The sequence below is a fragment of the Phocoena sinus genome, chromosome 15, assembly GCF_008692025.1.
Source record: "Phocoena sinus isolate mPhoSin1 chromosome 15, mPhoSin1.pri, whole genome shotgun sequence".
Classification (NCBI taxonomy): domain Eukaryota; kingdom Metazoa; phylum Chordata; class Mammalia; order Artiodactyla; family Phocoenidae; genus Phocoena; species Phocoena sinus.
The window spans coordinates 83,555,716-83,608,323 of record NC_045777.1 but is presented as its reverse complement, the minus strand read 5'-3'; the positions used below and the strand labels follow the sequence as shown (position 1 = coordinate 83,608,323).

General features: G+C 45.0%; 2 protein-coding genes across 6 annotated transcripts; one reads left to right on the top strand and one right to left on the bottom strand.

Annotated features, from left to right (window-relative positions):
• The first annotated feature begins 2,339 nt into the window (after positions 1 to 2,339).
• On the top strand, positions 2,340 to 33,283 carry LOC116739568 (small integral membrane protein 10-like protein 2A). Of its 5 annotated transcripts, none has more exons than XR_004345635.1 (3): positions 2,340 to 2,765; positions 28,743 to 28,899; positions 33,103 to 33,283. XR_004345635.1 is itself a non-coding variant. In XM_032603970.1 (2 exons), the coding sequence occupies exons 1-2, from the start codon at positions 2,580 to 2,582 to the stop codon at positions 13,309 to 13,311; spliced, it is 264 nt and encodes an 87-aa protein (XP_032459861.1). In that variant the 5' UTR covers positions 2,340 to 2,579; the 3' UTR covers positions 13,312 to 13,841. The 5 variants fall into 5 exon arrangements, 2 of the variants coding, with proteins under 2 accessions (XP_032459861.1, XP_032459862.1); XR_004345636.1 differs by lacking the exon at positions 33,103 to 33,283 and adding an exon at positions 28,985 to 29,177; XM_032603970.1 differs by lacking the exons at positions 28,743 to 28,899; positions 33,103 to 33,283 and adding an exon at positions 13,234 to 13,841.
• Positions 33,284 to 50,303: 17,020 nt separating this feature from the next.
• On the bottom strand, positions 50,304 to 50,935 carry LOC116739569 (60S ribosomal protein L22-like 1). Its single transcript, XM_032603972.1, has one exon. The coding sequence runs from the start codon at positions 50,912 to 50,914 to the stop codon at positions 50,546 to 50,548; it is 369 nt and encodes a 122-aa protein (XP_032459863.1). The 5' UTR covers positions 50,915 to 50,935; the 3' UTR covers positions 50,304 to 50,545.
• Positions 50,936 to 52,608: the final 1,673 nt, after the last annotated feature.

Here is a 52,608-nt window from a genome sequence, read left to right as displayed (position 1 = left end):
AACCCCTCAAATATCTATTTCTTGGCCCAAAACACTGAACATCAAAAAGTACAATTCTTGGGTTTCCCTGGTGGCTCAGCGGTTGAGCGTCCGCCTGCCAATGAAGGGGACACCGTTCGAGCCCTGGTCCGGGAGGATCCCACATGCCGCGGAGCAACTGAGCCTGTGCGCCACAACTACTGAGCCTGTGCTCTAGAGCCCGCGAGCCACAACTACTGAGCCCATGTGCTGCAACTACTGAAGCCAGTGCACCTGGAGCCCGTGCTCCGCAACAAGAGAGGTCACGGCAACAAGAGGCCCACGCACTGCAGCGAAGTGGCCCCTGCTCGCCACAATCAGAGAAGGCCCCCGCGCAGCAACAGAGACCCAACGCAGCCTAAATAAATAAATAAATAAATAAATAAAATTTTTTTTAAAAGTACAATTCTTTTTAAACAGTAGACATATAAAGAAAAATGATAATCTAAATAATAGTTACAATGACAATACTAGAAATGCCTTATGTAGTTTATAATCTTCCCCTTTGCACTACAGAGGGAAAAAAAGCATGTTTAAAAAAGATTCTGGGGGCTTCCCTGGTGGCGCAGTGGTTGAGAGTCCGCCTGCCGATGCAGGGGACGCGGGTTCGTGCCCCGGTCTGGGAAGATCCCACGTGCCGCGGAGCGGCTGGGCCCGCGAGCCATGGCCGCTGGGCCTGCGCGTCCGGAGCCTGTCCTCCGCAACGGGAGAGGCCACAACAGTGAGAGGCCCGCGTAACGCATAAAAAAAAAAAAAAAAAAAAAAAAAAAAAAAGATTCTGAATATGAATTCATTTTGTGGTAGAGAAATTTTAAATGATTTTTTTTTTTTTTTTGGCAGCACCGGGAGGCTTGCAGGATCTTAGTTCCCCTACCAGGGATCGAACCCGCTCCCCTTGCAGTGTAAGCATGGAGTCCTAACCACTGGACCGCAAGGGAATTCTCTTCAATGATTTTTAAATTTTTTATTTTACTTTTTATTTATTTATTTATTGTCTGCGTTTGGTCTTCGTTGCTGTACGCGGGCTTTCTCTAGTTGTGGCGAGCGCGGGCTACTCTTCGTTGCCGTGGGCGTGCTTCTCATTGCGGTGGCTTCTCTTGTTGCAGAGCACGGGCTCTAGGTGCACGGGCTTCAGTAGTTGTGGCTCACGGGCTCTAGAGCGCAGGCTCAGTAGTCGTGGCACAGGGGCTTAGTTGCTCCACGGCCATGTGGGATCTTCCCGGACCAGGGCTCGAACCCGTATCCCCTGCACTGGCAGGCGGATTCTTAACCACTGCGCCACCAGGGAAGTCCCTTAAGTGATTTTTTGAAACAATTATTATCACAAATCCATTTGGGGACAAAGGATTTTTAAATTTAAATACATTTAAATCCATCTTACACTGTTGCTTTCTATTGTCTCTTTCTTAAAGGACTTGTTTTTCATTTAACCAATGAAACTTTTTTCCCACCTGAACTAAATTCCCAGACTTTCTCTTGGGTGGGCTTAAGTAATGACATGAAATACTGTGTCTGAAACGAGAAACACAAACACCGCCCACAAATCTTTAATAGAAACCTATATGCTTAAGCAGGAATGTGAAAACTCACTGTAAAAAAAATCCCCTTAAAACCACAGAACAGGGCTTCCCTGATGGCGCACTGGTTGGGAGTCTGCATGCCGATGCGGAGGACGCGGGTTCGTGCCCCGGTCTGGGAGGATCCCACGTGCCGCGGAGCGTTTGGGCCCGTGAGCCAGGGCCGCTGGGCCTGCGCGTCCGGAGCCTGTGCTCTGCGGCGGGGGAGGCCACGGCAGTGAGAGGCCCGCGTGCCGCAGAAAAAAAAAAAAAAAAAAACCACAGAACACTAGAAGTTTTGAAAGTTTCAATATTTAAAATTTTTACATCAGAGGCTTTATAATTAATATAACTATTAAAAGATTAAACTATATGTAAGTTGACACTGTAATCTACACGAGGAGTAAGTTCTGCCTGTTGGCCCCAAGCTTTCCTTTTTTTCTTTTTTTAATTGTGGTAAGACACATAACACAAAATTTACTATTCTAATAATTTTAAAGTTCAGCAGCATCAAGTACATTCACGTCGTTGTGCCACCCTAAACCCACTGTTCAGCTCCTCAGCTCCTCCACTAGGGAGCGGACGAACACAGCGCATCAGCCGGCCTCTTCGCGCCACCTAGCCTACGCATGCGCTTCTCACCTGGGGAAGGTAAACGGGGGCGGGGCCTGGGCGGAGCCTCGGGGGCGGGGCCGGGGCACGCAGGCGCGGCGCGGGCAGTGTGACGTCAGGTTGCGCGGCCGGGCTGGCACCTGGCCCCGGCTCGCTGCGGCTCTTCCCCGAGCGTGACGTGTTGACTCCCCTCCCCGTGGACTCCCTTCTCCGCGGCCCGCCCGCCCGCCTCACCGCCGCCTCCTTTGCTCCCTCAGAGCGGGCCAGCGGCCGGGGTGGAGGCCCGGAGGCGTCGCGGCGCCGAGAGGGCGGGCGGGCGGGCTTCGGAGCGCCGGGAGGGCCGGGTCAGCTGCCGGTCGGTGCGCGGCGGGCGGGCGGCGGGCGCCGGTCTATATGGCGGCGGCTCTGTCGGGCCTGGCTGTCCGGCTGTCGCGCTCGGCCGCCGCCCGCTCCTATGGGGTCTTCTGCAAGGGGCTGACCCGCACGCTGCTCATCTTTTTCGACCTGGCCTGGCGGTTGCGCATCAACTTCCCCTACCTCTACATCGTGGCTTCCATGATGCTCAACGTCCGCCTGCAGGTGGGTGAGCCGCGCCCGCCCGGCCCCTGTCCCCAGACCCTCCCCGAGCGCCGGTCTGCCCAGCGCGGCCCGGCCCACCTCGCCCAGGACGATGAAGATGCCGCCGGGAGCTGCCAAGCTGGATGCTGAATGTATGCCAAACGTTGTGCATTTCTCCCGCAACCCCACGGGGGAGAAACCCGCTGGGGTTATTGTTATCCCTGTTCCGCAAACGAGGCGGGGTGGGGACGTGAAGCGGCCGGCCTCGGGTACGGGCCTGCGGCTGGGGCGTGGGCTCCGCGGCCAGGCAGGTGGATGCTGCCACGGGCGCCAAAGGCCCTGGCCCTGAAGAGGAAATTTTGACCAGAAAATTGCAAATTCTGGGGCGCGGGGGTGGGGGGTGCGTTTATGGTTGACTTTTCTAGTTCCCAAACTTTATGAAGCTTTGAAAAGAATTAAAACTTAAGAGGGATTAGTTAATGTTAACCAGTGTTCTGCTGGAGTTATCTCATTTATCCTGGCGAGGGTGGGTGGTGGTGAAAGGAGTGGGTGTGATGAGAGAAAGCGAGGTGGAAGGAGGTAGAGAGGCAAAGGTTCAGAGGCTCGAAACAGTTCAGGTGTGAAATAGTTCACACACACACCACACGCACACACCCAGCGCCTTGGAGATCATCTTTGCTATAAATGATTGACATTTCTACATCCCTCAAATTCCAGATGCCTTTTTCTGGTGGAATGGAAAGTCATCAAATTGAGAATTATTCCTTTCCGAGTGTGTCATAGATGGCCAAGTGCTGAGCGTGTCTTGGATTTCGTTTTCACATGGTGGAGTGTCTGCTGTGTGCGAGGCACGGGCTCTGTGATGGAGGGATGGGTCCCTGTCCATCGAGAGCTTACAGTCCGGCGGTACTTGTGTTGCTCCCTGGTGTGCAAAATGAGGAAGCCTGAGAAGTAGGAGTGTGCAGTATTGACATGGGCGGGGCAGGTGTTTTTCTTTTTCCCTTTGGTTTAGTTGTATCAGAATATAATTGTCTCTAAGCTTGAACTGTGAAGTTTTGGGTGCCTGTCACTGGTGCTGGCAGGCCACATAAAACTTAAAACCCACTGTTCATCAAAATTGTGTTCAGGTGAGTTGGGACGAACCTGCCTCTCTATTTCAGGGTCCAAACTGAGATACTTTTATGTGAGCAGGGACTTGTGGCATCCTTAAGTGGTTCCTGACAAAAGGAGTAGAAAACTCGGATACCTTTCCAGCATGTGGTATCAATGTGTAAAGAAGGGTGCTGGGAGTGGGGACTGGGGTAAATCAGAAAGCCTGTGCTCTATCCACTTGTCACTAGCCAACTGTTGTCTGTCAGACATAGCAATTTACAAGAGAAATTGGAAATCCTGATTTTTAAATATCAACTTAACAAAAAATAAACTGTGGGCAAAACAAAATATTTGACCCCAAGCTCCACTTTGGAAACTCTTGTTCTAGTGTTACATTTATAATTTGCAGTCGTCTGTAAAAATCACAAGAATGACTGTAAGAGAAAACCTACGTAATGTTGAAAATACTCAGTTTTGTACCATTAAAAAAAAAAAATCAGCTTTCTCGTATGCTTACTTAGCTATTTATGACCGCTCCCCTAGTCCAAGCTACTATAATTACTCACCAGGCCTATTGCAGGTGCCTCCATCTATTCTCCACAGGGCCCTTAGAGAAGTCTTTTAAAAACATAAATCAGATTGTGTCATTCCTCACAAAAAAACAGAAAACAAAAACTGCTTCCCATTGCATGTGGAATGCAATTCACATGTTTCTATCCTGCAGATCTGATTTCTGTCCACCTTTCTAACCTCTCCCCTGGCCTGTTCCTTGCTTGCTATCATTTCTCTTATTTTCCTATCTACTCTTAGCACGCACCAAGCCCTTGCGGCCCCTGGGCACTTGCACTTGCTGTTCTTTCCACCTCGAGTGCTCTCCCGTGGCTCTTTGAATGCTGATACATTCTCACACCCGGGTTCTCCTTTCAGAGGGGTCTTTTGGGGTCACCAGTGGGTATGATCTTGCAGCTGCTCTCGTCACTGCAAGAGTGCTGAAGGCTTGTTTGTTTCATATCAACAAGGAGCAGAGGAGTCCGTTCCTATTATGATGATGAGGGTTTCCAAATCTCTCAGTTGCTTGTAAGGCAGTAGGATTATCTCTGGAAAGGTTGTTCAAATACAGATTTCATAACAAGGAGTTTGCACTGTCATGATTGAGGGTAAATGCATTTTGGAGGCGGGAAGTTGGCTCTGTGAGGATGGCATGGGCAGTAGGGAGAGCTGGGTACACCAGGCTAATGGATGACTTGGTGGACTTGATGTCAAGTCATCACCCAGGTACAGCACAGCTTTAGAGCACTGGGGAATTCGGACGCTCTGGCTGTAGAGTGTGGGCTTTGTGGGTCGGTTCAGGAGTGAGTGGGAGGTGGGGAGGCCCAGACAAGGTGGTCGCCGGGTACCTTGCGGGAGGGCTGTCTGAGAACTACGTGAGGATTTTAGGTGTGATCTTGGGCTTGGATCAAGTGCAGCAGCAGCCTGTCGCATGCTGAGGGGGGCAGGGTGGGAGTTGGGGTGTCTCTTTACTGTAACATTTCCATCTGCTGCTTTAAACTCCCCTGCAGGTTTAGAGTTTCTGTTTATTGGTGGAAGATCATTAACTTACTGACTTGAGGGTTTAATGATTCTGGCCTCTGGTAAAGAGAAGTGCAACAGGAAATAGGGGACAGGAGTAAGGGGACAGGCCAACTCACCGCCACCTGCTTACTCAGGACACTCTGTCCATCCTCTTCCTTGCAGGGGCGCTGGAGGCTGTTTTGTGAGTCATAATGAATAAAGGACTCTGTCCCACATGTTTACTCAGGACCCCCAAACCATCTGTCAGTAGGGTAGCCAGGCATTTTAAGGAGATTGATACCTCTTCTTCGATTTTTTTTTTTTTTTTTTTTTTGCGGTACGCGGGCCTCTCACTGTTGTGGCCTCTCCCGTTGCGGAGCACAGGCTCCAGACGCGCAGGCTCAGTGGCCATGGCTCATGGGCCCAGCCGCTCTGCGGCATGTGGGATCTTCCCGGACCAGGGCACGAACCTGTGTCCCCTGCATCGGCAGGCGGACTTTCAACCACTGCGCCACCAGGGAAGCCTCTTCTTCAATTTGAGAGTGATTAAATGAGAAAATAGATGCAATGGGGCTTTGTAAACGGAGAAGGGCTATGATTTAAAAATACTGTTTGCAAGCAAGGCTTAATCTCCTAGAGTCATTAGCGTCCTACTTATTTATATATAATCTGAAATACAAGGCAGTGAGAAAAATGAGAATCCATACCAAATACTAAATGTAGTGAAAGGAAGATGAAAAAAAGTGCTCTGAGAACCTGCTATAATTGAACAAGTTATGCCTACAATGTTTCAGTTACGTTGCCTGTGGAAAGGATCAAGTATCTTAGCCCCAGGTCACCTAGATTCGCGTAACCATTAAAAGAGGAGGCCTGAAAGAGAACAGCTGGAGAAGGTGACTTCATGAAGGTGAGGGATAGTTGTCAGACCAAGCTGTGGCCTTGGCTTTCTGAGCAGGCAGCCACACGGCCCTGTGCTGAGCTGGCCAGGCCGAGAACCTCTCTTGGCCCGTCCTCTGCGGCCTATCTCCTTGTTTTGTTTCTAACTGCTCTTCTTCAGTCTCCTCTCTCCTAAGGACTTTCTAGATCCATAGCTCCACAGGTTTCAGTGTTCACCTATCACTTGGTAAAAAGAGTTGAGGAATGCACGCAGGGCTGGGGAAGCTGGGTGCTGTTCCAAATAGAGCACTCAGAGTGGGCCTTAGTGATGAGCAAAACTTGAGGGGGATGAGGGCTTTAGCCACGGAGATGCCCGGCTTAGCAGAGAAGCCTTGCAGCCCGTGCGAGAGCTCTGCGTGTCCCAGGGCAGTGGGAGGTGGCCGGAGGCTGGGACTGAGAGGCTCGTGTGCCTTGGACTGCCAGGACGTTGGCCTTGACGGATTGAAATCATCTTATGGCCGGACAATTTCAAAAAGTAGTAAAGATTCCAAGAGTCGACTGCAGCTTGAAATGAGTTTTATTTCGTGGCTTGATCTACATCAAGCTCCTGGAAGAAAGTTGGAGGAAATTATAGACTATTAAGGAACATCATAAAAGCTTCAGAGGCAAAGTCAGAAGCATGAGCTCAGTAAAACGTAGGAGTTTGTTCTGGCTTCTGGGGTTGAACAGCTATGTACTTTGAGATGGAAAATTCCGAACACGTAGGACATATACAAATACCATGGAATCTTTCCTATCTTTCAAGGGAATTCATAATCATGGTTTTTCATAAACTTTTGAAAAAAGTTCCACCTATAAAGACAGGTTGAAGTAGATTTTAAAAAATTTTAACCTGCATAAAATTTGAAAGAATAGCACAGTGAACACCTGTATCCTTGACTCAAGTTTTTAAAAAGTCTCAGAAGTAAATTCTCACATAATGGTTCGAGCAGATGTTAAAAGTATATGAATTAGGTCTATATGTACTAATGTTAAAAGGTATCCACCAAATATACAGTGAAGAAAAGCAAGTTTAAAAACCATCTAAGTAGTACCACATTAAAAAAATTTTTCATAAATACACTTGTCAATACCTAGAGCAGGGAGAAGCATGCCAGGACCAGGAGGCAGCCCTAACTCAGGAGAGAGCCTGGGCATTCCTCCTCACATGATCTGTGCAGAAGGGCCAATGTTTCTTCACCTCCACAGACTGGATGGCTTGTAAACAACAAACATTAATTTCTCGCCGTTCTGGAGGCCGAGAAGTCCAAGATCAAGGCACCAGTATGGTCAAGGTCTCTTGAGGGCCCTCCTGGTTCGTAGCCAGTGCCTTCTTGCTGTGTCCTCACATGGTAGAAGGGGCTAGGGATCTCTGGCATGTTTTTATAGGAACATTAATTGGGGCTTGCCTGGTGGCACAGTGGTTAAGAATCCGCCTGCCAATGCAGGGGACACGTGTTTGAGCCCTGGTCCGGGAAGATCCCACATGGCCGTGGAGCAACTAAGCCCGTGTGCCACGACTACTGAGCCTGTGTGCCACAACTACTGAAGCCTGCGTGCCTATAGCCCGTGCTCTGCAACAAGAGAAGCCACCGCAATGAGAAGCCCGCACACTGCAACGAAGAGTAGCCCCCGCTCGCCGCAACTAGAGAAAGCTCGCGTGCAGTGACAAAGACCCAACACAGCCAAAAATAAATTAAAAAAAATTAATCTCACTCACCTCCTAATACCATCATCTTTTGAGGTTAGGGGTTCAGCATATGAATTTTGGGGAGTTACAAACATTCAGACCATAGCATCTCCTGATAGGTTTGTGAGATCCAATAGAAATGAATTGCTTTTAAACATAAGAACTAAAGGTAGTTCTTAGAATGTAGGGGAAAATCTTTATGATACTGAATTTGGCAATGATTTCTTGCCAAAAGCACAGGCAACAAAAGAAAAAGATAAATTGGACTGTGAATATTAGACATTAGTTCATCAAAGGATACTATCAAGAGAGTGAAAGAGGCAACTCACAGAATGGGAGAAAGTATAGTTGACCCTTGAAGAACACAGGTTTGAACCGTGCAGGTCCACTAATACGCAGAATTTTTTCAGTAGTATATGTTAACACTGCGTGATCTGAGGTTGGTTGAATCTTCAGATGTGGAACTGCAAAGACGGAGGAACCACGTATAGGAAGGGTTGCTGTAAAGTTGTACTCAAATTTTCGACTGTGAGGAGGGTCAATGTCCCTAGCCCCCAAGTTGTTCAAGGGTCACCTGTATTTGCAAACCATATATCTGTTAAGGATTAATGTCCAAAATATGTAAAGAACTCTTACAACTCAACAGCAACAAAAAACCCAATCCAAAAATTGGCAAAGGACTTGAATAGACATTTCTCCAAAGAAGATATATCAATGGCAAGTAAACCCCGGAAAAGATGGGCAATTGGAACATGTTTTGTGGGCAGCCAGTCCACCAACTATGGTGAGGCCCTATGACACATCATTATGATGACCTCTGAGCCCCAGCTTGCCCACTTCGGCCTTGTGGCCCCCCTGGGATGCCCAGAGGAGGGGCCCTGGTGGCCAGGCGGCCTCTCCCCATACCAGCCCTGCAGGATGTGGACGCAGTGTCCCCCTGCCTCTGGGCTCTCATAGACCCACCGGGTCAACTTCTCTCCCTGAGACTCGGCTCCTCTCCCATCTCTCCCCATCCCGCTCCAGGGACACTCGTGGACATGACAGAGTGAGTGGACCACTCGTTTCTCACTGACAGAATCTCCCAACCCAGACCCAGGGACCCCCACGCCAGGCTTAGTCTCCGAGAGCCCTCACTAACTGCTCCAGTTCCAAATCTGAGCCCAGCCACACAGGCTGAGAAACACTCCCCCTGCCCAGCCCTCGCCTGGCCTGGCACTGCCCCTAGGATGCCTCTCCTCTGCCAGGGCGGTAATAAAATCCAGTGCTAGGAGAGAAGAATTAGGGAACAGCAAATCAAAGCCACAACGAGATGCTACTTCACACCCGTTAGGTTGACTGTTATGGGGTGAGGGGGAGGGAAAGAATGCGAGGATGTGGAGAGATTAAAACCCTTGTGCACTGTTGGTGGGAATGTAAAATGGTGCAGTTGCTATGGAAAACAGTTTGGCAAGTCCTCAGAAAGTTAAACATAGAATCACTGTATGATTCAGCAAGTTCACTGGTAGGTGTATACCCCAAAGATTTGAAAACGGCCTCAGGCACTTGTGCTCCAATGTTCATAGCACTATGGACAACAGCCAAAAAGTAGATACAATCCAAGTGTCCATCAACAGATGAGTGGATAAACAGAAGGTTTTACACTTTCAATGCAAAATTATACATCTTTGAAAAGGAATAAAGTTCTTTTTTGGCTGCGCTGTACAACTTGAAGGATCTTAGTTCCCTGACCAGTGGTCGAACCCGTGCCCCCTGCAGTGGAAGCAAGGAGTCTTAACCACTGGACCACCAGGAAAGTCCCAGGAATGAAGTTCTGATACCTGCTACAGCTTGATGAACCTTAGGGACACTATTCATAGAGACAGAATGTAGAAGGTGGTTGCCAGGGCTGGAGAGGGGAATGGGAATTGTTAATGGAAACAGTTCTAGTTTGGAATGATGCAAATGTTCTGGAAATGTGTGGTGGTGATGGATGGTAGACTTTATGTATATTTTACTGCAGTTTTTAAAAAAGTACTAGAAAAGTGATTATGCTCTTGGTGGTTGTGGCAGTGTTAAGTTGCCATAGAAGTTTCTAAGAGCCTATTCTTAATTTTGTTCTTGTATGATCACAGTAACAAACTTGGGGGTGTGGCCAGGGTCCAGTGGCTGGTACATTTTTAAGGATTTTGGCTTACTCTGAGTGAAATGGGAAACATTTCACTGAGATGTGACCTAATCTGATTTGCTTTTATAAAGGATCATTTTTTTCTTCTTTTAAAAAAAAAGGTTTATTTTTTCTTTTAAGGATCTTTTTTTTTTTTTTTCCTTGCACAGCATGGCTTGTGGAATCTTAGTTTGCCAATCAGGGATTGAACCCAAGCCCCATCAGTGAAAGCACCGAGTCCTAACCACTGGACCGCCACGGAATTCTCTAAAGATCATATTATAAAAAAACCTTTATTATGGGAATATTCAAATATACACAGAAGTGGAGTACAGTTGTCCCTTGGTACCTGCAAAGGGTTGGTTTCAGGACCCCTGGGGATACCAAAATCCACAGATGCTCAAGTCCCTTGTATAAAACTGTGTAGTATTTGCATGTAACCCGTGTACATCCTCCCTTATACTTTAAATCATGTCTAGAATTACTTTTAATACCTAATACAATGTAAATGCTATGTAAATAGTTGTAAACACAATGTAAGTGCTATGTAAATAGTTGCTAGCACACAGCAAATTCAAGTTTTGCTTTTTGGAACTTTCTGGAAATTCCCCCCCCCCCAAAAAATTCTATTTTTTTCTATTTCCTCTTGGTTGAATCCTCAGATGCAGAACTTGCAGATATGGAGGGCCACCTGTAGTATAATGAACCCCATGTATCCATCACTTCTTTTCAGTAAGGATCAACTCTTTGCTAATCCTGTTTTATCTTTCTCCCCAGTCCTTCACTGTGTCCATCTAATCACCCACACCGGAGTATTTTAAATAAATCCAGACAGAACAGATCACTTTTTTGTTTGTTGCTTAGTTTTTTACTTTGAAGTAATTTGACTTACAGAGGTTGTACCGTCAGTGCAGAGAGTTCCCATAGACCCTTTCCCCCAGCTTCCTCTAATGTTGACATCTTACCTGGCCAGAGTACAGGCATCAGAACTAAGAAATTAACGTTGGTGCAATACTCTTTGGATTTCACCAGTTTTTTCCACCAGTGAATTTTTTTCTGTCCCTGGACCCACAGTGCGTTTAGTTGCCATGCCTTAGTCTCATCCAATCTGTAATTTCCTTAGTCTTGTCTTTTATGTCCGTCAGTTGTTTTTCAACTTTTGGGTTGTTTTTTCACTTTTTGGCTGTTGCCATGCACATTCTACAGGCACACCTTAGGTATTGTGGGTTCGGTTCCAGACCACTGCAATAAAGCGGTTATCGTGCTAAGCGAGTCACGTGAACTTTTGGTTTCCCAGTGCATGTAAAAGTTATGTTTACACTATACTGTAGTCTATTAAATGTGGCAATAGCATTATGTCTAAAAAATGGACATACCTTAATTAAAAAATACTTGATTGCCAAAAAATGCTAACCATCATCTGAGCCTCCACTGAGTCGTCATCATTTTTGCCGTAGTAACATCAAAGGTCACTGATCACAGGACCACCATTACAAATACAATAGTAATGAAAAAGTTTGAAGTATTGCAGGAATTACCAAAATGTGCAGATACGAAGTGAGCAAATGCTGTTGGAAAAATGGCGCCAATAGACTTGCTCAATGCAGGGTTGCCATAAACCTTCAGTTTGTAAAAAACACTGCGAAACGTAATAAAGCGAGGTGTGCTTGTATAGGTGTTGTGTGGGCATGTGTTTTCATTTCTCTTGGTTATGTACCTAGGGCTGGAATTGCTGGGTCATATAGTAACTCTGCATTCAGCCATTTCAAAGAGATCACTCTTACTTCACGATAAGAGTGGAGGGTGAGGGTGGAAGCAGGGAGACCCTTAGATTAACAGGAGAGGATGCTGGTGGTTTCTCAGGGCGCAGCAGGGGAGGTGATGGGAGGAGGTTGCACTGTCGGTGTATCTTGGTGTTTGAGCCAACAGGCCTGCCTGCCTTAAAGGAAGAGGTGGTGTGAGACAGAAGCTCATTAGCATCTCTTTGTGTGTGAACTATACATGTTCTTTACCCATTTTTCTGGTGGGTTGTTGGTGGGCTTCTTGGAGCCACCAAGAAACCCACCAACTTATTGGACACCTTATCAGTTGTCTGTGATAAGAGTTGAAATTTTTTTCCGGTTAGTATATTTTTGACTTTGCTTATAGTGTGTTTTTGCCATACTGAAGTTTATGTAGTCAAATTGAACAATCTTTTCTGACTTTTGGGTTTTGTCGTAGTTAGAAAGGCCTTCCAAATGCTAAAGATATGAGGAATTCACCTGTTACTTATTCTGGTACTATTATGTCATGTTTTACTTTTTTTTTTGTGGTACGCGGGCCTCTCACTGTTGTGGCCTCTCCCGTTGTGGAGCACAGGCTCCGGACGCGCAGGCTCAGCGGCCATGGCTCACGGGCCCAGCCGCTCCGCGGCATGTGGGATCTTCCCGGACCGGGGCACGAACCCGCGTCCCCTGCATCGGCAGGCGGACTCTCAACCACTGCGCCACCAGGGAAACCCCATGTTTTACTTTTAAATGTAGAGTGTTGGAATTCATCCTGGTATATGGTGTATGATGTTGATCCAAACGGACCGTTCTCTGAACAGCATTGCCGGGAGAAACCTCGTGTGTATGACGTTCTTGTCCTTGGACGTACATTCACTAGAAAGCAAGTTTCGAGAAGACAGAGCCCTTTTTGTCTGCTCGGTGCACTGTCCTGATACCAGCGCCTAGAACAACGCCTGGCTTAGGGGCTCCGTGAACGCTCGCTGATTGAATCTGTAGCAAAAAATCATAGGTGTAGAATCCCAAAGGAAAGGTTTTACTCATTTGTAAATAATTTTCAAAGGCACTGCCAACTTGCCTTCCACGGAGATGCTGCACCGTGTGTGCCCTCTGGTTGCTCCCCGTCCCCTGTGGCCACTCCAGCCTGGGCCTCGGCCTCTGTCCTCCACTGCAATGTGCTGGTCTGTGCTTAGGCCACTTCCGTGTTGCCATCCAGTGGTCACTTCTCTGTCCTCTGCTTTGCAGACCCCCTCAGCGGCGTTTTGTCACTGCTTCCCTCTAATGCTCTTGCTGATAATGGTGCTAATAGCGGCTGTTTCTTGGATGCCACAGGCTGCTGGTCAGAGAACATGCTGGGTGCTTTCACATGAAGAGTCCTCACACATCCTGAGGAAAGAGGACACAGCCTAGCTCAGCCATCCTTCTCGCCTCTCGGCCCTCGGACGTGTGAGCGCACCTTTGAGCCTCTGGGTGACCGAAGCAGGGGACAGAGTAGTGGCCCGCAGGAGCTGCACAGCCAGCTTAGAGCACAGGTGTGATTTGGACGCGCTGAGTGGTTTGCAGCGGGAAGTCGGTCCCTGTGGTCTGCTTCCTGTGCTTATGATTCAGTGTAACGCAGGGATGACCGAGCCCTTCCTGTTTCTCATCCTCTAAACTGTGTGGCAGCTTGAGCAATTTGTTACTCAGCTTGCGTGTGTCAGCTGCCTCCTCGGGCTGACGTTTCAGTGGTGAGCTCAGCGATGGTCGGGTCTGCTAATGCTCGCCTCTGAGAGCTGTGAGTGTGTGATATCACGCATATGTGGGACCTAAACATAACACAAATGAATGTACACGCAAAGCAGAGACAGACTCACAGGTACAGAAAACAAACTGGTGGTTACGGAGCGGGGGGCAAATTAGGGGCATGGGATTAACAAATACAAACAATGATGTATAAAATAGATAAGCAACAAGGACATACTGTATAGCCATCGTCTTGTAATAACTTTTAGTGGAGTGTCATCTGTAAAAATACTGAATCCACTATGCTGTACACCTGAAATTAATATAATATTGTAAATCAACTATACTTCAATTAAAAAAAAGGCCGTGAAGCCAGGTGGCCTTGGAGCGCATTTGTGAGCTGTCACCAGGCAGGACCCCCATCAAGCCCATTGTTGTCTAACCTGGCCGGGCAGCCCCTGCTCCATTAGCTGTGTCTGCGCCCCCAGCCCCACGCCGGCCCGCTTTGGGAATAGCCTTGCCACCTGGCTTTCAGGAGCACAGAGGCTGGGATATTTTTAGTTTCCAGAGCAATGGTATCCAGCCCATCATGTCCCTGAGGCCATTAATAGCCCAGGTTAGGGAAGGGAAGGTGTTGGCCGTCCAAGAGGGCACAGCTGCCTAACTGGGTCAGGCCTGTTGTCACACAGCAGGTCAGCTGCCTCCACAGGTGGGGACTCTGGTGGGAGAGACTGCTCCTGTCCGCCCCGAGGATCGTGGACACACCAGACAACCTCGTCTCCCTGCACACCTCACCCCCTCTGGCCTCTGTGGTTCCATTTTCAACCTTTGTCATTCTCTGAGGGGCAGGGGGAGGCACCTGTCGGGGAGGTACAGAGTTTAAGTTCAGGAATTTACTCCCAGTCCTGCACTTTGCTTTTCCTGAATCATACTGTCTTGAATTTCAGAATAGACTTCCCTCATTCTGGGGCAGGGAGGGGGTGTGTCAGTTTTTGTGGCTAAGATGGTTAGCCATAATTTATGCTGCTTATTGTTTTGTAGACTTAACATGGGGGTTGAGGGGTGGGAAATGAGAGAGCTGGGGCCGAGGACGGTTAGTTATATAATTGTGCATATTTTATTTGGTATGATATAGTGTGCCAAGATGTATGTATTCAAAAGTACAGTGAGAATAAACCACAAAAAATATTTCACAGATGACTGCGTGTTTGGAAATTACTTGAAAATTATTTCTGGCTCTCAAAATATAAGTAATGTGTGTAACTGTCTAATATCAAAAGAGGTGGCTGGTTAAGGGCTCAGAGCCAAAATGTTTTACTGACCTACTGAAGTATTTTTAAGGTAATTGAATACATAGTTTATTACTGCATTTACTAAAGAACTAGGAGATCTTCAGTAAGCAGTTTATTCTATCATTATTGAATGTGTGCCTACATTAATAGTATCTTATTCAAAATATTTTAACACAATTCTGGCAACACTTCATCTTTCTGAATGGTACTAAGTCCTCATACAAGGGCATAATAAAAGTAGTTAGAAACTAATTTTCCTGAGAGTTGGCCCACATTAAGTGACCTGTTTTTCTTAAGAATTATTTTAAACCTGTTCTAATATGTATTAAAAATATATTTAGGAATGCTTCCATTTCAGGAAAATGTTCATTCTTAGTACATTTCAGATCAGTAAAATAAATGTAAGGTTTAAAATAACATGCTTTGGAGAGTTAATTTGAGAGAACTGTCAAGAGAAGTTAATTAGATTTGACTTGGTGAACTTTGAAAGTGTTTGTTTTGATTCGTAGCTGGAGTTGCACCTCTTACAAGTGTAACTATGTGAGGTGATGGATGTTAACTTGTGATCATTTTGCAATATATAGAAATATCGACTTACTGTGTTGTATACCTGAAATTAATACAATTTATGTCGGTTATATCTCAACTTAAAGAATTGCACCTTATGTTTGCATATGGCTTCGTACTGCTCAAATATATTTGTATCAGTTGTTATATGTAATAATGGTCACATTTGTACAGATAAAAAGTTTTGAGCATGCCCTGTGGAGATATATATATCTCTGTGGTATAAATAAGCATATGTATACTATTTTTATAAACTATGTATTTTGCTCTACCAAAATATGGTGTATATTATAAAACATAGAAAAAGTTACAAGGGGAACAAGGTAAAAATGAACTAGGCAAAGATGTTCTGATATTTTCTCCCATGCTCCTTGAGTTGGGGGCACTTGAACAGCCGCTGGCCTAGTGGAGTGAGTGAAGAGTTCTTCAGAGCTTACCTGACGCTTAGTTGTTTGTGCAGGAAACGTAACTGCCCTCTTTTTGAAGCACTCAACGCAGTTGGTGTCGGCGACCCTGGGTTTTCCCGAGGCACTTTTTTTTTTTTTTTTTTTTTTTGCGGTACGCGGGCCTCTCACTGCTGTGGCCTCTCCCGTTGCGGAGCACAGGCTCCGGACGCGCAGGCTCAGCAGCCATGGCTCACGGGCCCAGCCGCTCTGCGGCATGTGGGATCCTCCCGGACCGGGGCACGAACCCGCGTCCCCTGCATCGGCAGGCGGACTCTCAACCACTGCGCCACCAGGGAAGCCCTCCCGAGGCGCTTTGAGTCTCCCTCCTTAGTGGCTTTGGTGGGCCCCTCGCCCGTCCGGCCTTTAGATCCTGGAGACCCCTGTCTTCTGTACCTCTGTCTTCTCTCTTGACCTGTTCTACCGGGCCGTCATTTTACCTGCCTCCGCAGAGCTGGCGGCTTCTGAGTCGAGGTCCCCGGCTCTGACCCCTGTCTTGAGGTAAAGGATTTACTGATCCACCTGCTCGCCAGAGCCCCGCAGCCCAGTCTGAGCACCTTCCCTGCCTTCCAGACCTGCTGCTCTCCCCGCTTTGCGGTTAATAACACGTTCATTATCCAGAACTGAAAGTCAAGAAACCTGCGGGTCATCTCACCTTCTACACCTAGTCAGTCACCAACTTAAAAAAGATTCTTCAGTTTCTCTCCCCTCTTTACTCTCACAGGCTTACTTCCTTTTTTCCCCTGCAGTATTAGAATAGCCTCCTAATTGGTCTGTTTAAGGTGATTCCTTTCCAGTCTAGCCACCGCTCTGCCTTAGCATGGTGGCGGGGTGGGGGTGGGGGCGTGCCTCACTGTCGGCCCTGCTCCTCAGTGGCTCCGCAGCCCCGTTGCTCAGCCCTCATTGCTTCCTCCCTCAGCCTCCAATAATACTTAACTGCTGTGTTTTCTTCCCAGTGTACTCTCTTTAAATTTTTGTTTGTTTGTTTTTTGTTTTTTTTGCGGTAGGCGGGTCTCTCACCACTGTAGCCTCTCCGGCTGCGGAGCACAGGCTCCGGACGCGCAGGCCCAGCGGCCACGGCCCACGGGCCCAGCCGCTCCGCGGCACGCGGGATCCTCCCGGACCGGGGCACGAACCCGTGTCCCCTGCATCGGCAGGCGGACTCTCAACCACTGCGCCAGCAGGGAAGCCCACTCTCTTTAAATTAAAAAAAAACTTACACAGTCATAAAGCTTAATGAGTCTCCTGGTGCCACGAGATTAGTTAAGAGAAACAGCAGTTTCCTGCCTCCCATTTCTCTATCCAGCCGACTGCTTGCAGCTACAGCTGGTTCTCTTAGTGTTTACTTCTCTGTCTCTAAATTGCATGCTTGTAGTGTTGCTTCTTGACTTTTCATTTTTTGAGTTAGTCTTTGTCTTACTGTGGGAGAAGAGTCAGACGCAGCTGTCTTCTACCTGAACCCATATTTCCATCCCTCCTCCTTCCAAAAAGAGTTACTGCATTTTAGCTAGGTTGCTGTTCCTTAGGCTAGCCTCTTAGAAAAATTACTGAATACAAAGTATGTACTTTTGAAGTTGAAACATTTATCCGCGTTCTCTCCGAGGTATGCTCCTTTTTAAAGGAACACGTGTCAGACACTTTTTAAAAGTCATCAATTAAGGAGGGAACTAGTAAGATGTTATAATCAGTGTAAAGCAGAATTTAGACAAAACACATACATACAATGAGGAATGCTAAAGTGAATTTACAGATAGATGTAAAACTGGTCAATATGCATAGGGCAGTAATCCGTTGCATTCCTCTGGACAATATTAATTTCCATTTCTTTGGACAGGAAATCACTTGCCTTTTAAGTTTTCTACAACTTAGAGCTGTGAAGCATCAAAGAGAAAGTCGTGGAGCCCTGTTAAATTAGATAATGCAGAGGATGCACTAGACAGCACACCCAGTAATGTTGTTTTTTTGGGTCCATTTCAAAGCCTTTCACAGTTTTTCCTACATCTTCCCCATTTGGAGCATAATGTCACAGAAAGATTATTCTTGGTCACAGAAAAAAGGCTGGTCTCAGTAGGTTTGCAGGTGCCTCAGGGTCAGTGACCACATGGGCCACCTCGAGTTTGCTCTTGAACAACTGCTGAAGTCGCAGAAGTTTTCATGTGGAATCTGAGAGTGGGGAACTAAGCCCAAGAAGCTTTCTCCGCCATATTTTTACCTGCAGTACATAAAAATCTGGGTGAATTCTTCTCTTATGGAGGCTCCAAAATTTGCTGAGATTCCTGACCAGCCGGTGGGTGATCTGAGGCTGGAATCTTGGATCCCAGGACCCCTCCAGGCTGGTTTTCCTGGGAGGGCTTTGTAGACATCGGATCCATAAGTAAAGTTGCCTTTGATTCCTCAAAATGGCTTGTCGTGCCTGAGTCACTGAGACTCATTCTCAAATAGGACACTTTGGTAAGACCTTGGTTGCCTAATTGTGTCATCCAATTTATCCTGGTTAAAGGGAGGACAGATTTTTTTTTTTTAATTTTATTTATTTTTGGCTGCGTTGGGTCTTCATTGCTGCGTGGGGGCTTTCTCTGGTTGTGGCAAGCAGGGCTCCTCTTCGTTGTGGTGTATGGGCTCTAGGCATGTGGGCTTCAGTAGTTGCGACACATGGGCTCAGTAGTTGCGACCCGTGGGCTCAGTAGTTGTGGCTCTTGGGCTTAGTTGCTCCACGGTATGTGGGATCATCCCGGACCAGGGATCGAACCCGTGTCTCCTATTGGCAGGTGGATTCTTAACCACTGTGCCACCAGGGAAGCCCCCAGGAGGACAGATTTTTTATCGAACCTACAGGAATAACTATATTTCCACGAAAAGTGCAGAGCCTCAGAATGTATACTTTTATTATTTTTAAGTATTTTTAGGAAACACTGCATTAATAAACTACTGTTCTTTTTGTTGTGGTTTCTAATTGGTAGGTTGGTAGGTTGGTAGGTTGATATCCTGTTTTCTATCACAGTGTAGGTATCCTTGGGGTACCGGAGACTGTCAAAGAGATCTTTGTATTTGTTGGGAAATAGCTGTGTGTGGACTCTCTTAAGACCCTGTCTTCATTATTACACTTTAATTTGTTGGTCTTTTCCAGGTTCATATTGAGATCCATTGAAGGCCTTCCGTGGACTGACAGGCGTGTCCTGGGGCTCAGGGTGTCAGAGAACACACAGCATGAGGGACGGAAGGGGGACTCTCAGCACCTGCCTCGCAGAAGAGAAGGCAGCGGGCGATGACTTGGACAAATTACTGTACAGAGAACTGTTGTATAAGAGAATGCAGGAGGAGAGCGCTTGCCCATCAGATATAACTTCCAGGATGAATAAGCCTGCGGTTGATGTAAATGGAAATTCACAAAATGAGGAGTTATCACTGGAAATGAAAAATGATCTGAGTGAGGTCAGCCTCTTGCTTCACGACGGCAACAAAGTGCTTGCATATCTGCAAGAACCAATACGAAGAAATTCAGCTTCAGCAGCTGCTCAGAGCAAGACTGTCGATCTGTTCTTTGCTCCCACAGAAGAGTGTTTTGCTGGGGCATCCTTTGGCGTCAGGGGAGCTTATGGTAGGGACTGGCTGGGAGGAGGGCCCAGGGCCACTGACAGCCCCGGAGGATGGAGCCACAGAGGAAAGCCTTGGGGGTCAGGACTACCGTGCCATCAAAAATGGTTAGAAATGGGGATTTCTGAGGATGAACCACCAAGTGCTTTGCTGGAGAAGCTGGACTCTGAGTTGGAACCCTCCTGCCTACGTTCCATCCTGTCTGCACTGCTGCACGCACATCCCCAAATATTCTTGAATGATGAGACAAAATGTGTTTTCCCTGGCCATTCAAAGCCCATGTTTTCAGAGCAAAGAGGAGAATACAAGAAAATGCTTTCACGAGTAAAAAGTACCTCAGGTGATCTGCAGGAACCACTGGCGTTACTGGCTCTACAAGCTTCTGAATTAGCAAATCTCTTATGCCATAGTTAAGGTACAGGCAGAACAATAAAAACAGATTAATTTTAAAAGTTGTCCTAGAATGATTTCTTTTGCATTAGGTCTGGATGCACAGGGTGCAGCCATGAAGCTCCTGCTTTGGTTTGGGTGACCAGACATACTTAAAGTCAGTGGAATTTAAATTCATGGAGAGCTGGTTGATATGGAAGGAAACTTTTGAGTTTTAAATTGTGCTTGAAGGACACTCAGAGTTAGGAAGCCATGTCAAGGAGAATATTGATATATCCTATATAAATATCAGATTAGAATTAAAAGATTTAACAAAGTTTTTAATTTACCTTCAGCACCCATCCTAAAGGGCTGCTGTCCCAGATACTGTCTTTCTAGACTGTCTCTGACCATCTAATGGAAGTAGATATTTGTAAAGTCGACACTGAGCCAGGCTGAGTTGATAGTAAGCTGTTACCATTTCTGCACTTCGTGGAATAATTTGAGCAAAATCTGATTTCTTTTCTCACATCCCTTTCCTTCCACTTGACATGCAATTTAAGTGGAGGCCCTACGGTGAAAGTTGCAATATTAACCTTACCTTTAGATAACGCTTTCTCAAGCTAGGAACCCTAGCAGTGTTACTCAGAATAAAAAATGAGCTTGAGCCTGTCTGCCGGGGCTCAGTTATAGAGAAAAATCAAGCATTTCCCTTAGAGAAGGTTTCCAGTTTCTAGGAGTCGAGGTATCTCTTACACTAAGACTTTTTTTCTGAGGGAACACCTTTTGTTGTGTGTTGATCACTTTGATAAAAGGCACTTTAAGAGCGTAAGTTTTTAAAGAGTCCGAAAGTAAGGCTTAACCATTTTCGGAATTATTGATTGCATCTATCAGTTTATATTGTGTGCTAAATTACTATGCTGTGTGCTATTTCAGTGTTTTGGGGAAATGAAAAATAAAACCTGTTCTTTAGCATAATAAATGTCGTATTTTACACGTGTAGGCTTGGTTCCCCTTGTCTTCATTATTAATGCTACCCTCCTCACATGCAAGCCTTTTAGCACAAAGTCATTTGCTGATTTAGAAGATTGGAAGCAGAGAATGAAAAGCATAATGTCAAGTTACGTTGGAACTCAACTCTCACTTTCCTCCCCGGATGTAATAGAATGCTGTATTGTGCTCCTTGGTTATGGGGGGTGCGCTCAGAGAACCCCAAAGTAAGAACCCTTGTGGAAGGAATGATCTCTAGCCGGCCTAAAAGGACACCGACTTGACTGAACGATTAAAGCCCTGGTTAGTGGACACTCTGCCTAGGGGTCACCCGTGGTGGTGAAACGAGATGACACATTTCAGTGTTTCAGAATGGGAACTGTTTTCTTGTCAACACCTTCTCCCTGCCCCCCCCCCCCCGCCTTTTTGTTTTAAACTCAGTCTGCTACTTTGAGATGGAACTTTCTATGACTCATCAACTGTTTTTTTTTATTTTGCTTTGTAAATTCCAAGTCTGTAAATTTTCAACCAATTGCAAACAACAAATACAGAATTTCCTGCTTAGCATTAACTAAATTAACTTGAAGTGTTTTCATATGGTTATATCAGAATAAGGTGTGTTTTTTCTAAAAGCTTTGTGGAAAAGCTCTCAATAATTTTTTTTTACATTAATTTTTTAATACACGTATAGTAAGCTGAAATTTTTCCCTTTGGTGCTATATTGGTTCCAGTTCTGTCTGAAGGTGGCCTCTCCTGTGGAAAGTTCTGGGGTAAAGAGGTGATGATAACTATAGTGTATGAAGTTTCATGACTGTGAAAGAAGGCCTTCTATAAACATTTTAATTTTTGAAGCAATTAGTAGAGAAATAAGATATTCTTTTGAATAAATTGTTTCCATGATTGAATTATAAAAGGGATCACTCATTTGAAATATTTTAAGTTGTATCATTTTGGCAATGAAAACTAAGGGAAGCCTGTTTTTAAAATTCTGACATTATATGCATTTTCTTCCTTTTTTGCCTTTATGGATTCCGTTCTTAAAGATTGAACAGCACAATCACTTAAATTTAGAAACAGTGTATAGCACAAATCTTGGACTCGGTTATTCTCATTTGGAAATCATAAAATCTTTTTTTTAAACATTAGAATGAATGTTGAGATCTTGAAGTGATTATGAAGTTGCAAGCCTATAGAGAATAAAAAATGAAGAAACTCTTGCGTTTAAATCGATCATTCTTTACGTGACTTGATTTTATAGCTAGGAAGCAAGACATACTTTGGAGCTCGGCATGTGTATTCTAAAATGCATATAGACCATTTACTATAATTTCACAGAGAGTAAGAAATGTGGGGACTTCCCTGGCAGTCCAGTGAATAAGATTCTGTGCTTTCACTGCTGAAGGCCCAGGTTTGCTCTCTGGTTGGGGAAATAGGATCCCACAAGCCTCTCGGCATGCCAAAAAAAAAAAAAAAAAGGGAAAAGAAATATGCTGTAAGATTCTTTTTGCACTTTGCCATAGATAATTTTTAAATTCTTCTTAAACTTTCCATGGAGAAGAAATAGAATTAAGGGATCTCCTAAACCATATGAACTCAGAGCTGGAAATGGCCTTTAAACACCAGCCTGTGCTGGAAGCTTTGAAACACACCTCATCCAAGTGATAATCTGTACATTCAACGTAACCATTTGAAGTTAGAGGCCTAAATAAGATTTCACAGGATGGTTGCTTCTACTTGGCTCTCCTTTGCTTCCAAAATGTTACCTCTTTTGTCCAATTTTATGGAAACTTGGATGAATTGGATCAATTTTTAAAGAAGCATCTCTGGACTTCTCTGGTGGCGCAGTAGTTAAGAATCCGCCTGCCAATGCAGGGGACACGGGTTCGAGCCCTGGTCCGGGAAGATAACACATGCTGCGGAGCAACTAAGCCCATGTGCCACAACTACTTAGCCTGCGCTTTAGAGCCCGCGAGCCACAACTACTGAGCCCACGTGGTGCAACTACTGAAGCCCGCGCACCTAGAGCCCGTGCTCCACAACAAAGGGAAGCCACCGCAATGAGAAACCCGCACACCGCAGCAAAGAGTAGCCCCCATTCACCACAACTAGAGAAAAAGCCCGCGTGCAGCAACAAAGACCCAATGCAGCCGAAAATAAATTTATTTTTTTAAAAAAAGCATCTGTTCACTCTTATTTGCACTTCAAACTCTGCAAACTATCCCTTGAGCTGTATATATGCACAGCTGAAATTTGATTAGAGAATATTGTTTGCAAAGGGCCTGACTGGGAAAGGTCATCTTCGTAAGATAAAGTTTCCTTTATCCTGAAACAAATGATCTTCCTTTATAGAGGTGTACCAAGACGTTTTAACTGAAGTGTTGCGGGTTGAGTTGGGAGGGTGTGAGGCGGCCCCGCCGGATCAGACACACACCTCATCTTTGTAGCATGTGCCGTTGGGTGTGAGGCATCTTTGAGGGCTGGTTACTTCTGGTAAACAGCGGTTTGTTTAAGGAGTAGGAGGAGGCATGGCTGTAGTTCTGCTCTGCCTGTGTTTTGAGTAGATTCTTTACAGTTCAATTTTGAAATTGTTCAGGTACGTGACACAAGGAATTTTTATAGGGGAGCTGTGCCTTACCACTGTATTAGAGTGGAATTCTCCAGTTAACTTTAATGTTTTTAGTTTTTTAAATTTATTTATTTTTGGCTGTGTTGGCTCTTCGTTGCTGCGCACGGGCTTTCTCTAGTTGCGGCGAGCTGGGGCTACTCTTTGTTGCGGTGCGCGGGCTTCTCATTGAGGTGGCTTCTCTTGTTGCGGAGCATGGGCTCTAGGCGCGCAGGCTTCAGTAGTTGTGGCACACAGGCTCAGTAGTTGTGGCTCGCGGGCTCTAGGCGCAGGCTCAGCAGTTGTGGCACGCGGGCTCAGTAGTTGTGGCTCGCGGGCTCTAGGCGCAGGCTCAGCAGTTGTGGCACGCAGGCTAAGTAGTTGTGGCTCGCGGGCTCTAGGCGCAGGCTCAGCAGTTGTGGCACACAGGCTCAGTAGTTGTGGCTCGCGGGCTCTAGAGCACAGGCTCAGTAGTTGTGGCACACGGGCTTAGTTGCTCGGCAGCATGTGGGATCTTCCCTGACCAGGGCTCGAACCCGTGTCCCCTGCATTGGCAGGCGGATTCTTAACCACTGCGTCACCAGGGAAATCCCAATGCTTTTAGTTATTTTTTTCTGTACGCGGGCCTCTCACTGTTGTGGCCTCTCCCGTTGCAGAGCACAGGCTCCGGACACGCAGGCTCAGCGGCCATGGCTCATGGGCCCAGCCGCTCCGCGGCATGTGGGATCTTCCCTGACCCGGGCACAAACCCGTATCCCCTGCATCGGCAGGCGGACTCTCAACCACTGCGCCACCAGGGAAGCCCTGCTTTTAGTTTTTTTAAGGAAGTGGGCTTAACCTGTTTTCCCTTCCCCATCTACCTACTAAGTGTTCTGTTTCTATCAGAAACAAGAAGTGTGCTTCAAGATTGGAAACCGGCTCCGTTTTCTAGCTCTTAAAGCTTGTCTTCTATTATCTTTAAGATTACAAGCACTCTGCCACTGCTGCTTATCTCAGATGACTTGGAGAAAGCAGCAAGTCTCTGTGCTCCTTTGACTTAAGTTGCTGTATTAGTCATTCCCCAGAGAAACAGACAATAGGACAGGAACTTCCGTGGTGGAGCAGTGGCTAAGACTCTGAGCTCCCGATGCAGGGGGCCCAGGTTCGATCCCTGGTTAGGGAACTAGATCCCACATGCATGCCGCAACTAAGGAGCCCGAGAGCTGCAACTAAAGAGCCTGCCTGCCGCAACTAAGACCCAGTGCAACCAAATAAGTATTTAAAAAACAAACAACAGGATACACAGATATGGATATGAGGAGATTTATGATAGGAATTGGCTTACCTGATAATAGAGGCTGAGAAGTCTCACCATCCGCCATCTGCAAACAAGAGACTCAGGAAAGCTGGTGGTGTCATTCAGTCCAAGTCCTAAGGCCTGAGAACCAGGGACACCAATGTCCAAGGGCAGAAGAAGGTGGATGTTTCAGCTCAAGCAAAGAGCAAAATTGCCCTTTCTCCTTTTCGTTCTATTCAGGCCCTCAACGTTTTAGATGCCCACCTGAAATGATGAGGGTGATCTCTACTCAGTCCACCGATTCAAGTGCTAATAATCTCTTCCAGAAATACTCTCACACACCCAGAATTAATGTTTTACCAGCTACCAGGGCATCACTTAGCACGTCAAGGTGAGGTAAAATTAGCCATCACAGTTACGTTGCTGCCTCTTTTCAACCAAATTCTCAGATGCATCGAAAAGTCTAGTTCTGGGACTTCCCTGATGGTCCAGTGGTTAAGACTCCACAATCCCAATGCCGGGGGCCTGGGTTTGATCCCTTGTCAGGGAACTAGATCCCGCATGCTGCAACTAAAAAAAAGTCCTGCATACCACGACGAAGATCCTGCAAGCCGCAGCTAAGACCCAGCACAGCCAAATAAATAAATAAATATTAAAAAAAAAGAGTCTAGTTCTTTGTAGGACATGTAAGGGGATATCATAGCTAGGACATAGCGCTGTTCCTTGTCACTTCCCCCCCCCTTCCTGTGGCTTGATAAGTACTCATTCCTGTTTAGAAACACCTACGACTATGTGACAGTGATCTGAAAAAAGAGGGGAGTTGGCTTATTTTCCATGCAGGTACTTTGTTCTCTATGGGGCAAACATACACTTGTCTGAATTCACGTAGAAACTGAGATTGCAGCGGTAAGGGAAACAAACTCATCTTCCAGCCTTGTGATGCCTTTGGGAGAGAGATTGAACCATGTTCTGGTCCCTGTATCCGGATGAGTGGTAGGCAGGGTAAGTTTGGCAGATCCGTGAATTTTAAAACATTTAAACATTTAGAGTTTCTGTTAAAATCAGCTTCTCCTTTTTTCCCTCATTAGGGATTCCCAACAAGAATATCTTACCAGACACCTCCCTTTGGTTCTGCGTATATATTGATTTGGGTTGGATGTGTTATATTCTCTGATCTGCCTCTTTATTGCCTGCATTTTCACACTGTCTCTACAAAGGGTCTTGGAAGGTTGGAATCAGCTGTTTTGTTTTTTAACATTTGTATCATTTATTTATTTATTTACATCTTTATTGGAGTATAATTGCTTTACAATGGTGTGTTAGTTTCTGCTTTATAACAAAGTGAATCAGTTATACATATACATATGTTCCCATATCTCTTCCCTCTTGCGTCTCCCTCCCTCCCACCCTCCCTATCCCACCCCTCTAGGTAGACACAAAGCACCGAGCTGATCTCCCTGTGCTATGCGGCTGCTTCCCACTAGCTATCTACCTTACGTTTGGGAGTGTATATATGTCCATGCCACTCTCTCGCTTTGTCACAGCTTACCCTTCCCCCTCCCCATATCCTCAAGTGCATTCTCTAGTAGGTCTGTGTCTTTATTCCTACTAGGTCTGTGTCTTTATTCCTGTTTTCCCCCTAGGTTCTTCATGACATGTTTTAATATGGTGAGTATGACACCAGAAATGACTTAACTCTTCTGGCTCTGGATTTAGTTTGTTGGGAGGAGGAAGTGGGATCCAGAACAAGGGATGAAAATGCCTGGTTCGTTCTGGATGAGAATCATTCGGGCCAAGGGACCTGCCAGGTGAGGAGGAGACTGGGGATTAGCTCCCAGAGAGCCCCTTTCTCTCAGTGGGAAAACCTGACGTTTTCATAGTTGAAACACTTTGATACGGCTCTTGGTGTGACTGAAGAAACCTGATTTTTCTTTAAAAAAAATCTGTCCATCAGTATAGGATGTGTTTTGACGGTAATGCTTATTTTTGACGCATATGCATGTTGCATTTTAAGTTGGCAGATGAGGTCAAATGTAGGATGGGAAGGTCAAGTAGCTACTTTACTAAGTGGCCTTTATCACTCTGGGCATATTTCAACAGAATATTCTCACCTCCCTCTGAACAACTGAAGCCAGCCCCAGTGGATGGGACGCTACTGCCCAGACTCTGTGTTTTTAGTAATCTTAGTAATTCAGGGTAATTTGAATGTAGCTGGCTAATTTGAGGGGAATGAATGGGTGGGGTGTGAAGCAAGCCCAGCAGTAGGCATGTGAGGTCTGCTTTTGCCACAAGAGGGAGCCACGTGTTCACTTAGGGTGTGTCTTGTTTCAGGGAAGGTCTTGGGGTGTTTTTTCCAGTTATTTTGTTTATCCAAATTCTTAAGCAAAAATGAACGTAAAAATGCTGGCACTGGTTCAGTTCATTGTGGTTTGTTAAGCTCAGCAAGAGTGATAAGATTGTAACTCTTTAAATCAATACCCTTAGCTGGTGCTTTGAAACGAGAAGGTCCATGGGCTAGAAAAATGAATTTGGTGGTTTTGTATTTATTCGGGAGAGCGACTTTCAGTATGAAACTGCATTTTCACACTGTATCAGTAAGAGCAGTGGTGGGGCTCCCCTGGTGGCGCAGTGGTTAAAAATCCGCCTGCCAATGCAGGGGACACGGGTTCGAGCCCTGGTCCGGAAGATCCCACGTGCCGCGGGAGCAACTAAGCCCTTGCACCATAACTACTGAGCCTGCGCCCTAGAGCCCTTGAGCCACGACTGCTGAGCCCACGTGCCACAACTACTGAAGCCCGCGCGCCTAGAGCCTGTGCTCCACAACAAGAGAAGCCACTGCAATGAGAAGCCCGCGCACCACAACAAAGAGTAGCCCCCGCTTACGGCAACTAGAGAAAGCCCACACGCAGCAACGAAGACCCAACACAGCCAAAAATAAATAATAAATAAATTAATTTAAAAAACAAAACAAAAAACAAAAGCAGTGGTTTCGTCAGAGTATTCACTTCTGCCCAGAGCGGCTGAACCCACAGGCCACTTCAGAAGGGCCTGGGTCTGTGCTGATCCAGCTTGGGCCACAGTGAGCTTGTCCTGAGCCCGATGCATGTGTGAGAGCCTCTTGGAGACCCTTAAAGGGACATCTGCTACACCAATGAGTCGTTTTTTTTTCACTACAGAAATCACGACTTTAGATTTCTTTGGTGGCTCGTAGTGAAATATTCTTAAAACGTCAGAATCTGTTAAAATACTGGGAACGGCTATTATTCTGTAATGTCAATGAATGATTTCATGCTTCAAATGCTCTTTCTGGTGCATTTTGGTAAAAGATCTCCTGGAATTTTTTTAAATGATAAATTGTGATAATAGAGTATATATAAATAGCTTACAAGCAATTTAACTTCTTGGAAATGTCCTCAGTACCACTTAGGACTTATTAAAATAAAAGCAGTTTGAATAAACTCCAGGCTTCCTCTTTGTGGGATATTTCCGTTTGGGTCTCTTGGGGAAAAATTGTTGCTCCCTCTCTCCTGCTCGACTCAGACACGCAATATGCAAAGCTCCTCCGAGAGATTTTGCAAGATCCCAGAATCTGGCCCGAGTTTCTCATGAAACTCTTGTCTTTATGTTATAAAACTCCTATCTTTATGAACGTGGTTTAGCCCCATATTTACTGTTCTCTTGTGTTAGAATGAGGATGTTTTATTAAAAGAGAAACTAACGATAATGTTCAAACTCCTAAGAATATTTCAACCACCATCAGGCAGCAGACCATTTGGATAGCTAACAACATCCATTCATTGACCTCCCACCCCTGCAGCGTGAAGGGGCAGCAGCTCTCCCAGTCAGAACGATCTCTTACATTTGAGTAGCCACGGAGGCCAGACGGCATAGCTGGTAACCGGCAGAGACGTGATTTAAACAGTTGAAGAACACAGTTCGTTGTTCATGCTGTTTTGTTTTGTTTTTTCCTTGTCACTTCCTTCCAGAATAGTCATTCAACATTCAGCAAATGCTGATTGGACACCTACTGTATACCAGGCATCCTAGCAGGTGCTGGAGACAACGAGTGAATGAAACCAAGCCCTTCGGATTGGAGAGCCCAGCTCTTGGTTCCTCGTTACGTAATGAAGTGAAAGGCTGGAGGTACGAGGGGCATGAATGGGGAAATGGGAACTCTCAGCTCTTACAGAAGTACTGGTATTTGACTTTCTGCTTGGGAAAATGACAGGTGTTACATCAGAGAATCCAAGTTTTGTCTGGAGAGGACGACGCTGTTCACTTTTTGGTGTTGATGGGGGTCTTCAAGGATGAACGTCAGACCTTCCACATCATGCTTGAATGTTCACTGACCTCAGGCTGCACTGGCCACACCAGCCTCAGACTTTTCCACCCATGGTCAAAGACTTAAAAAAAAGATCTTGAATGGATCTAAAGTTATAGACATAATACCTGTCCTATCCAAATAGAGTAGATGCTACTACATGTGACTACTTAAGTTTTAATTAAAATAAATAAAATCTAAAATTCAGTTCTTACAATAGTTACCTTTCAAGGGCTCGACAGCTGTACGGGGCTAGTGGCCACTGCTTTGGGCAGTGCAGGAAAAGAACATTTCCACCATCACAGAAAGTTCTGTTGGATAGCCCGTCACAGACAGACATGTGACAGTTTTCCTTCTTCAAGATCTTTAATATAATATGGTGTGTGATTTTTTTTGCTTTTAACACCCAGCAATGTAAGGCAAACACCCCATTCTCTTGAAGTGAGGGGGGAAAATAATCACGAGTTTGCACATGGTTTTCTGTGTTTACAAAAAGGGATTGTCTTAATCTCTGCCTTTTAATCTTATTCACAAGTGTATCAGTCAGGGTTCTCCTGAGAAACAGAGCTAGCAGGATATACATGGATACAGAAGAGGAGATTTATTATGGGAATCAGCTCATGTAATTATGGAGGCTGAGATATGCTATGATATGCCGTCTGTGAGCTAGAGAACTGGGAGAGTGGGTGGCTTAACACTCCTGGACCAGAAACCAGAGCTCGGATGTCTGAGGGCAGGACATGATGGATGTCCCAGCTCAAGAAGGGGTCGAAAATATCCTTCCTCTGCCCTTTTTGTCCCATCCAGACCCTCAGTGGATTGGATGATGCCAGCCCAGTTTGAGCCCATCTTTATTCAGTCTACTGATTCAGATGCTAATCCCTTCCAGAAACGCCCTCACAGATACAACCAGAAACAATGTCTCACCAGCTATCTGGGCATCCCTGGGCCCAGTAAAGCTGACACATAAAATTCACCTTCACAACGAGGCCAGTCGTCATTCTCTCTGAATGAAAGACGTGAAAGTTGAACAAGGGCCACATGCATGGAAGGCGTTCTGTGACAGAGACTGGCATCCTCTCTTTGTCTTTATTTCACATGATTTTGAAAATTTAAAACTTTTAATTTTTATTTTTTAATTAAAAAATTTTTAATTGAAGTATAGTTGATTTACAGTGTTGTGTTAGTTTCAGGCGTACAGCTAAGTGATTCAGTTATACATACATACATATTCTTTTTCATATTACTTTCCATTATGGTTTATTAGTTTATTAAAGGATATTGACTATAGTTGCCTGTGATGTACAGTAAATCCTTTTTTTCTTTTTTTTTTTTTTTGCGGTACGCAGGCCTCTCACTGCTGTGGCCTCTCCTGTTGCGGAGCACAGGCTCCGGACGCGCAGGCTCAGCGGCCATGGCTCACGGGCCCAGCCGCTCCGCGGCATGTGGGATCTTCCCGGACCGGGGCACGAACCCGTGTCCCCTGCATCGGCAGGAAGACTCTCAACCACTGCGCCACCAGGGAAGCCCCACAGTAAATCCTTTTTGTTTTTCAATTTTATATATAGTAGTTTGTATCTGTTAATCCCAAGCTCCTAATGTATCCCTCTCCACCTTTCCCCTTTGGTAGCCATAAGTTTGTATTCTATGTCTGTGGGTCTACTTCTCTTTTGTGAATAAGTTCATTTGTATCATTTTTCAATATTCCACATATTAGTGATAGCATATGATATTTGTCTTTCTCTGTCTGACTTACTTCACTTAGTATGATAATGTCTAGGTCCATCCACGTTGCTACAAGTGGCATTATTTCATTCTTTTTTATGGCTGAGTAATATTCCATTGTATATATGTACCACATCTTCTTTATCCATTCCTCTGTTGATGGACACTTAGGTTACTTCCGTCTTGGCTATTGTGAATAGTGCTGCCATGAACGTTGGGGTGCATGTATCTTTTTTTTTTTTTCTTTGCTGTAGGCGGGCCTCTCACTGCTGTGGCCTCTCCCGTTGCGGAGCACAGGCTCCGGACGCGCAGGCTCAGCGGCCATGGCTCACGGGCCCAGCCGCTCCGCGGCATGTGGGATCTTCCCGGACCGGGGCACGAACCCGTGTCCCCTGCATCGGCAGGCGGACTCTCAACCACCGCGCCACCAGGGAAGCCCGCATGTATCTTTTTGAATCAGAGTAAAACTATGTTTTAAAACGAAGATCCCTTGGCCTTTCTTTGCTGAATTCTAAGCATTTTATTGTCCAATAGCAATGAGTTTTAAAGTCTCTTTCAATCTTTCACCTTTGGAAACATGTCATCTTGTATTAGGCTGTCACCCAGCCTGCGGTTCTAGGAGGGGAGTGTGTGCTACAGTTCAGCACACTGTGAAGGAAATACAGACTCAGGTTTAAAGCTCGACCTTGGCACTGGTGCTGGGACTGTTCAATGGACTTGAGATGATTCATGAGAACATCCTGTACCACGCCCAGTAGAGCCACGTGGGGACTCAAAACGTGAGAGAGGACAGCATGAGGGATTAGGGCGGGTCTTGGAGGCCGTTGCCCCCTAGACCTTCGGGCTCACGGAGGAACCCTTGGGTTCCTTCCAGCTCGAGGCTGGACTTGGCTTCCTCCTCATCACCTCTAAAAATAGGATTTGGAAGTTATCCCCGCTGTGACATAATGCATCTCCCAGTCGTGGGCAGGAAGTGAATGCTTTCCTGCCAGGCCTGCAATGTCCCGGGGAGATGGGCTGGGAAGGACAGTCCTTCTCCTATTTCACAATAGAACATCAGAGCACTTATTCTAAGCCTACTTTCTTCAGTCTGAAAGCATGGCATCTCTTCAAAACTATGCAGCAAAATAGACTGGCTAGATCTGGGTGATCCTGGATGTTTATATGTCATGAACAAAGTATGGTCAAGTATGAGTAACACTACCCTCCATCTGCTCGAACTCTGTCCTGGGCTCCGTGAGGCTCATAAAAGGGGTGAGGGCATCTCATTAGGGAAACACACTCATAGCCTTCAAACGATCAGAACAGACAACAGAATTTGGTTCACTGGCCCAACGGGTGATTAAGAATTTCGTACAGCAGACCGAAGCCAGCAGGCCAGGGCTCCAAGCGTTTGGCAACAGTAATTTTGGTTTTCCAGGATTTGCAATAAGAAGCGAATGTCTTCATTTCATTGCAACTGTGTCAGGGTCTAAGGATAAACAAGACAGGAGGGCTTCCTTGGTGGCGCAGTGGTTGAGAGTCCACCTGCCGATGCAGGGGACACGGGTTCGTGCCCCCATGCGGGAAGATCCCACATGCTGCGGAGCAGCTGGGCCCGTGAGCCATGGCCGCTGAGCCTGCGTGTCCAGAGCCTGTGCTCCGCAATGGGAGAGGCCGCGACAGTGAGAGGCCCATGTACCACAAAAAAAAAAAAAAAAAAAGAAGCCTCTGCTCTATAAAAGCAGGCAGGCTGAAAGTCTGGTCCCGCCTGTGCCCTGGCCTGTACCCATCTCCTCGCCCTCCTGTGCCCTCACCACATCATCCAAGTCCTCCCCTTTGTGGCTGACGGCCAGCTTCCACCACAGCCCTGAGCACCCGAGGTGGCCTTGCCATCCTCGGTTCTTTGCCCAAGAAAGACCCTTATCACCACCACCCAATTGTTTAAAACAAACAGAATAAGAAATGAGAGTCAGATTTTTGCTTTGCTGCTTGAAGTAATTCATTATGAGTTCTAATGGAAGCAAGACCCCATTTAAGATGACAAATGGGGGAAAGCCATGTTAATTGGATTTGCTATTAAGTGGGTGTATTGCTACCAAGCTGGACAGAAAATTACTGGGAGCACTTAGAGTGAGGATGAAAGTGTCTCAGATGGTGGGAATGAGGCCCAGGCAGCTCTCGCTCCCTCCCGCTCCCTGGGTGGCTGCAGCCCGACGTTTTCCCCGTGGTTCCGGGTCCCTGAACCCCATCTGGCCCCTAAGGGCTCCCAGACTTCCGGCTGTTCGCTGGCTGACCCCCTTTTTCCCACTTCCTTCCAGGCTTCTTGGGATCCAGCCTGCTGTCCTTCCCTTCTGAGCTGCCAGCACTGACTCTGATTTCTTGAGATTCCCATCTTCAGATCAGACACAGTTTCCCCACTTCCTGGTCATCCCCCCAAGCATGAGTGCTTGTCGTCTTGAAGATGTCACTGTAATTACTGTGAAGAGAAAGGAGAACGCAAGGTAGCAAGGAAGAGAAAATGGGGGTGGGGGTGGGGGGATGGGGAGTTATTATTTAATGGGGGCGGGGTTTCAGTTTGGGAGGATGAACAAGTCCAGGAGATGATGGTGGTGATGGATGTACAACAGTGCGAGTGTACTTGATGCCCCTGAACTATGTGCTTAAACATGGTAAATTTCGTGTTATGTATTTTACCACAATAAAAACTTAAAAAAGTTTTTTTGAAAGGAGAAATAACAAAGTTTCTGGGATCTTGAGAGATAGAGATCGATGAAGTGGCTGGTGGCCCCAGGCCTCCTTTCTTACTTGGTTATGAGAAGACCTTTGAGCCCTCTCTGTCTCTGTCTCTGTCTGTCTCTGCTCTGCCTCTGCCTCTGTCTCTTTTTCTCTTATTCATTTTTTTAAAAAATTCATTTATTTATTTTTGGCTGCATTGGGTCTCCGTTGCTGGGCTCAGGCTTTCTCTAGTTGTGGTGATCAGGGGCTACTCTCCATCGCAGTGCACGGGCTTCTCATTGCAGTGACTTCTCTTGCTGTGGAGCATGGGCTCTAGGCACGCAGGCTTCAGTAGTTGTGGCACGCGGGCTTCAGTAGTTGTGGCGCATGGGCTTAGTTGCTCCGCGGCATGTGGGATCTTCCCGGACCAGGGCTTGAACCTGTGTCCCCTGCATTGGCAGGCGGATTCTTAACCACTGTGCCACCAAGGAAGCCCTTATTCTCTTAGTTGGATTGCCTCCAAACCCTGACCACCCTCTGATTCCCCAGCTACAGACCTTAACCCTCTATCATGGACTGAATTGTGTGCCCCCCAAATTCAATATGTTGAAGCTGTGACCCCCATGTGATATTTGGAGGTGGGTCCTTTGGGAGACAATTAGGTTTAGATGAGGTCCTGAGGATACAGTCCCCATGATAGGATTAATGTCTTTATAAATAGAGGAAGAAACTGGAATTTCTCTCTCTCTTTCTCTCTCTTTCTCTGACATGGGAGGACACAGCAAGAGGGTGGCCGTCTGTAAGTCAGGAAGAGGGCCCTCACCAAGAACCGAATCTCCCGACACCTTGATCTTAGACTTCCAGCCTCCAGAACCATGAGAAATAAATGTCTGGTGTTTAAACCTCCCAGTCTATGGTCTTGTGTTGTAGCAGCCTGAGATGAGGTGGACACCCTTGGACCCAATGGGCATATCACCTGTAGGGATGTCCGCAGACCTGGGGCCCCCATTTCTGAGCCCTCCGCTTGTCGAGGAAAGGGTGCCTTGAAGGATTGTTTTGTGCTTCCTAGAGGGTGTGCCACAAAAGGGCCAAGACTGTCACCTCCCACCTTGTTGCTCCAGAGGTCCACGGGGAGGATCCCTATTTTCCCCACCCCGAAGCCCCTGGCAACCACTTCTACTTTCTATTTCTATGAGTTTGACTTTTTTTTTTTTTTTTTTTACATTTCACACGTAAGTGATATCATGCCATATTTGTCTTTTTCTGGCTTATTTCACTTAACATAGTGCCCTCAAGGTCGACCTGTGTTTTCACAAATGACAGGATTTCCTTCTTTCTCATGGCTGAATAATATTCCATTGTATATACACCACATCTTCTTTACCCATTCGTCTGTTGATGGACACTTAGGTTGTTTCCATATCTTGGCTATTGTGAATAATGCTGCGATGAACATGGGAGTGAAGATATCTTTTTTAAAATATCCTGTTTAAACGTCCTTTGGATATATACCCAGAAATGGGATTGCTGGATTGTATGGTAGTTCTATTTTTAATTCTTTTGAGGAATCTCCAAACTATTTTTCATAGTGACTGCACCAATTTACATTTCTACCCACAGTGTCCAAAAGTTCCCTTTTCTCCACATCCTCGCCAATGCTTGTTATCTCTTGCCTTTTTGATAATCGCTCTCCTAACAGATGTGAGGTGATATCTCATTGTGGTTTTGATTTGCATTTCCCTGATGGTGAGTGATGCTGAGCCCCGTTTATGTACTTGTGGGTCATTTGTATGTCTTCCTTGGAAAAATGTATATGCAGTTTTTGTGCCCAGTTTTCTTTTTTCTTTGAATTTTAAAAATATTTATTTATTTATTTTTGGCTGCGTAGGGTCTTAGTTGCACGCAGTCTTCGTTGCAGCACACAGCCTCTCTAGTTGTGGCTCGAGTGCTCAGAAGTTGTGGCATGCGGGCTTAGTTGCTCCGAGGCACATGGGACCTTAGTTCTCCATCTAGGGATCAAACCCACGTTCCCTGCATTGGAAGGTGGATTCTTAACCACTGGACCACCAGGGAAGCCCCTTGTCCCCAGTTTTATTTTTTTAACATCTTTATTGGAGTATAATTGCTTTACAATGGTGTGTTAGTTTCTGCTTTATAACAAAGTGAATCAGTTATACATATACATATGTTCCCATATCTCTTCCCTCTTGCATCTCCCTCCCTCCCACCCTCCCTATCCCACCCCTCTAGGTGGTCACAAAGCACCGAGCTGATCTCCCTGTGCTATGCGGCTGCTTCCCACTAGCTATCTATTTTACATTTGGTAGTGCCCAGTTTTAAATCAGATTTTTTTTTTAACTCTATTGAGTTGTGTGAGTTCTTTACATCTTTTGGATATTAACCTCTTATCAGAAGGCTGATTGCAAATATTTTCTCGCATTTTGGAGGTGGCCTTTTCATTTTGTGGAAGCTTTCCCTTGCTGTGCAGAAGCGCTTGAGTTAGATGTGGCCATTTGTTTATTTTTGCTTTTGTTGCTGTTGTCTTTAGGGACCTGCACCAGCCTTTGATCTTTGCACCAGATCAAACTAAGCCAGGAGCTGGTCAATCCTCCAGCCTCACTTCTGAAGAATCTGTTGGCTCTGGTTCTTCCACGGGTCCTCATCTAGGTTTTGTTATTTGTTTAGAGGTTATTTTTAGCCAGTTGGACCAGTTTTTAAGGTAAATCTTTTGGGTACTCACGCAGTATTATTTTTTTTTAACTGATCATGACTATTTTCAACCTGGTATAAGTTCTAAGGCAGAAATTTTTCCTTTTTAAGGCGCTGTTTCTCAGGCAATTAGAAAGAATAATCCAAAAGATTAGCAAAAATAGCTGCTTGTTAAATAGCTTAAATCTGGGAAAGACAGGTGCTGTTTCTGTTCAGTGAAGCTCTCTGGGGTGAAAAGGAAAGAAGAAAAACTGAGAATTTCTATGGACATCTATGAACGGTGAATTCTTTTCTAGAACCAAGATTTCTTTTTTTTTTAAGCTAGAAAGTTTACCTTCATCAATGATTAACAGCATATACCTGACCTAGAAAGGCATCCCCCAAAATGTAAGTTAAAGAGTCCACTAACCTCTTTGGGGTCAACCCTGTACATCTGCTGGCTTAGCTCACTGGGTCTGATCCATTTCTGTGTCTTTGGGAATCACTTGGTCTTGGGGCTCTCCCCATTGTTTTAGGGGTGCAGGTGTCAGCCTCCTTCAACTCTGGTGGCAGCCCCCAGAGTCAGGCTTTGTCTTCAAAGGTTGCAGGTAAACAGAGTATTTTCCTTTAGGAAGTGCCTGCGGTTGCTTTTTTAACTTTAAACACAAACACATCGTTGAAAAAATGTATGCTAAGTGAAATAAGGCAGACTCAAAAGGACACGTATTGTATGATTCCATTTAGATTGTGGTACCTACTGTAGTCAGATTCATAGAGACGGAATATAGAAGGGTGGGTGCCAGGGGCTGGGGCTGGGGGATGGACAGAGTTTCCGTTTGGGAAGATGACAAAGTTCTGGTGATGGCTGGTGGTGATGGTTGCACGACAATGTGAATGTACTTAATGCCACTGAAGTGCGCACTTAAAAATGGTTAAAATGGTAAATTTTATGTTTTGGATATTTTGTCACAATAAAAGAAAAGTTCACACAAACACACATGCAAACACACACACACACATACACACACACAGTGCGTTAGCCAGTATGAAGCTCTATGTTCAGGGGCCTCTGCAGGAAGACTGCGGGGGTTGCTGGCATTCAGACCAGGATCTGGATCCTGCCTCCACCACTTACTTACTCGTGGGTGACCCTGGCAAGGCACATAACCTCTGTCCCTCAGCTGTCTTCATTACGGTGTTGGTAATGTTCCCGTCCTTAGGCCATTGTGGAGGACCTTGGGTGCTAAAGCATGCAAAGTACTTTGTCTGAACTTAGCACATGCTAGACACCCAACCAGCAGCAGAGACAACTGGGAGTAGAGTCACCGTCTACTTGAGAGCTTAAATTCATTTAAATACTAGGAAATCAGGGCTTCCCTGGTGGCGCAGTGATTAGGAGTCCGCCTGCCGATGCAGGGGACGCAGGTTCGTGCCCCGGTCCGGGAAGATCCCACATGCCGCGGAGCGGCTGGGCCCGTGAGCCATGGCCGCTGAGCCTGCGCGTCCGGAGCCTGTGCTCCGCAACGGGAGAGGCCACAACAGTGAGAGGCCCTCGTACCGAAAAAAAAAAAAAAAAAAAAAAAAATAAATAAATACTAGGAAATCAGAGTTTTACTAGCTAGCTCTAATAGTGTTAAGACTTCTTTTTCAAGCTTTCTACTAGCAAACCGGTTAAAATTAGATCAAAAACTAATTTTCAGTCTCATAGTTGCTAATCCCACATGCAGATATGTCCTCAATACTATGTGTGTACATTGGGGTCACCAGGAAGCATTGTTCTACTGCCAAAGTTCAGATCTGGTTACTATTGGCATGACTGTTGGTGGTTAAAGAGAAAATACTATGAGGGGAAGGTTCGTGATGAATAGTCAGGGATGAGAATCAGAAGTATGTGAAATAAGTAAATTCTGTTAGAAATATTTAAAAGGTAAAAATAAAAAGGTTATGTACTCAGTCAACCAACAATGTCTGGGTGCTTACTAGCCTAAGTGTGTGGGTTTTCATGGCGGGCTGCCTGGGCAGGTGGCCCAGCCTCACCCCTTCCCAGCCATGGCCAACTTCAGTGTTGGAGATCACAGGCAACTCTTAAATGGTCTTTTTTTCTCTTTTTCGGCTGCGTTGGGTCTTCGTTGTGGTGAGTGGGCTTCTCATTGTGGTGGCTTCTCTTGTTGCGGAGCATGGGCTCTAGGCGCGCAGGCTTCAGTAGTTGCGGCATGTGGGCTCAGTAGTTGTGGCTCATGGGCTCTAGAGCGCAGGCTAAGTAGTTGTGGCTCACAGGCTTAGTTGTTCCGCAGCCTGTGGGATCTTCCCAGACCAGGGCTTGAACCCGTGTCCCCTTCATTGGCAGGTGGATTCTTAACCACTGCGCCACCAGGGAAATCCCTCGTAAATGGTCTTGAAGAAAGTCTGCTGAATTTATTTGGACAGTAACTTTGAGTCCTGCTGGGAGACCCCAAAACTACTCTATCTTTTGGCCGCACCATGCAACATGGGGGATCTTGGTTCCCCACACAGGGATCGAACCCGTTCCCCCTGCAGTGGAAGCGTAGAGTCTTAACCACTGAACCGCCAGGGAAGTCCCACATAAAAACTGCTTTAGGGACTTCCCTGTGGGCCAGTGGTTAAGACTCTGCTTCCAATGCAGGGGACGCAGGTTTGATCCCTGGCTGGGGAACTAAGATACCACATGCCACATGGTGCGGCCAAAAACATTAAAAAAAAACAACAACCCAGAAACTACTTTAAACAGCATTTGTGTTTTTGGCCAAGTTTTTAGTGTCCCTGCTTTCTGCTTGCTAGAGTTTGGGCTCCTCAGCTTTCTTTTTTCTTTTTAATAAACTTATTTATTTATTTTCGGCTGCGTTGGGTCTTTGTTGCTGTGTGCAGGCTTTCTCTAGTTGCGGCGAGTGGGGGCTACTCTTCATTGTAGTGCGCGGGCTTCTCACTGTGGTGGCTTCTCTTGTTGCAGAGCATGGGCTCTAGGTGCACAGGCTCAGTAGTTGTGGTACATGGTCTTAGTTGCTCCACGGCATGTGGGATCTCCCTGGACCAGGGATGGAACCCGTGTCCCCTGCATTGGGCGGCCGATTCTTAACCACTGGACCACCAGGGAAGCCCCAGTACTTCATTCTTTTTTATGGTTGAATAGTATTCTATTGCATGGACTTACCAAAATTTGTTTTCCTGTTCATTAGTTGATGCACCTCTGGGCTGTTTTCAGCCAGCCTGCTGGACCGTACTGGCCCTTGGGACCATGCTAGAATGGCGGATTATCAGCCCAACTGCCCCTCCCCCGCACCTTGCATCATTTTCCTCTTTACATGCCAGAACAGTGGACATATATGAAATTCAATAAGTGAAATTGAATTTCAGTGACATTCCTAGATCTGGAGTTTGTAAATTATTACCCTCTGGAGACTTTTATTCTCCTAGGATCCATTTTTGTATTTGACATTTGGAAGACTTTGTTTTCTTTTCAATGTCAGAAAATTATATAAGGTCACGGTCACTTTAGTCAGCTCTCTAGTGTTTTCTTCTAAACCATGCAAAATATTTGTTTTATTTGGAGCTCTAACTTCAGTTTCATAAACTGTACCAGTGTTTCTTGAACTTGACTCATCCTCAGAACCACTGAAGATGCTTGATACAAGGGCAGACGGCCAGATCCTATCTCCAGATAACCCCATTTAGAAGGGTTGGATGGGCCCCAGAATCTGCATCCTTTTATGCGTACCAGGTGGTTTATAGATTATAATTTGTGAAACTGTGGCGGATACAGATGTCCTGAGTTATCCAATAAAAATCTATCAGATTAGAGGATGGAACTTTTTTTGACATACAAGCTGAAAGATATGTTTCAAATAATTCATTAAAGTCCCAAAGAATCCATCGCCGTAAGATATATGTTAAGTGAAAATGGAAGAAATATTTTAAAATTTTTGATGAAAGTGGGTATTTTTAATCCAGAGGAACTTTCTGTCTGTCCCCATATGAGTTTTTTAACTTTGGAAAAATAATAATTCTAAATTCATGGGAAGTTACCAAAATGTCCAGGGAGGTGCCCTATACCTTTCATCCAGTTTTGCCCAGTGGTAACATCTTGCATGACTATAGTAATATAATATGTTATTATACAGATAGTAACATCTATGTAGATAATGTAACATATAATAACTAGGAAAGTGACATTGATAAAATCTACAGAACTGATTCAGATTTCACCAGTTTTACTCATCTGTGTGTGTGCCTGTATGCAGTTTTATCACACACATAGATTTATGTAAACACCATCACAATTAAGAGGCAGGATGATTCCATCACACAGGGGTCCCTTGTGGTATCTCTTTCTAGCCACACTTGCTTTTCTTCCTGCCCCCCATGGTTAGGCAACCACTAGTTCTAATCTGCTTTCTGTCTCTATGATGGAATCATACAGTATGTAACTTTCTGATGTTGGCTTTTTTTTTTTTTTTTTTTTTTTTTTTTGCGGTACGTGGGCCTCTCCCATTGTGGAGCACAGGCTCCGGACGCGCAGGCCCAGTAGCCATGGCTCACAGGCCCAGCTGCTCTGCGGCATATGGGATCTTCCCGGACTGGGGCACGAACCCATGTCCCCTGCATCGGCAGGCAGACTCTCAACCACTGAGCCACCAGGGAAGCCCTGATGTTGGCTTTTTAAACCCAGCATAATTCCCTGGAGACTCATCCAAGCTGTTGCATTGTTATTAGTCATTTGCTTCTTTATTGACGCATAATACTCCACGGTATAGATAACTCACAGTTTGTGTAACCATTCACCTGTTCTAGGACAGTTTTATTGTTTCCACTTTGAGTTACTACAAATAGAGCGGCTATGAACATTCATGCCCAGGTTTTGTGTGAACATAGATTTCCATTTTGCTGGGATAAGTGCCATATGGTCAGTACATATTTAGTTTTGTGAGAAACCACCAGACTGTTTCCCAGAGAGGCTATATTGTTTTATATTCCTACAAGCAATGGATGTGTGATCTGGTTTCTCCACATCATCACCAGCATTTGGTATTGTCACTATTTTTAATTTTAACCATTCTGACAAATGCATAGTGATATCTCATTGTGGTCTTAATTTGCATTTCCCTAACGGCTAATGAAGTTGAACATCTTTTCATGTGCTTGTTCGCTATCTCTATATTCATTTCAGTGAACTATCTATGCATGTCTTTTGCCCATTTAAAAATCAGATTTCTTTTTCTTTTTGTTTTTTTGGCCGAGCCGTGTGGCTTGTGGGATCTTAGTTCCCCCACCAGGGATTGAACCCAGGCCAAAGCAGTGAAAGGGCTGAGTCCTAACCGCTGGACGGCCAGGGAATTACCCTAGATTTCTTGTTTATTTTTATTGTATAGAGTTTTTTTACTGTTGGATTTTGAGAGACATTTATGTATTCTAGATATTCCATTGAAAACATTTTTATCATCTTTTCTGACTACAATGTGTGCTCATTATTTTAAAATTCCAGCACTTCTGAAATATATAACATAGACTGTGAAAGTTCTCTGTTATTCTAACACATACGTATCCATATTAACTGATATCAGAGGATTTTTTTGCTTTTGCATGTACTATAAACCTATTCGCATAAATATTTTTTTTTTAAACCAAAATGAGATGAATGCAAACTGCTATAAAACTGCTTTTTTTTCCCCCTCCATTTCATAATGTATCCTGGACATCTTTTCACATGGTTGGTAGAGACCTACCTCATACCTTTTAACATCTGCATAGTAATTCAGTAGTACATGAGACTTCAGAACTACGATGAAAGCATTCACTTGAAAGCCAGGAAAGTTCCCATTGTATTTTGTTTCATTTATGTTGGGGAGTTATTGTCCCGAAGCATAGCGTTGTTTAGTACCTTAGAAGCCAAGACAACTCCCAGGTTTCCCTGAGCTCATGCTTGAAACTGAGATATTAGTCGTGTGGACCAATGGTCTGTTAAGTTTTTATCAAGTTTTCTTAAGAGCCTGTGACCCTCGTCGCCCCCAGTTTTTTTTCCTAGTAGCCTCTGATTCTGGTGTGGATTAAACAGCAGGAAAACCATAACATCCCTGGGTGAGAAGCTAAAACCAGCCCTGGCAACAGAGCTTCGGGATCTTTTCTTTGTTGCTTTGTGGAAATTGATCTGATGTTTGGCACAAAAGCTTCTTCCTCTCCTTCTGATGTAGATTAAAAGTCAAGCCCTAACAGTGCCTCCCAGGTCCTGTGTCATCTGTGCCCGGTTCTTTCCTGACCTCCTCTCCTGCCTCATGTGTCACTGATTCCAGCTGCATCAGCCTCTGTGTCTGTCCCCCAAAGCCTCGTTCTTTGACCTGCTTCCCACTCCCTCACCCCATTCAAGTCTTGCTCTTTAAAAAAAAAAATTAGGTACTTTAGTTAAGTATAGTATGTTTATCAAGGCAGGTCAGTGGTATGATTTCCCAGTTTATACTTATTTTCAACAGAAAGGTTCGGGGAAATGTTTCAACAGTGTAAGACATAGCTCTTGACTATCCAGAATCTTCACCACCCTTTATTCTGGATAACAGAAGGATATAAATAAAGTGATCTCTCTCTTTTTTTAAAAAAAAAATAATTTATTTATTTATTTATTTTTGGCTGTGTTGGGTCTTCGTTGCTGCGCTCAGGCTTTTCTCTAGTTGCGGCGAGCGGGGGCTACTCTTCTTTGCGGTGCACTGGCTTCTCATTGCAGTGTCTTCTCTTGTTGCGGAGCACAGGCTGTAGGCGCTTGGGCTTCAGTAGTTGCGGCACGTGGGCTCAGTAGTTGCGTGGCACGGGCTGTAGAGCTCGCAGCCTTCAGTAGTTGTGGCGCATGGGCTTAGTTGCTCTGCAGCATGTGGGATCTTCCCGGTCCAGGGCTGGAACCTGTGTCCCCTGCATTGGCAGGTGGATTCTTAACCGCTGCACCACCAGGGAAGTCCCGTGCTCTCTTTTTAAAAAAATTTTTTTAAGTTTTAGTTTTAGTTTTTTTGGTCACGCCGCCACATGGCTTGTGGGATCTTATTTCCCCCGACCAGGGATGGAACCTGCGGGCTTGGCAGTGAGAGCGCTGAGTCGTAACCACTGGACCCTTAAGTGATCTTCTTTGCACAAATACCCTCCCCTCAATAATTTGTAATGCCATTCTATCTCTCAAGAGCAGCTAAAAATCCTATCAATTGAATATGAATAGAAGTATGAACAAACTCTGACTGCCCTCCTTAAAATGGTAATCCCGTTCACGAATTTCCTTTCTCCACAGCCCTTATTGTTAGAATGTTTTTAATTGTGGTAAAACACACTTAACACAAAATTTACCATTTTAACCAGTTTTAGGCATTCAGTTCAGCGGCATTAAGTGCACTTACATTGTTGTGCAGCCATCACCACCATCCATCTCCAGAACTCATTTCATCTTCCCAAACTGAGACTCTGTCCCCATTACACACTAACTCCCCTCCCCCTCCCCCAGCCCCGGGCCCCACCCTCTACTCTTTGTCTCTATGGATCTGGTTCCTCCAGGGACCTTATAGAAGTGGGATCGGGCTTCCCTGGTGGCGCAGTGGTTGAGAGTCCGCCTGCCGATGCAGGGGACACGGGTTCGTGCCCGGGTCTGGGAAGGTCCCACGTGCTGCGGAGCGGCTGGGCCCGTGAGCCGTGGCCGCCGAGCCTGCGCGTCTGGAGCCTGTGCTCCGCAGCGGGAGAGGCCACAGCAGTGAGAGGCCCGTGTACCGCAAAAAAAAAAAAAAAAATAAGTGGGATCATACAGTATTTGTCCTTTCGCGTCTGGTTTATTTCACTTAGCGTAATGTCCTCAAGGTTCGTCCACGTTGTAGCAGGTGTCAGAATTTCCTTCCTTTCTAAGGCTGAGTGAGGAGTGTTCCGTTGGATGGATGGACGCATTGTGTTTATCCATTCATCCATCCATGGATACTTGGGTTGCTACCATTTTTCGGCTGTTGTGAATAATGCCTTGTCTTTTCATATAAAGTTATGTTCCATGAGTGCAGGGATTGTTGTGTGTTTTGATCATCGATGTATTTCATATGCTTAAAACAGAGTCTGGCACACAGTAGGTGCTCAACAAATATTCACCGGCTGAATGAATGAATGAATGTGCTCCTCATTGCTGTTTTTGGGGGTCTGTGTTCAATGGGATCTCCAGTCATCATGCTTTAGAGGTTCTAGGTCCATTTGGCCAGCACTTACCGGGTCCCTGCCCCTGCTCATTGGTTTGTTCATTCATTCATTCATATTTATTCTGCTTCTACTATGTGCTGGCCACTGGGCCAGGCATGGGACACATAGTGAGCAAAACCAGGCCTAGTAACTGATTTTCTAGGCTCTAACTGGGGACACACAGACATTGGTCAGATAATCGCACAGACTACTTCTTGTTAAAGAGAGCCGTGGAAAGGCATTTCTCCTCCACTCCCTTTTCACTGGATCCAATGGCCCACTTTTTTTTTTTTACTGTTGAGTTTTGAAAATTATATATTCTCAATACGAGTCCTTTGTTGGCTATGTGATTTGCAAATAATTTCTCCCAGTCTGCGAGATGTCTCCTCATAGCCTTATCAGGGTCTTTCACAGAGCAAATCTTTTTAGTTTTAATGAGGTTCAACGTACCCATTTTTCCCTTTATGGATATGGGATGATTTTTTTTTATCGTCATAAAACATGACACAAAATTTACTATCAGTGGCCATTTAGCACATTCAGGATGTTGTGCAACCATTGCTACTGTCTAGTTCCAGACATTTTCATCACTCCAGGAGGAAACCCCAGGCTCATTCCCTCCTCCGCACAGCCCCAGTTTTCTATCTCTATGAATTTGCCGACTCTGGACATTTCACAGATAAATGGAATCATATAACACGTGGCCTTTTGTGCTTGGCTTCTTTCACTTAGCACGGTATTTTCAGATGATCGACTTTTGGGGATCAGACCCGTGGCTCTACAATGACAGTCTGCGTTCCTGTCGGGTCCTCCATCAGCCTAACTTCCATGGTCTCAGTGCTTCCGGCCCCAGCCTCTCGTCTGACCCAACCGCCAATCCCCGCCCAGCGCCCCGTTCTCCGGTCCTCTCCAGGGAACAGCCTGGTGTTTTCTGGACCTCGGTGCTCAGCGGCTTCCTCTCCCTCCACCTCCACACCCTCTTCCCAGCTGATAGCTCCCATTCTGGCTCTCTGGGCACTTGCGGTCCAGACATTTAGCTCTGTCCTGGGCATCTCTGCAGGGTTCCAGCACTGGCCTCATCTCGATGCCACAACAAAAGCCTGTCCCTTCTCCTGTTCTCCCTTCATCGTCCAATGTGTGGGTCCTGACTTCTACTTTTCCTGTCCTCAGACCCCCATAATCACTTACACCCAGAGAATGGATAAGGAAAGGGACTTCGGAGTCAGACCCCCTGGTTCTGGGTCTTTCATTCATTGGCCTAATACCCTTGGACGAGTCACTCAGCCTCACTAAGCCTGTGAAATGAGTTGATAACACCTGTCTCGTGGTCATTGTGGGGATTACATGGGCTGGTACTTGGTCGTTGCAGAGAGAATGGTTGATGATTGTGGCAGATTGTATTTCACAAAGATGGCCACAACAAGAACTCCTGTCCCACATGCCCTTCTAGAACCTTGTCACCCCATCAAGAGATGGAGTGCAAATCACCTGCACTCCTTGAATCTGGGCAAATTTATGACTCACTTGTAACTAATGTGACATATGACACTAAATGACTTCCAAGGCTGGGTCCTAAAAGGCTATTCAGCTCTTGCCTTGTTCACTGGAACACTTGTGTTTGGAGCACTGAGTTGACATCATGTCAAAGACCTTACATGAGGCCACCATACTGTGAGGAAGCACAGACCACACATAGGTGTTCTGGCTGTCAGCCCCAGCTGAGGTCCTGGCTGAAAACGGGCGTCAGTTGCCAAACAGTGAGTGAAGATGCCTTCAGATGATTCCAGCCCCCAGCCATCCAATTGCCCCCCACGCCTCCCAGCCTTTGAATCGTCCCAGCTGAAGCCTCAGACATCAAGGAGGAGGGACAAGCCATCCTTGCTGTGCCCAGTGTTAATTCCACACCCACAAAATCCATCAACATAACAGAAGGATTGTTTTATGCCTCTAGGTTTGGGGCTGGCTTGTTACACAGCAGTAGTAACTACAACAAGGGTAAAGATGCTGTCTTGCCAAATCTCTCTCTTTTTATATCTGAATCTGACCACTTCTCCCTGTCCATCTCCACTTCTACCATCATAGCTTGGACCCTTGTCTTTTTTTTTGGACCCTTGTCTTTGACCTGCATCGAATTCCAAAATTGTCTTTCTGCCTCCTGTCTTGACCCTCTAAACCTCCCTCTCCCACACACATCTTTCTGAAACGCAAATATGTCCCAATTACCTTCCCCAATCCTTCCCCAAGTAATGACTCCCAGGCATCTCTCATAAAAGTCTAGAGCGATTAATCACAACATTGAAAGATTCAGAGTGTAGTGTACCTCACTATAAAGAGGTACTTTACCTTTATCCCAGCCCACTCTGATCCTGCCTGGAAAAAAAAAAGATAAAGAACATGGTGGTGCTCAGAGCATTTGATATTTTTGGAAACAGAAAGTAAGTTCTTTACTTGGGAAACATGTAAGTACTCTGAGTTTACCCATCCTTGAAAAATTATCTTAAAACCCTTCAGGCCCTGAGAATTCCAGATAGACAAGTAAAAAATGATATACTCTTGAGTTAGTTATTTAACTGCATGTGGAAAAATTAAATATAATTTAGTCTTATGTGCTTTTCAACCACACAACGTTTCTTAGGTGGGTCAACAATGAAAACAAGGATCTGGCCAGGGATGCTGGGTACAGGAGGCCCAGGTGAGCAGACCCAGGCATTCAGGGTCCTTACTGATAAAAAAAAAAACATCTGCCCCATGGGACTCGACAATCCAACATCTCCCCCAAATTCACCTTTTAAGTGTCGGCAAACAGAACAGATAAAACTTTGAACTTAAAATGGGATGCTTGCTTTTTGGCAAATGCATTTTAAAGGCTGTTGCTCTTCAGAGGTTGTTTTTAACTGACCCTTTGGAATATGAGGCTGCACTAGGTGTACCTTCAACTCGTAGCTGTTTCAGAAATTCAAATTGGGAGGAGTTCATTCCTGGTTACTTCCATGGTATGTGGTCAAGATCATTTGGGAAATGTAGTAAAATTTCATAGTTAACTGAGCAAATCAAAAAACCCTTTCCAGAGGGGGAAAATGGAAATAACTTTTAAAAATGCCCTTTGTCTTTTAACCATGAAGTTTTGCCTTGACTGTGGCTGCTTGCCACCATCATTTTTAGAGCTAAGGTCTCTCGTATAAAGCCTAAAATTCTTCTGTTGAAAGGCACTTCCTTCTGCTACTTTATCACCTTCCTGGTTTTGTCTAATCTCACCCAGATTACGGTCGTATTTCTTGGCTTTTTAAAATGTGCACATTAAAATTTCAAACACAGAGTCTTTGTTCTGCAGTCTTGACTTTTTGTGCACCCTTAGACGTATTTTGGGTCTCTTACAAAGAAGAATGTTTTGCTTTAAATAATCTGATGTCTTTAAACCTACTCTGTCATGTCCCACTTCTAAAATTTTCATGCATTCTGATGAGGTATTCTATTTAGAGAGTATTTTGTTTTAATTAAGCCCATCTTAAGAGGCATTTGGTTTTTGCCAAGAATGTGCTTTCTCCCTTACAAATCAGTTATATTTATAACATTCATAAACTAAGTCATAGCGAAGGCAAAATTTTAGCTGCACTGTGACTGTGTCTTCTAAGTTCATGGGGAATTAAAGAGAATAAGACGGGTTAAGACAAAACATGATAGCAAATCAAGACACTGTAAACACACACGGACTTTATCTTCCATAATTTTTTTCTTCTGAAATGCTGGGTTTTAAAATTGTTTTATAGAACAATTTCTCATCTCTGAAAAGAATGCGGACGGTAGGTTGTTATATTTGTGAGCAAATTGTGGGGAAAAGCTACGCTAGAAACTCTTAATTCTTCCTTTGCTCAATTAGGCTGCATTTAAAAATTCAAGTTTATTTTTTCCTGAATATTACAATGTACATCCACATAATAGAATATATAGAAAATACAGAAAAATAGAGACATGAAAATTAAAGTCATCTGTCTCTCTCCTTTTTTTTAGATATTATTTTTTTTTAATATTTATTTATTTATTTGGTTGCACCAGGTCTTAGTTGCGGCAGACGGGCTCCTTAGTTGTGGCACGCGAACTCTTAGTTGCAGCATGTGGGATCTAGTTCCCTGACCAGGGATCAATCCCAGGCCCCCTGCATTGGGAGCATGGAGTCTTAGCCACTGCGCCACCAGGGAAGACCCTAAAGTCATCTATCTCTTATCAAGAGGCAACCAATATTACTATTTTGTTCTATTTTGTTGGTAATATTTCGTATATAACTTTTTTTCTTATGTGGTTAGGATCATATCATATATGTATGTTTTTTATCCTGCTTTTTTTATTGTGGTAAAAAATGCACATAACAAAATCTGCCATTTTTTTTAACATCTTTATTGGAGTATAATTGCTTTATAGTGTTCTGTTGGTTTCTGCTGTATAACAAAGTGAATCAGCTATATGCATACATATATCCCCATGTCCCCTCCCTCTTGCGTCTCCCTCCCACCCTCCTTATCCCACCCCTCTAGGTGGTCGCAGAGCACCGAGCTGATCTCCCCATGCTATGCACCTGCTTCCCACTAGCTATCTGTTTTACATTTGGTAGTGTGTATATGTCCATGCTACTCTCTCACTTTGTCCCAGCTTACCCTTCGCCCTCCCCGTGTCCTCAAGTCCATTCTCTATGTCTGCGTCTTTATTCCTGTCCTGCCCCTAGGTTCATCAGAACCATTTTTTTATTTTAGACTCCATATATATGTGTTAGCATATGGTATTTGTTTTTCTCTTTCTGACTTACTTCATTCTGTATGACAGACTCTAGGTCCATCCACCTCACTACAAATAACTCAATTTCATTTCTTTTTATGGCTGAGTAATATTCCATTGTATATATGTGCCACATCTTCTTTATCTATTCACCTGTCGATGGACACTTAGGTTGCTTCCATGTCCTGGCTATTGTAACTAGTGCTGGAATGAACATTGTTTAACCATTTTAAAACGTACAGTTCAGTAGCATTAAGTCCATTTATATTTTTGCACAACCATCACTGTCATCCATCTTGAGAACTTTTTCATTTTCCCAAATTGCAACTTGGTACCCATTAAATAATAACTCACCATTCTCCCTTCCTTTCAGCCCCTGGCAACTACCATTCTACTTTTTGTCTCTATGAATCTGTCTCTATGTTATCCTGCTTTTTTGAACAATATTATATCATAAGTATTTTCCCATATTATTAGGATCATTTAATGACTGCTTTCCATTCCATTGTATGGATTTGTGTAATGATTTACTGAACTGTAGCCCTACTGTTGGTCTTCTAGGCTTTTTCTACTTTTCCATTATAAATAATACTTTGATTAGCATTGGGGACATAAAACATTATCTGTTCTTCTGTGTTTTTTAGGATCGAGTCCTAGAAGGGGAAATTATGGGGTGAAAGTGTGTGAACGTTTTTTTTGTTTTTTGGGGTTTTTTTTGAGAATTTAAATATTTTATTATATAAAGTTACACCAAAAATTGTGCTTCATTTTTTCACTATATACTTTAACTCAAGGACGTTTGTGAAAGTAGTACACTTCAGAAATCCTGGAAGAAATTCCACCAGCTATAGGCTATTTAAATACTGCTTACAGAAAGTATTAAAAAAAACAACAACAGAGGAGTACAAAAGAACTTATTTATAAAACAGAAGTAGAGTAACAGATGTAGAAAACAAACTTATGGTTACCAGGGGATACGGGTGGGGGGGCGGGGGGTTGGATAAACTGGGAGATTGGGACTGACATGTACATACTACTATACATAAAACAGATAACTAATAAGAACCTGCTGTATAGCATAGGGAACTCTACTCAGTACTCTGTAATGGCCTATATGGGAAAAAAATCTTAAAAAAGAAAAGGAGTGCATGTGTGTAACTGATTCACTTTGCTGTATACCCAAAACTAACACAACATTGTAGATCAACCACACCCCAATAAAATTTTTTTAAAGTATTAAAGGAAAGCCAGGATACACTTAAATCAAAGAGATGAATGCTTAACATACAGCGTAATGTTTTTCATTCACTGATAAACCAAAGGTCCATTTCAAGATGTTTCTCTCGTATACTTCATTGATTTTGTTAGCAAGCAAAGCCCTGAAAGGGACGGCTTCGTCTAGTCCTCAGACTCGGATCCATCTTCATCTTGACTAATCTGGAAGTAACGAAGTTCATCAGTCTCCTTGTCGGATGCGACCACATGGAGCCAGTCACGAAGATTGTTCTTTTGAAGGTATTTCTTGGGAAGGTGTTTCAAATACCTTTTAGAGAACTGTTTCTCAGAAACAACTGTGATTTTATTCTTGAAGCGTTCAGCGTGAACGACATTCCCAAGATTTCCAGTTTTTCCATTCACTTTAACCTTCTCCCGTAGAAACGGTTCAAAATTTCCAGAATCAAAAATTCCATCTTCTACTGGATGAGTAAGGTCCAAATTAAACTTCCAGCTTGACTTCTTAGGCTTCTTGTCTTTCTTCACCGCCATCTTGCACGCCGGCGGCGCGATCAGAGCGGGTGTGAACGTTTGAAAGGCTTTCTAAAATATAATTTTATTTATTTATTTAGTATTTATTTTGGGCTGCGTTGGGTCTTCGTTGCTGCACGCGGGCTTTCTCTAGTTGCAGCGAGCGGGGGCTGCTCTTTGTTGCGGTGCGCGGGCTTCTCATTGCAGTGTCTTCTCTTGTTGCGGAGCACGGGCTCTAGGCGCATGGGCTTCAGTAGTTGTGGTGCACGGGTTTAGTTGCTCTGCGGCATGTGGGATCTTCCTGGACCAGGGCTTGAACCCATGTCCTCTTCACTAGCAGGTGGATTCTTAACCACCACGCCACTAGGCAAGCCCCTGAAAGGCTTTTAAAAGATATTGTCAATTTACTCTTCCTACAGGGTTTTACCCATTCACACGTGCCTTCCTCAGCACAGTTAAATCTCTCTCTCTCTCTTTTTTTTCTTTTTTGCTAATTGAATTGCTGGTAAGATTCATTGTATTTATTTATATTTTAAATCATTTATCATCTCTTGCAAATGGCCTGTTTGTATTCAGCTTAATAATCTAGGGTCGAAACTGCAGTGAAAGCTAAGCTTGCTGAGATGTAGCCACTCTGCTGAAAAATTCTACAGGGACACTGACTTTCGGGGTGTACTGCTGAGTTTCAGGGGTGCACGTCACCTGTCCTTCATGTCAGATTTCAAATCTCATGTAGGATTTTTTTCCTGCTTTCTAGCAAATTTCTGAGCTGCCCTCCAGTGCACCTTGGAGAGGTGGAAAGGGGCCTCCCAAAGGGGCTAGGACGTGGGTCCTAAGCTGTGTGATGGTGGGCAATGAATTACCTCTCTGGGCCTCCCCGCCCACTCCGAGGGCTCGCCTGCTCTCAAACCCACAGGAATAATAACACACGCTTAAGGCCTCCAGGGTTGGGCGAGCTCCAACAAGGAAAGTATTTGGCACACAGTAAATGCTGAGTTCTGACCTGGTGATTCCTATTTGATAGTTGTGTAAGCAGAAGGTGATACAATAGTAACGTTTGTTCCTCTCTCTTATAAACCGATTCTCAAGAGGGAGGTAGTATATTCTGACAACTAGACCACCTGTTTTATTGATTGAAGAATGTCAGCAAGGACCCTGGCTCTGCATTCTAGAGCCATTCCATTCCATTCTAGAAATGTTCACATCAGGGTGTCTCCTATTTTTTTTCATAATAGTTAATACATGCCAGGCACATAATGTAAATGATCTGTAATCTTAGGAACAACTCTGAAAGGCAGGTATTACTGTCTCTCGTTGATAAACCAAAAAGCTGAGGCACAGAGAGGTCAATCACCTTGCCCTGAGGCACACAGCAGTGAGCTCCAGGGACCTCTCTTCACTCTGGGCTGGGAACCATTGACAGATTTTTAACTGAGGTGAAATTCGCACAACATAAAGTTAACTATTTTTTAAAAAATTTCCCTTCCCCCCCTCCCCTCTCCCCACTGGTAACCACTAGTTTGTTCTTTATATCTGTGAGGTCTGCTTCTTTTTTGTTATATTCACTAGTTGGATGTATTTTTTAGCTCTGTGATACATTTCTTTTCTTTCTTTCTTTTTTTTTTTTTGCGGTACATGGGCCTCTCACTGTTGTGGCCTCTCCCGTTGCGGAGCACAGGCTCCAGTGGCGCAGGCTCAGCGGCCGTGGCTCACGG

What these genes read in the sequence shown, in the direction of transcription:
- LOC116739568 (XM_032603970.1), top strand. Translation starts at nt 2,580, where the DNA reads ATGGCGGCGGCTCTGTCGGGCCTGGCTGTCCGGCTGTCGCGCTCGGCC. An exon ending in TGCTCAACGTCCGCCTGCAG is followed by an intron (nt 2,766 to 13,233) that starts GTGGGTGAGCCG and finishes TGGATGCCACAG; the next exon opens with GCTGCTGGTCAGAGAACATG.
- LOC116739569 (XM_032603972.1), bottom strand. Translation starts at nt 50,914, where the DNA reads ATGGCGGTGAAGAAAGACAAGAAGCCTAAGAAGTCAAGCTGGAAGTTT.